This window comes from Equus przewalskii, chromosome 20, assembly GCF_037783145.1.
Source record: "Equus przewalskii isolate Varuska chromosome 20, EquPr2, whole genome shotgun sequence".
In the NCBI taxonomy this organism is placed as follows: Eukaryota; Metazoa; Chordata; class Mammalia; order Perissodactyla; family Equidae; genus Equus; species Equus przewalskii.
Genome location: NC_091850.1, coordinates 3169782 through 3235093, shown reverse-complemented (window position 1 = coordinate 3235093; position 65312 = coordinate 3169782). Strand labels below are relative to the sequence as shown.

The following is a 65312-nucleotide window of genomic DNA, read 5'->3' as shown; positions in this document are numbered from 1 at the left end:
GATGCCGGGGTCCAGCCTTGAGCCCATTTATTTCTTCACCCTCTGAGTTGGGAAACTCCCCCTTGTGCAGCCTCATGCAGGGTCCAGGGGTCCAGGTGGGGCTCAGAGCTCTCCCTCCAGTCAGCATTGGGAGAAGGGGGTGGACATGGGTCTGGAGACCCCAGAGAAGGGAGCAAGGGGCCTGCCTGGCTAGGCTCCTGCAGGTAGAACCAGACCCAACTGATCCATCTCCAGCAGAGGGCCAGGTATACGGTAGGTGCTCAATCATTTGTGTAAAATGCTCAGGAGTTGACACTGTACAAGTTCACAGAGACCAGATGCTGACGGGCAGACCTGCTGACCTCTCCAGAACGCAATAACTGCTCAATAGATGTTGAATGCATACATGCCTGAGCAGCTCTCTCTGAGTTCCAGCAAGCTCTGCGCACACACCCTCACCCACCCGCAGTCGGCCTGCCACTTGAGCCTTTGTTGCAGATGAACAACATGCAGGCATCAAACTCCACTCAGCAGAGACATACAGCTCACACGCCCGCCACACATACAGCTGCAGTCAATGGCATCCATATGCACGCACACTTCATAAACACCCAGATTCAACCCACATGTCAAACACACAGGCACACAGTCAAAGAAGAAGCAAGAAGAGGTTCACTGGGCCCCTGGCTGTGTGCTTACATGTAGCACACTACATATGGACGGTGCTATGGACGCACTGGGTACTCCAAGATCACGTGGCACAGGGCAACCAGTGCAAAGGCGCTGAAGCGGGCACATGCCTGGAGTGTTGTCTGGCAGGGAAAAATGAGGGAGAGGGGAGGAAAAGATGGCCTGAGCACAATGAGGGGTCCTCTAGGTCATAGAGGGCCTTGTGGACCACGGTGCATGAAATAAGGAGAGAGGGGGGGCTTGTGAGCAGAGAGAACGTAACCAACACGGACAATCAGGGGCAATATCTTGAATTAGGGACATCACATAGCCAAATATTCCAGGCCAAATGATGGGGCTTGTCCCAGGGTGGTAGCTGAGGAGTGGTGGGAGGTAGTCCTAGCTAGGATGGAGGTGGAACCAATAGGAGATGCGACAGATGAGATATGGGGAGAGGCAGAGCAAGGCCAGGGACTACACCCAGGGTTCTTGGCCTGATCCTGAGCAGTTGCGATACCCAGGTTGGAGCACAGGCAAGTGGAGGACCTGGAGGGCCATGAAGATTCCTGCACGTCATCATCCGATAATGATGACCTGTGGTCTGGCGGAGCCTACAGGGAGGGACATAGCAGGCAGCGTCCGCAGGCCTGGCCGCCATCTGGCCTGCAGCTGGCATGGCTCTCTCAGAGGCAGGGGCCTCACCACCTGCTTCTCTGCTCTGGACCAGCTGTGGGCCTCACGGCCCCAGGTCAGAGCTCGGAGGCCTCTTTGTAACCCCCAGGTGTTACAGAGGAGGAGATGGAGGCCGGGGGACGAGTGGATGCATTGCTTTCCGGCAGCCTCATGCTGTGGCCTTCGCCCACCCTGTCTGCCCTTCCCCACTGAGTGGCCTCAGAGCAAGCTGCTGGTGCTCCCAGGGCCCCCCTGTGCTTCTCTGTACACTGCACAGGCCAACAGTCATCAGCGTTCGCTCTCTGTGCTACTCCCCTTAACCTGCTCCACTTTTTACCAGCTGTGAGGGCTCAGGAGGCTTGCTCCAGCTCTTGCTGCCTCAGTTTCCCCATCTTTAAAATGTCCCTGTGAGACAGAGCAGAGGCCAGGATGAAATAAACAACATACAGCACTCAGGACAGCTCAGGCAGGGGGCCCGAAGTCCACACCAGCTGCTGGTATTACTGCGTCTCCTCTCCCACACCCACTCTCCCCCAGCCTTGCTTGATTTTTCTCCCTATCTAACAAGCTCTGTATTTTCATTTTCTTTGTCTTAAATTGAGACGTAAGTTCCATACCATAAAATTCACCATTTTAAAGTGAATAATCCAGCAGCATTTAGTACATTCTTAATGTTGTGCAACCATCACCTCTATCTAGTTCCAGAACATGTCCACCCCCCCAAAAGGAGACCCCATGCCCATGAGCAGCCACTCCGCTCCCCCCTCCCCCCTCCCCAGCCCCTGGCAACCACTACTCTGCTTTCTGTCTCTATGGATTTGCCTGTTCTGGACGTTTTGTGTAAATGGAAACATACAAAACATACAATACGCGTCCTTCTGGGTCTGACTTATTTTACTTAACATAATGTTTTTGAGCTTCATCCACATTGTAGCACAATTGTTCAACACGTTGTCAGTGTTTCATTCCTTTTCATGACCTAATAATACTCTATAGTATAGTTGGACCGCATTTTGTTTATTCATTCACTGGTCAATGGACGTCTGGGTCGCTGTCCTTTGGGCTGTTGTGAACAGTGCTGTTGTGAACATGCGTGCATGGATATGTTTGTGTCCCTGTTTGCGCTTCCCTTGGGCACACACCTGGGAGTGGAATTGCTGGGTCACAGGGCAGCTCTATGAGGAACTTTTTGAGGAGCTGTTACGCATTTCCTTTTCTTGCTTACCATCCATCCTCCTCCTGGTGTGTCAGCTCCCCAAGGGACAGGGACTCTGCTTTATCCTGGCTCCACAGAGCCCTGGGCAGCACCTGGCTCGTTAGGGAGAGACGTGACGCAGGAACAAATCATTGTGACTCTTGGTTTTAATTTTTTTCTTTTCTTCTTCTTCTCCCCAAAGCCCCCCGGTACATAGCTGTGTATTTTTAGTTGTGGGTCCTTCTAGTTGTGGCATGTGGGACACCGCCTCAGCGTGGCCTGATGAGCGGTGCTGTGTCCATGCCCTGAATCCAAACCGGCAAAACTCTGGGCCTCCGAAGTGGAGCTTGAACTTAACCACTTGGCCACAGGGCCGGCCCCTCACTGTGACTCTTGACTGGCAATAACTCTCAGGTTCTCTGGGTCTCAGTTTCCATGCCTGTGAAATGGGAATGAACTCGATCTTTCTCTTATAAGAATTACTCCCCCTTCCTCCAAAAACGCTCTGAGCCAGACTCTTGGATGTCCACAGTGTACGTGCCATGGGCCACTATTTATCCCCAAGAAAAGAATCACCAATTCTGCATTCCTTCCTCCCACTCCTGCCTCCACAGCTGCTCAAGGGCTGAGCCCTGGACAGCCAAGAAGGTCAAATGCAGAAAGGATGAGGAGCTCAGCAGTCACACGGGGCAGGCTTTGGGTTCTGGGCCTTAGGGAGCTGGCTGTACAACAGGCTGAGTCAGAGGCCGCTCTTGGGGACCCCCACTTCAGTTGGGTGCTGAGGGCTGATGCCCGTCCACAGCTAGGCAGGGCCGGGACTGCTGCCTAGAGGTGAGCCAACCTCAGGGGAACCTCCTGCGGGGGTGGAGTCAGAGCAGGCCCCAGTGACTGATTCTCTGCGGGAGTGGGCTCTGGGCAAGGGGAGGAGTCCCATCTTCCCCCTGTTATTGTGACTAAGGTAATGGCTGATATGGACCAAGTGCTCACAAGGGGCCTCCCAGGGCTTCTTCTTGTGAGCCAGGGGTCCCGCTAGCCCCTCAGGCCCAAGGCCACATGTGAGCATCCGGCAAAGCCCAGCCTTAAACCACATCCAAATCTCACTTCATTCCAAATTCTCTATCTTGACCACTCTCTCACCCCCCTCCCAGCCTCAGCTTTCTCATCCGTAAGATTGGTGTATACCCAAGAGAACCGAAATCACTGTTTAAACAAATAGATGTGCGCCCATGTTCACAGCAGCACCAGTCACAATCGCCAAAAGGTGGAAACCACCCAAGCGTCCATCAGCTGATCGATGGATGAGCACAGTACAGTCCATCCGCACCCTGGAGTATTACTCAGCCGTAGAAAGGAATGGAGCTCTGACGCACCACAGCGTGGATAAACCTCAAAAATATGATACTGAGTGAAAGAAGCCACATCCAAAAGGTCACTCTTTTTTTTAAAGATTGGCACCTGAGCTAACACCTGTTGCCAATCTTTTTTCTCTTCTTCTTCTTCTCCCCAAAGCCCCCCAGTACAGAGTTGTATATTCCAGTTGTGAGTGCCTCTGGTTGTGCTATGTGGGACGCCGCCTCAGCACGGCTTGACAAATGGTGCCATGTCCGCGCCCAGGATCCGAACCCGTGAAATCCTGGGCCACCCAAGCGGAGCGGGTGAACTTAACCACTCAGCCATGGGGGCGGCCTCAAGGTCAGTTTTTGAATGATTCCATTTACGTGAAATGTCCAGAACAGGCAAATCCACACAGACACAGAGCAGATTAGTGTTGCCAGGGGCTGGGGGAGGGGGAATAAGGAGTGACTGCTCATAAGGATGGGATTTCCTTTTGGGGTGATGGAAACGTTCTAGAACTAGACAGAGGTGAATGTGCTAAATGCCACTGGGTTGTGCACTTTAAAATGGTGAGTTTTACATTATGTGAATCTCACGTCAATGAAAAAAAAAAAAAAGGAGGGACATATAGACCACTCCTTCCAGGAGCATGAGCAGGGCTCAGGGACAAATAAACACAGTGGCCCTTGATCTTGCTCTCTGGCTGTCACCCCAGCCAGCAGCACCTCCGGCACCCCCTTGAAGTCAGGTCTGCACTGGGTCCACCTTCTCTAACTTTCCCTGTAGTCCAGAACACTACCTGCCCGGGGCGCCCTCCCAAACCCTCTGCCCAGACCATAGCTACAGCTCCTAGGGTCCTACCACATGCTTGGTGACCCCCAAAGACTTTGGCCTTTGTCCTCACAACCTCGCAGAGTGGGGAAAGTGAGGCTCAGAGAGTGGAAGCAGCTTGCCAAGTCTCAGGAGTGGGAAATGGAACCCCCATGCTCTCCAACCACTCTGACCCCAAGGCTCACACCCTCTCCAGCACCCTCCACTAACTCCCTTTCTCCTTTCCTTTATCCAGGCCTTCAAGAAGTTTTTGTTGTTTTTGTTTTGTTTTGTTTTTGTGAGGAAGATTGCCACTGAGCTAACATCTGTGCCAATCTTCCTCTATTTTGTATGTGGGATACTGCCACAGCGTGGCTGATGAGTGGTGTGTAGGTCCGAGTGGGGGATCTGAACTTGCAAAGCCCCAGCCTCCAAAGTGGAGTGCACGAACTTAACCACCATGCCACCGGGCCAGCCCCACGAGTATTTACTGACAGCCTCCTGAGCACCACACCCTGTGGTGGCCACCAGGCACATGTGCCAGACAAGACAAACACAACCCTGCCCCCGGTGAGCAGTCTTGATGAAAGGACAGTGAACAAACACTCTAAGTGCACTGGGTTCAGTGGTGTCCCCCAAAAGACATGTCCACCTGGAACTTCAAAATATGACCTTTTCGGGAATAAGAGTCTTTGCAGATATAATTAAAGTGATGATCTCAAGATGAGATCATCCTGGATGGGGGAGCCTAAATCCAATGACTGGTGTCCTTATAAGAAGAAGGAAGTTCAAACAGTGAGACCAAGTCACGTGACAACAGAAGCTGGGACTGAAGTGATGCTGCCACAAGCCTGGGAGCGCCTGCATTCGTGGAGCTGGATGAGGTGAGGAAGGACCCTCCCCTGGAGCCTACGGAGTAAACGGAGTAAGTGTCTGCCAGCCCTTTGATTTCAGACTTCCGGCCTCCCGGACAGTGAGAGAATGAATTTCTATTGTTTAAACCACCCAGTTTGAGGTCATGTGTTATTTTAGCCACAAGAAACTCATGTGCTCAGTATGGCAGAAAGGAACATCAGAGTGGTCCCTGTGCACCCTCCCACATTCTTTACACCCACTGCAGGTCTCCACCTCCAGGAAGCCTTCCTGGTTGTCCAGCAGAGCTCCCATTTCCCCTCTGCCCAACCTGGCTGCACAGCCTGTGTCCAGATTGGGGCCTTGCCGGGGTCCCAGCCTCCTACATCCAGCATCAACTGGCAGCAAATTTATTGGTGAATGAGTGAATGAATGAATGAGGTTTTCCTCTGCTGACTCTGCTCTGGCTTGCCTTGGTCACTTCCAGCCCTGCAGCCTCTCTCAGGCCCCGCGGTGTCCCCACTATCACCCCAAAACCCAGCCCCCACTAACCCCAGGAGGAGGCAAGGGTCCCCCTGAGTTCCCGTGTGTGAGTCATGCTGGGGACGAACAGAAAGACCCAAGTTTGAAGAGAGATGGAGCCAAGTTTGAATGTTGGCTCGGAATGTTTTCACTGCCCAGAATGGTGCGTTCTGATGTCCTCTCTCCACAGTCCTGATGGGAAGGGAATGGTTGTTACAACCCCCATTCAGAGATGAAGGAGCTGTGGCGCTCACACTCAGCTGCCATGAGTGTCAGTCAGTGCAACCGCCTGGGACAGCCGTTTGGCAACATTTGCTGAAGGAGAATGTCCACGCTGTGGCCTAGAGTTCCACCCTGGGGCATTGCTTGAGCGTCCTGCAGCTGCCGTAACAAATGACCACAAACCGAGTGGCTTCAAACAACAGAAATTTATTCTCTCATGATTCAGGAGGCCAGAAGGCCAAAATTAAGAAGCTGGCAGGGTTGGTTCCTCCTGGGAGCTCTGCGGGAGAATCATGCCTCTCTCCCAGCTTCCGGTGCTGTCTGCAATCCTGTGCACGTGGCTGCATCACTCCAGTCGCTCCCTCCGTCCACACGGCCTTCTCTGTGTCTCTGTGTGCTCTTCCTGTCTCTCATTCAGACACTCTCATTGGATTTGGGACCCACCCTAATCTAGTTTGATCTCATCTGGATTCTTAGCTAAATTACACCTGCAAACACTCTGTTTCCAAATAAGGTCACATTCTGAGGTTCCAGGTAGACATGAATTGAGGGGAGTAAGGCTATCATTCAACCCCTACAGGTATTTATCCAACACGAAAGAGGACATGGTTTCACAAAAAAATGTAAACATAAATGGTCATAACAGACCCAAACTGGAAACGGCCCAAAGGTCCGTCAACAGGTCCATTGATAGATAAATAGACAGTGACATATTCACACAATGGGGTACTACGCAGCAAGGAAAAAGAATCACCCACCGCTACCTGTATCCCACAGGTGAGCTCCCCGACATCAAGAGAAAGAAGTGGACATAAAGAGGACACACATTGTGATTCCACTTAGGGGACATTCACCAACAGTCTATGGTAGTCTATGGCCATACTGGTCTATGGCGATGGAGGTTGGGCAAGGAGCCACCTGGGGCAGACCATCAGGCAGGGAAGGCATTGACCACAAAGGGGCACTCGGTCTTGGGGTGACGAAAATGTTCTATATCTTGATTATGGGGCAACAGAGGGGTTTCCATTTGTCAAAACTCATTGAGGGGCCGGCCCTGTGGCCAAGTGGTTAAGTTCACGTGCTCTGCTTTGGCAGCCCAGGGTGTCATCGGTTCGGATCCTGGGTGTGGACGTGGCACCAGTCATCAGGCCATGCTGAGGCAGCGTCCCACATGCCACAACTAGAAAGACCCACAACTAGAATATGCAACTATGCAGTGGGGGGCTTTGGGGAAAAGAAGAAGAAAAAAAAAATTCATTGAACTGGGCACTTAAAATGATTATATTACTGGATATCAATTATGCCTCATTAAAGCTGATTTATTAAAAAATAAACAAAAATAAAACAGATCAGATGGAGCCAAGGTGATAGAGGCCAGACCTGGGGTTACCTCTGGGGAGTGACCAACTGGAAGGGGACATGAGGAGCCCCAGGGGCTCGAGGGGCTCTGCACCTGGGTTAAACAAGTGTAAACTTTCATGGAGTTGTACAGTGACAATGGGTGCACAATACTATTTATAAAGCATGCCTCAAGTAAAAAGAAAGACCCTGGGCCTCAGGGAGGTAAGTAGCGTGCCTGAGGTCCCAGCAGGGGAGTATCAAAGCTGTCCTGCCTTGGAGCTCACCACCACCTCCTCGTCTCATCACTGCCCCCTCCATTCAGCCAGCTTCCACTTGTTACACACCTGCTATGCACCAGGTGCTGGAGATTCGACTGTTAAGCACACAAGACAAGATCCTGGCCCTCATGTTCCAGAATATTCTGGAATGTGTATTCGAATGGGAAAGACAAAGTTGAGACACATAAACCAAGCAATGACCGAGGCCTTTCCAGATGGCGACAACTGCCATGAAGGCACAGTGCTGAGAGTGACCAAGCAGGGATGGCCTGCTTCAGACAGGAGGTTAGGGAGAGCTTCTTTGAGGAGGTGGTGTCCCAGCTTTAACAAAAGCAGGGAACAAGATGTTCTAGGATGTTCCAGGACATTCCAGAACATTCCGGGTGGAAGCAGTGTGTAGGACCCAAGCCTGGTGTCAGAAAGTGCCTGAGGGACAGAGATGAGACCATATTGGCTGAGACAACGTGGGCAAGGCCTGCAGTAAGGAAGGAGAGTGTCGACAGAGAGGCACTGAGAGCAGGCTCCTCGGTGTGTGGGACACAGCTGTGACCGAGACTGCAAGCGCGTCCTGTCTGGCAGAGGGAACATTTATTAAACCAATCATCACACAAGCAAAGAAGCAGTAACTTAATTGTCAACAGGATAGAGGCTTGAGTTGGGGCACAGTGACTTAGGGGGCCAGGCTGAGCCAGGAGGTCAGGGAGGGACATTCAGGCTGAAGAGATGGCCAGGAAGAGAGCAGAGCCTTCCAGGCAGAGGGAACAGCCTATGTGGGGACCCTGAGGAGGGTACCAGGAGCCGTGTGGAGCCTGGCAGAGCTGGGTACGCAGGGGGTGGTGGCAGCATCACATGATGCAGGACCCCTGGAGGCCTCAGCTTCCCCGTTGGACTCATGCCCAGCACCAAGCAGGCACCTTGGCAGCCTCCAGCTGGGGCCTGGCCGGAACCTCCCCGCCACAGAAGGGAAAGACGTGAGTCCCCATCCTTCCCTCCAAGACTTTACGGAGAGTCGCCAAGGACATCTTGCTCCCTCCCTCCCTTCCTAGGCAGATTACCACCCTTGGGCCCAGAACTCAGGCCTGTTGCCAGGGAACCAAGACCTCTGGTTGCCGTGGCAACCTTGAGCTACCAGGACACATGGGCGCTCCTGCATGTTGCCATGACGCCAGCTACTCACCCATCCTCCATCAGGTCTTCACCGGGTGCAGGAGGAAGCAGCAGAGGAGGCAGCTTCCCAGATGCTTCCCAGAGCGGAGGGGAGGTCAGACAAGGAAACTGAGGCTTAGAGAGCTCTGGTGAGTCAGGGCTCCTCCAAAGGTCACATCTGTGGGCCCTCACCCCAGGGAGGAGCCCCAGAAAAAGGCCAAGGGCAGGGGGCCAGCCCCGGGGTGCAGCGGTTAAGTGCACACGTTCCGCTTCGGTGGCCCGGGGTTCACCAGTTCAGATCCCGGGTGCAGACATGGCACCGCTTGGCATGCCATGCTGTGGTAGGCGTCCCACATATAAGTAGAGGAAGATGGGCACGGATGTTGGCTGAGGGCCAGTCTTCCTTGGCAAAGAGAGGAGGATTGGCAGCAGTTAGCTCAGGGCTAATCTTCCTCAAAAAAAAAAAAAAAAAAAAAAAGGCCAAGGGCCCTCTCTCTCCTGAGACTCCAAAAGGAGCCAGGAGTGACTGGGCGGAGGACTCCAAAGGCCTTTGCTTGGCACTCAGGGCCCCTCCTCCCGTGAAGCCCACAGAAAGGCAAGTGATGTGAGCAGGCATTACATCTCTCTGAATGCACACTCATGCCTCCAACACACACACCCATGCCCCTGGGACCCCCCCCCTTCTCCCCAGATTCTTCCATCCCTATAAGCCCAAGTCAGCTGCCACCTCTTCCAGGCAGCCATCACTCACCACCTGCTTGGAAGGGACTCCTCTCCCCACTCCACACACCCACAGTAGCTCATGATTACTGCCCTCACCACCTGATGTTATTCATTCCACGTCTACAAGACATCTACTCTGGGCCCAGCCCAGGGCTGCTCACCAGGGCCTCAAGAGTTAATGCACTAGACACACAGCAGCGAACAGACAAACAAACAAGCAAAACACTCTGCCCTTGGGATTCAATCTTGAGAGAGGGGAGAAAGGACCAAGAGACAGGGATCACTGATAACTTTTCAGTTCCAAGAAGCCCAACACAAACTGGTTTAAGCCAAAAATCAAGGGACAGGATGGACTTCAGGCAGAGCTTGATCCAGGACTTCCAGCAATGGCACAAAGACACTGTCTTTCTCCATCCCTTGGGCAGGCTCTGTTGTCATGGTGACAAATGGCCCTCAGCAGCTCCAGACTCACATCTTCTTGGCTCAGCAACTGCAGTTAACATGTCTCTCTCCCAATAAATCCCACCAATATCTGAGAAGGCTCGGATCGTACTGCTCAACTTGCCCTTAGCCACATAAGTTTGACCAGACCAAATTAGAGTCCTATTAGGAAGGAAGAAGAGGGTGCTGGGTACCGGGTAGATTCCCACCAAGTACATGACAGCGTTCCGAGCAGAAGGAGTTGTTGTAGCAAAAGCCTGGAGGCTGGACCATTGATGCTACTGCAGGAAACAGTGAGGACAGAGCTCATTTTGCCTCCAGACCAAAAGATGGAAGGGATATAACAGGAGAGGTGGCTGCCAGCTTGGCAGGGATTAAAAGCCGTTTAAGGGAGGAAATTAGGTGATGTCTGAGGGCCACAGGGAGTCATGGGGGGGTCAGCAAGGGAGGGACAATATCTGACTCCATGTAGGGAATGGATTTGGCTAGGTGAGCCCGCTTCTGTGGTCTGAGAGGGAAATGAGGAAACACCCAAGCAAAAATAATTTCTGATCACCTGCTCCATGCCAGGTTGCATGCGAGACCCATGGGAGCTGTCTTCACGGAGCTTATAAAATTGTTATGCCACTGTTGAAACAAATAATTATTAATCAACTATAAATGTGGTAAGTGCAGGGATGATGGAGAGAGAGCTGAACATGGATATAACAGGGGATGCTGGCCCAGACTGGGGAAGCTGGGATGTCTTCTACTGAGCAAAAGCCCTTTTAGTTGAACACTTGGGCAGAGCAGGGTGTTCCTGGCAGAAGGAAATGTAAGTGCAAAGGCCCTGGGGCTGGAAGGAACAAAGTAAGCTTGAGGAATTCAGAGGGAACCTGTGCGCCTGAAGCATAGTGGGTGAGTGGCAGAGCCTCAGTAGAAATGGTTGTAGATGTTAGTTGGGCCAGATCATGGGGGCCTTGTTGGTAACCTGTGGATCTTTGGGCTCCTCATGGCAGCAGTAAGTTCCGGAAGAGGGTGATGTCTTGGATTGTATTTGCTTTATATGGACAGATCCCCAGCTGCTGCGCGGAGCTGGAGGGTGACTGGAGGGGAAGCAGGGAGCCCTGAGAGGAGGCAGGCGCTGTCGTTGGGTGAGAGGTGGTGGCAGCTTGGACCTCGGAGGTTGCCAGGGGGATAAAGAGAAGCATGGAGGCTGGAGGCCAAGGGGACAGACCCTACTGATGGGACAAGGTAGAGTGAGGACAGGGGAGAATCAAGACACCACCCAGGTGTCCAAGCCATTGAGCTGAGGAGGCTAGGGCAGGGATGCAGGAGAAAGGATGACCAGGGTCCCCTTTGGCTGGGCTGAGCAGCTACCATGGCCATTTAGATAGATAGTGCCTATGGCTGCGCAACACTGGATGTACCTAATGCCACTGAATTGTACACTTAAAAACTGGGTAAAATAGCAAGTATTATATGATACATATATTTTATCACCATAAAAAAATAGAGGAACACCTTAAATGTACACCAACCCAAACTAAATAAAATGAGAAACACACTTCTTCAGTCACACTAGCCACATGGCAAGGGCTCCAGAACACCATGCGGCTGGGGGTGATACTGTCATTGCAGAAAGTTCTACCAGGCAGCACTGGCCTGCTCTGGCTTCTTCCTTCTGCCCAGGTCTCACTCCTGGTGATGTTTCTAGAGGCTGCCCTGAAACCCCATAGAGGGTCCAGGATGACACCCAGGGGCCCATGTCACCTTTGTGCTGAACCCTAATGCTCAAGATCCTGGCAGCAAGCAGGAGCCATTCAGAAGAGACGATTCAGAAGAGGTGTAATAACGAGGCTATTTGCAAAGGTGTGGTCAGGGTCGGGTACCTGACGGGGTGGTGCAGCACGCAGCGTGAGCAACAGTGGGGGGCTGTTGCCACATCCAGACGGAGGCTCCCAGAGAGATGGAGGGGCCGCCTGGTGGAGCTGGGGCCTTGGGTTGGGGGATGCAGGTGGAGACACCCCGTCTTCTCCTGCTCCTTCCTCCTGCTTCCTGCAGGTGCCCCCCACGCCCACCCCCGGCTGATTCTGTCAGAAGGCAGAGGGCCCAAGTGGAGCAACCTCCAGGGACACAGGGCAGGGTGGAGGGTGGCGGGGCTTATACCCAGGCCCACTTCGCTCCCTCTAACTCGCCTTCCCCCACTCACCCACTTGTCGCCCACAGGCCTCCATCAGCTCCTGGAAACCTCTGCCCCATTGACCACCAAGCCCCTCATCCCGAACTCTCCCCAGGAGATGAGGCCCCCGCCAGTCAGGAATCTCTGGTTGCCAGCAACAGAAACAACTGTAGTCGACTAAGCTAAAAGGAGATTTACTGGAAGGATCTCAAGGACTCTGTAGAATGGACAGGAAGGGTGGAGAGCCAGGGCGGGCTGCTCTTGTCCTGCAAGATTCATCTGCAATGCAAAGTGCAGCGTAAGAATGCCAGGTCTGGACCCCATGGACAGGGAAAGGGAGAAGACCCATGGTCAGTGCCCTGAAATCGCCCCCAAGGGGCAGAGCTCCATCCCCAAAAGAAAGGGGGATGGAAGCCAGATGGCCACAAAACTAACGAGCATCCTCTTCAAGATGTGACTGTTCATTTCACAGGAGAGACGGAGAGACGCGGGGGCGGGGGCCAGGATGGGGCATTGACCCACCCGGGCCAAGCAGGTGACACAGGTCACTTTTCCAGGGGCACCCCTAGTCAGGCGTGTGATGTGGGCTGGGCAGCAGAGGGGCTGTCCTTCCAGGTGGCAGCTGGTTCGCACCTCTTGAGCCCCGTGGAGTTCCCGGGGTTTCCCCCACCTCAGAAAGGGCCTGGGAGGCAGGGGTCATGGCCATGCTCAGGCCACTCCCTCAAGGGCAGACAGAAAGACAAACAGAGGCAGGCTCAGTCCAGACGTCTTTTATACACACACTTTATTCCTCCCAACCCCCAAGCTGCGGCCCCAGCCTCAGCGCTGCCCACAGCCTCCTCTTGAAGGGGCCTCCTCTCCTGGGGCTGGATCTCCAGAGGTGGGGTGGGGACGGGGGGAGCCCTAGCACAAGGTGGCTCCCCTGAGGCCTCAGCCCCCCAGAGAGGGGAGAGAGGAGGAAGAGGAATGTGGGGTTCAAATACTCAAGAAGCTACACAATAGAAGATGGAAGAAGCTCGCTCTAGGGAGGGGGCAGGGAGGAAGCAAGGCCAGATGTCACCCCCTAGAGACATCAGGACCCGGGGGAGAGGGGCAGGCCTGTAGAGAGAAGGATTTTGTGGGTGGAGGAGCCCAAGGATGGTCCCACCCTGGCCTGGACTCCTGAGCACAGGGCGAGGAGGCCTGAGGAACAATTCCCCAGGCGGACCGAGGCCTACAGCTTGGTGAGATCCAGCTTCAGCTTGTAGGGTGGGGGGCTGTCCCCAAAGGCGTGCGATGGGGGAGGGTACAGGGGCCAGTCTGGCTCTACCATGAAGCCTTTGTGCTGCTCCAGGGTCAGGGGCTGCAGGGGGAGGAAGGGGGGGCTCTGAGCCCGCACCCAGGCAAGGCTTCTTCCCACCCCTGATCTCAGGTCACCCTACTCGGGGTGAGTGTTTTTCCCCCCATTTCATAGGAGAGTGAAGAAACTTGCCCAGTGTCACATAGCAAGTCAGGGCTCCCTGCCTCCATGGGAGAGAGGGTGGCCCAATCCAGGACTACGGAGCCACTGTCCTCCCACCCCTCCCCCGGGGCCCTGCCCACCTGGAACTTGAGATGCTGGCCAGGTGCAGTCACCAGGGTAGAGCAGCTCAGCCACAGCATCACCAGCACGGAGAGGAAGAGGCAGCAGGCCAGGATCCAGCGAGGAAGCCCCGAGCGCCTGCCCCACCCAGCAGGTAAGTTCAGCGGCCCTAGTGGGATCAGAGAGACCCTCCTCTCCAGCCCCACCCCCGTCCCACTCCCAGGGTCCTGCCACCGACCGGGACATGCAACTGAGGAAGTCATTGTCTTGTAGCTCATCGGACTCCACCTTGGCCTTGCTGCTAGTCTTGACTCGGATCTTGGCCTTCCTCACCTTGTCCAAGGGACCTACAGGATCTGAGAGATGGGCCACTTCTCAGTGGCCTCCAGGCCTTCCACAAGAGCCAGAGCAACCATGGAGAGAAGAAAAAAGGCCAACACCTGGGGCAATAGAGCATGGAGTCGTGGAATAGATCAGAACCCTGGAGATGGACCACGGAACCCTGGAGACGAACTATGGAACCCTGGAGATGGACCAAGAAACCCTGGAGACGCACTACAGGACCCTGGAGATGGACTACAGAACCCTGGGAGATAGACCAGGAACCCAGGAGACAGATCAAGAAACCCTGGAGACGGACCAAGAAACCCTGGAGACGGACCATGGAACCCTGGGAGATGGACTATGGAACCCTGGGAGACAGACCAAGGAACCCTGGACACAGACCAGGGAACCCTGGGAGACGGACTGAGGAACCCTGGAAGACAGATGAAGGAACCCTGGGAGACGGACCAAGGACCCCTGGTTGATGGACCAAGGAACCCTGGAGTTGGACCAAGGAACCTCAGAGTTGGACCAAGGAAGCCTGGGAGACAAACCAAGGAATCCTGGGAAATAGACCAAGGAACCCTGGGAGATGGACCAAGGACTCCTAGTCAATGGACCAAGGAACCCTGGAGTTGGACCAAGGAAGCCTGGGAGACAGGCCAAGGAAGCCTGGGATATGAACCAAGGTACTCTGGGAGATGAACCAAGGAACTCTGGTTAATGGACCAAGGAACTCTGGTTGATGGACCATGGAACCCTGGGAGACGGACCAAGGAAGTTTGGGAGAAGGACCACAGAATACTGGGAGACCCAGGAACTCCAGGAGTTGAGAGAGAAATCCCAGTCCTGGAAGGTTCATTTGACAGGAGGACTCCTTATGACAGTGGAGCCACCCCTAGAAGGAGCAGTGGTCCTGGCTTGGACCTTACCTACGTGTACCTCCAAGGCCTCAGGGTGAGATCCCCGCCAGGTCACCTCTACTCGCTGCAGACGGGCCCCCTCGTGCCCTAGGGTCTCTACCACAGGCTGGGTCTAGGTCGGGAACAAGACAGCACAGAAAAGCCCTTATAAAGGCACCACTTGGCCCTGGGAAGCACCTCTCTGTGCCCCATGCAGGCTCCATCATCCCATGCCCAGCTGGCACTTAGTTCCCCTGGGGATAGGGAGAACACCCTCCCAAGGGGCTGTGGACTACGATGTCAGGGATGTTGTTCCCTGCTACTGTGGGCCCCTTGACGTATCTTGATCCTCCAGCTCCTGAAGTAAGAATGTAGGTGATCCACGCCAGGCCAGGAGAATCACAGGGATTGGCTGAGAGGTGGTCATTTGACCCAGCCAAGGCCAATCAGTTAGTCCCAACCTAGTTCAAACTCCAGAAAGGCCGTAATCTAGAGCCTTAAGCATCCACCCTGCTATCAGGAGGGAAGTGCTTGCCTGGGAATGAAGCCACTACAAAGGAAAGCAGAGTCAAGGGGTGAGGTGAGACACTGGATCCAGCTGTGCCTGAAGCTTACACATCAATGGACTTTGCATCCCATCAGCCAAGAACCAATGCCTCCCAACATCTTACCCCGACCACCCATCCACCACTCTGGTGTGGCCCCTGCCAAACTCCTCACCTGGAACACCACCACCTTCCCATTGTCAGTTTGCAGGTAGTATGTCCAAGTGGAGGAGACAAAGCCCTGGGCAGAGTTGACAAGGTCATTGCAGAGGGTGGAAAACAAGTCCAGGAGCGAGAGGGCCCCGCTTGGAGCTTCCAGGACTTTTCTCTGCAAAGGGGAGGCCCAAGGTACAGAAATGTCACCAAGGTAGGGCATTAACGAATGGGAGAGGAGCGGGGAGAATTCACTGTGATCAGAATTTACTAAGTGATTTGGGGCAACATGGCTTCATACAATGACCACAGACCTCAGTGCTGCATTTGGCTGGCTGTGTGCCCTTGGGAAGCGAATTGCCCTCTCTGAGCCCTAAAATAGGGATGATTCTCTTCCCTCATGGAGTTGCTATGAGATTTCAACTAGACAATAGTACAGCACAAGTGCCTAATATGTAGTAGCTGCTATTATTTAAAACGTCACCATCATCGTTAGGATTTTGACAGTGTCAGGAGAGAACTCGGAACAAGAAGGAACGATAGTGCAGTGGGCTTTTATGAACAGTGAAAGCCTGGAGGAGGTGGAGGAAAATAGGGGAAGGGGGGAAGAGCTTTCTGGGGGATCCCAGCCCCGGGATCTCCGGCTGTGAGGCTGGGTCCTGTGTTTTCCCCTAGTGCAGCGTTGCCTAGAGGCACTCAAGGACTATGGCGGGTGAGCAGTTATTTCTCTCAGGGGGGCGGGGGGCACTGTGTTTGTGCTTGGGAGGCTGCTCCTCCCTGAACCTCAGTTCTGAACTCTACAGATGACAGGTCATCACAAGGAAAGTGCTTAGACCAGCAGTTCCTGGCATGCAGTAGGTGCAGTAAAGTCAGCTCTGGGGCACTGAAGACGAGTAAGGTCGGGGGGGGGGGGTCACAAGCCCTGGGGGCACTGGCTTTAAATCCCACCTCTGCAGAGCCCGCCTGTGTGGCCTTGGGCAGCTGCTCCACGGGCATGAAATGGGAGTGGCACTGTCCCAGGTGCCTCCGGGTGGCATGAGAAATTTAGCACAGGCTGTGGTCAGGCCTGGACCAGGACAAATGCCTGATAAATGGTGGTTGCTTCCTGCCATTTACTCCCCAAAAGGTGGCAGGGGCAGGGGTGGCAGGAGGAGCACTTCCGACGACACAGAGATGACACTGAGGCTTGAGATGTGATACGGCTCAACAGAGGATACCCAGCAGGCCCGGAGCGCAACGGACGGATTCGGGGGCGCAGGGGGCAGGCGATGGGCCCAGGGCCACGGGTGGGAGGGCGCCCACCTTCTGCTCCTGCTCAGGCTCAGGCTCGGGGTTCTGGCTCCAGCAGCCCTCGCTGCAGGCCTGCTGCTCCGTCTCCTTCACATAGGCCTCCACGCAGGCTGTGGAAGGAGGAGGGGGTGACCAGGCGGCCCTGCCCTGCCCGGGTCTCCTCTCCCTCCCCTGACCCACCCAGCCAGCGCGCACCTGCTTCACACTCCACCTGGGTGGCGTTGGGCTTGGAGCTCCTGGCCACAAACCGGCAGATGGAGAAGAGGCGGCAGCCACGCTCACAAGCACTGATCAGGACGGCCCTGTCATACTCATGCGGGGACTCCGAGGGGTCCTCCTCCTCCTCCAGCTCCGCCTGGGAGTAGGATGCACAGTTCTCAGGCGGGAAGCACTCAGGGGGGGAGGCAGAAGATTTGCCTCCCCCTCCAAATCTGGGGAGATTGGGATGAGGTGGGGAGGCTAAGAATATTAGTAGGGGCTCTTAACTCTGAGGAGGAGAGAGGGAGAGGAGGCTTGAGAAGCGGCACGGATGCTGCAGGATGTTAGGTTTGGGCAATGGTCGGAAAACTGGGGAGGATGGAGGGAAATGCCACCCCCCACGCCAGGCTCCAGGGAGGAGGAGATTGAGGAGAATTCTCAGGCCTGAGGAAGGAGGGGGAGCTCAGAGGAGGAGGTGTTTGTCACCCTTGGGCCTGGGGAAACTGGGATTCGTCTTGCGGGGAGACGAGGGTGAGGCTATGAGTGGGGTCTGCTAAGCTACGTGGGAGGAAGGACGATGAGGAAGCCACAGGGGTGGAGGAGGAGGGGGAGGGGACGGTCAGGCCTGAGGGAGGGGGAGGTTGGGCGCCCCGAGGGTCCTTGCGCAGCAGAGTGCAGCCAGATCCCGCGAGGGGACATCAGGAGCCTCAGTCCCCGCCGCACCCTGGGGACGCCCCCCCCAACCCGGCATTCATCGGAGGAACCCGCATCCACAAATCCTACCTCATCGGAGGAAACCTCGACCCTTGGGCTCGCACCCATCGAAGGGACCCCAACCCTTCCCCCACAGGAGGGAGCCACCCTCATTTCCGACCCTTTCCCCCTGCGTGGAACCCCTGTCTCCCGTTCCCAACGGAGGGAACCGCATCCCCAGCCCCTCCCCCATCAGAGAGATCACTGGTCCTCCGGCTGGCGCCGCATGCGCTTCACCTGCGAGGGCTGCGAACCAGGGTAGCGGTCGCGGCACCGCAGCTGGCAGCTCTGCGTGTCCCCGAGCTGAGGGGCGAAGGGGTCGCGGGCGGGCGGCGCGGGGTTGGCGGGCGGAGGCTGCAGCAGCAGCAGCAGGAGCGGCATCAACGCGACCAAAGCCATGGCCGGGCCGGGCGCGAGGGGCGCGGGGGACGCCGGCTCCTGGCGGGCGTAGAGGATGCGGCGGCAGCGGCGGCGGCGGGGACCAGGTCGCTGACGTCACCCGAGCGAGGCAGCCTGGGAATGGGGGGCGGGGGAGCGGCGCTGCGGCACCGTGGAGATGCGGGCGGGGCGGGGCAGGTGGATAATGGGGCCGCCGTCTGTCCCATCGCAGTGGTGCCATGACACTTCCCTCTTGTCCGCGGGCGAGGAGATCTCAGCCAGATCTAGGGGCCAAAAGGAAACAAATAGGGTGATGAGGTGGGGGAGGGGGGTCTATTCGCCAGGGGGATCAGGGAGGGCCTCCAGGAGGAGGTGATGTTTGAGCTGGCCAAGCAGGGAGGGCAATAGAAGCAAGGGGAACAGCGAGGACCCTGAGGTGGGCAGGAGCTTGTTGGAAGAGGTGGTGGGAGGGCAGTAGGGCTGGAGCCCAGCCAGAGAGTGGAAATGGAGGGTCGTGAGGTTCGCACGTCTGCGTCACGAAAGTCCTTGGGAAGGTCTGTGGCATCCTCTCCTTTGATACCCAAGTCAGAGGGCAGGTAATTTGTGCGCAGTTCGCCTCCTTCAGGAAGCCCTCCCCGCCTGTCCGGGGCTCCCCGAGCCTCATCTCCCTCTGGCCCAGCCCTGATCCACAGACTTGGGGTATCCTGCCTCTGCCCCCCAAGACTGGGGTTCCCTCGACTCAGGCTGAGTGGGAGGGGACACAGAGGTGCAGATAGGGGTGAGGCGAGTGCTGCTAAAATTTCTCCTTCTCCTGGGAAAACTTGAGGCAACAGGGACACTTCTGGCTTCCAAAACTGCCACACTCCAAGGTGACAGACTGTAGCCCCTTGAATCTCCAGTTAGGAAGTCCCCCTAGCCTCCTCTCCGTCAGGCGTGGGAGTGGGGGCGCCCCTCTAAGCCAGAGTCCCCTGCAAAGATGTCCCCCTCTCGCTGGCGTGCCCCGCGCAGGTGCCTGCCCAGGCCGCGCCGCCGCCAGCGCATCTTGCATCGCTCCGCCCCTGCAGACCGGGCGACAGCCACGCGGGGTCGGCTGGTCAGAGGGCGCCGCAGGTTCCGGCGGAGGAGGAGGGGACCCGGGGGGGCCTGGCGTACCCCCTTCCCGGGCCGGCCGCCGCTCTTTCATCTCCGCGGCCTCCGCCGGCCCCCACGTGGCTTAATCAGGCGCGGCTGTGCCTGGAGGACCCCGAACATCTGGATCCCGGCGCAGACCCTCCCCCGCCCCGCCCCGCCCTCCCGGGCTAGGCCGCCGCGACCCTGTGGCGAGGCCTCCCGCCCGCCGTTTGCGCGAGTGCGAGGGAACCCCGCGTCTAATCCACCGCGTGCCAGGCCTGCGCCTTGGGAAACAGCCATTGGTTATAACCAATACTGTCCCCCATTTCACAGGTGGGAAACTCAGGCCCCCTCGGCTGAGCCAGAATTCAAGCCCACACATGCCGATGCCGGATCCCCGCGCGCTTAAGCCTTCCACAGTTACTGTCCTTCGTTCACGCCAAGCAAAACACTCCCCAGGGATTTTCTTGCGACAGCCCTATAAGGAAGCACTGGTAGCGTTGTCCAACTTACAGGTGAGGAAACTGAGGTTCGGGGTGGCAAAGAGAGCCGGCTCAGGTGACGAGCTAGAGAAGCATAGAGAGGCGGGCCGACTCCTGCGAAGGCTGGCGGTGGGGGCGTCGGGCATTAGAGGAATCGCTTAAGGCGCAAAAGGAAGGAAGGACATCCCGCGCCCTTTTGCGGAACGGGAAACTGAGGCCCGAGAGGTTGGGCCGCTAGCCTAGGTCGCTGGAGAGAAGGAGTGAGAGGGTTTGATTGCCGCCCACCCACCCCCCTTTCCGCTCCATGAGGCCGCTAGGGGTGGGAGCGGAAGGAGGACTTGACCCCAGCCCCCCAGGTGAGCCCCCGCGCCCCTCCTGCCGTTCCCGAGGGAGCAGGTCCAGGTGAGGGGCGGGAGGGCCGGCGGGCTGCCGGGGTCGGGTTTCAGGAAATCCGCCGACATTCCTTCGGGGCTTAAGAGGGAAAGTTGACTCGGCGCCGCCCCTCGCCCCCCCTCCACTTCCTACCCCCCGGGGCGGCCCGGACGGGGGCGGCAGGCTCGGGGCGCTGCGGCCGGCCTGGGTGTGAATCAGCGGCGGGCCCGGCGTCCGGGAAGCGGCAGCGGAGGTCAGGGCGGCCATCGGACAAGCGCCCTTTGTCCCTTGCCGCCCTCACCACGACCCCACTGACCCCCACCCCCAAGCTGGGTACAGGCTGGGGAGGAGGCACGGCACCCTGGCGCCGGCGCTTGCTGACCGTGAGGGGGAGGGGCAAGGAGCACAGTTGTGTGTCACACCCCCCCCCAACACAACTGGGCCTCCTGGAACCTGGACGTCCGGGGTTCTGCAGGGTGCAGAGGTGCAGGGAACCTAGGTCTCGGTGGCTCGGTGCAACTGGCCCTGACCCGGACTTAGGCAGCTGGGCACTTCTGAGACCCCACCTCCAGTACCTATGGGGGCTGAATTTTTTAAGTACAGAAGGCAGAAAGCTTGGGACCTGGGCATCCCAGGTCCCCAGGCTCAGCCTCCAGGGTGGAAATGACAAAGCCCCACCTTCTCCCGTGCACAGGTCCTGAAACTGGGTTCTGCTGCCAACAGCCCCATGTACCGGCCAGACCCTCACTGTCTCCAGTTCCCAGGAATACTGGCCCAGGGCACAAGGCAGCTACTACCATCCTGAGGGGCCATGAGCTCCGGGTCTCCGCATGCTTGAGGCAGCTCTGTGCCCTCCTCACTCCCACTGACTCTGTGTCCCCACGGACCCCTGAAGGTGCTGTTACCACTGCCTCCCACTGCCCCCCTCCCCGCCCCCCTGCGCCTGCTGCCCTGTCAGTGCTCTGGAATTACGCAGGGAGCTGGGGCTGGAGCGTCTCCCACCAACCTAGTCCTTAGGCGCAGAGCGTGAAAGACTGAGGAGGAGCCGCTCCCCCAGCACAAGTGGGGCCCTCCCTCCATCTGCCCCCTTGGTACATTCCCAGCCACCTTCAAGGACTTCGGTCAATATTTGCCATAAGTTCCTTCAACGCTGGTTACCCTTCCTGCGCAAAGAGGTGGTGCGACCGGAGAGGAAGGGGTTAAGCCACTGGGAGCTCCTGGGGCAGGGAAGGGTACACTTTGGGGTCAAATCTCTTTCTTTAAAGTCAAAGGTATGGGGTAAAGGTCACTCAGAGAACAGAGGGCACACTCAAGGGCTGGGCAGAACTGGGAAATCCAAATGATCCATACCCTTCTATGGATAAGGACCAGAGAGGGGTGGCTACCGGCTTGAGTCACACAGCATGTCTGGGGCATGGGCCTCGTTGGGACCCCAGGCAGCATGATTCGCTGGGACTGTTTTGTTGATATTTGGGGGGACTGAGAATTCTCCATCCTTTCTTTTACAAATGTTCATTGAGCTCTTCTCCTGCGGCCCTCACTGGGCCCAGCACTGGGTCCTAATGGCTCTCAGAGTGCTTGCTGTCTAAAGAAAATTAGTAGCAAAAGAAAGATGACGTTGGAAGAGCTGTGTTACAAAGGCAATTTTAAAAAGTGAAAGGGTTAGAGGATGCATGAGAAGGGTGGGGGAGTCCTCCGAGAAGGTGACACGACCTGTGACCTGATGGAAGAGAAGGTGCAAACGGGGGGGGGGGGGGGCAGATCTGAGGGAACTGCCTCTCTGCAGAGGGAACAGCAAATGTGCAAAGACCCAGCGATAGTAACAAGTCTGATGTGTTTGAGGAAAGGGGGCTGCAGTGGCTGGAGCGGTGAGGGAAGGGGGGGGCGCAGAGAAGACCCGCTTTGCTTCTTTTAAAAGCTCCCTCTGCCTGCTGTGCAGACAAGGGCAGGAGCCCTGTCACGGAAGCCCAGGAGGAGGCCGGTGGCCTCCCGGGGGGAGGTGGTGAGGCCTGGACCCAGCTGGGGCGGGGAGAAGGGGTCAGAATCGCAGAATGAGGATGTGTTTTGGAATCAGAGCCAACAGAATTTGCTGATGGATTGGACGTGGGGGATGAGCGAGGGAGACAGATATCACATGTGCCTCCAGGTCTCCGGGCCTGAGCACCTGGGTGGATGGTGGAGCCTCTTCCCCAGACTGGGGAGTGACTGGGGGAAGAGAAGAGATTGGGGGGAAAAATATCAAGATTTTGCTCCAGAAGGCTGAAGTTCTCCAGGAGGGAGTCAGACGTTGCGAGGCAGGGGTGGTGGGGGAGGATGGCACATAACCTGGAAACACACTTCTGGCCAAGAACTGCCACCTCAACTTAACCCTCTGGACCACCTGGCAGCTGGGACTATGGCCTTATTTTTCAGAGGTGACAAACTGAGGCCTGGGGACCACCTCTGCTCCAAAGAACACACCCCCAGTGCCCAGGGCTATGCTAAGCACTTAGACTGTGGAGCCGTCTGCTGCACTGAATCTTCCCACAGAAGCCCTAGCTGGCTCCGCTGTGCGGGAAGGAAACCGACCCAGAGGCCTGCTCGGCCCTGGTGAAGTTGCACACCCCTCCAGGGCTTTACTCTCCCCTCACAAACTCATCTGTAGTCCAGACTAGCCGGAGGTGCGCAGAGCCCCCAGGATCCGGTCCTTCAAGCTGCTTTTCTGACCGTCTCGGGTGTGTGTTAGGGACCCAAGTAGCAGCGATGGAGGGTAGCCTGGAGCAAAGGAGGTGGGCATTCCTGAGGCCCCTCAGCCACTTTCCCCCTTGGCTGGTTAGGGACACAGAGGGAGGGGCAGTTCTCTAAGGGAATCTCTGGAAGGAGGAGTTAGAGCCCTTCCTCTCTCAGGGCTGGCGGCGAGGGGCAGGGCTGGGACTCAAACTGCAGGGCAGAAGGCGCCCCGGAACTCTCATTTCAGGCCCCCTCCACCTCAGCCTGGGAGGCCAGGCGTCCTTTTATCGCGGGCGCCTGAATCGGGTGGGGGCCCGAGAGGAGGGAGATGAAGCGTCCGGGCCGGGAGGGGTCCCGAAAGCCAAGCAGTGGCCAAAAATAATAACATGGAGAAGGATCCCTGCGCAAGAAAAGGAAGATAAACTATGCGTCGCTCGGGGCAGCCGGCGTTACCTGGAGTCGGCGGGCGGCGGCCGCCGGAGCAATTACTCACTGCGTGGCGCACCCCACCCGCGGGCCGCTGAGCGGATTTTTCCGTGGGGGGGTGTCAGTGAGTGCGGAGGGGGGCCTCCTTACCGCTCTCCTGAGAATCCCTCCTGCCCGCGTATGGGACCTGCGCAGGCCCCCGTCTCCGCTCCCACGAGGGCTCATTTCTCCCAGTCGGCCCACGCGAGAGCTCCCTCCTGAGGCCCCCGAGCGCCCCCGAAGAACCTCAGCCCCGTCCCGCTCGAAGAGGACAGCTGAGGCAGGGCGAGGGCCTGGGGACTCCGTGCCTTCCAGCTTTTTCTCCGTCTTTCCCTCCAGCAAAGCCTGGGGCTGAGGCTGCGCAAGGAGGACCGAGGAGAGGCGGGATGAAGTGGGAGGGGGAGAGCTGGGTTGAGACCCGGGGGACCCGCGCGCCCAGGGCGTGGGGCAGGAGCGGGGGGGGGCGACTTTCAGGTCCCTGGGGAGAAAGGGGGGCTGGAGATGGGAGCAGGCGGGGCTCAGGGACCGCTCAGTGGGGGGGGCGGGGGGGGGCGGGGCCAGAGCTGGGGTGGGGGCCGAGACCGAGGATTTGGCGGGGAGGAGTGGGCCAGGGCTGGGGGCCGCAGGGAACACTGAAGGGGCACAGAGCAGAGGTACAGGGAAGTGGGCGGGGGTATGGACAAGGGATTGGGGGCTCCGGGTCCCAGATTGGGGCTGGGGAACCTGGAGCTGGCGGGGTTGGAAAAGGAGGTCTCAGGTCGGTAGGGGTTGAGTGGGGGGGTTCTGGGCCGCGGGACAGGGAGCACGCGGTGCGCGGCGGGGCGGAGGCCGGACGGGTGGGGCCGCGGTGCCCGCGGGCGGGCGGGCGGCGGGGAGGCCGGTGCGGGGCCTGCCGCCCCCCCCCCCGCCCCCTGTCCCGGGCCGGGCCGGGCCGGGGGCGGGACCGGGCGGGGCCAGCAGCGCATTAGCGCCTTGTCAATTCGGCTGCTCAGACTTGCTCCAGCCTCCGCGTCCGCGCCCAGCGACGTGCGGGCTGCCTGGCCCGCGCCCTCCCGCACCCGACCCGCGCCCTGAGCCGCCGCCGCCGCCGCCCGCTGCGCGACCCCGGCAGCGCCGGCCCCATGCCCGCCGGCCGCCCGGGCCCCGCCGCCCAATCCGCGCGGCGGCCGCCGCCGCCGCTGCCCCTACTGCTGCTCTGCGTCCTCGGGGCGCCGCGAGCCGGATCAGGAGCCGGTGAGTACCGGCGCCCTGCTCTCCCCTTCCCTCATGGGCTGAAAGCTTGCGCCCCAGGGGCAGCCGCGGGGGGAGGGGGCGCAGGCGCCACCTGGACGGCCCGGGAACAAAGGAAGGCGCCCCCGGCGCGGCCCTCGGGGCACCCTCACCTGCAGGGCGCACGACGCCGCAGTCCCCGGGCCGAGGGTCCGGCTTTCGCTCCCGAGGCCTTCTTACCTGGGCCGCCGGGCCGAGGACGCCCGGTCCGGGGCGGCCTGGAACCCTCTGCACGCTGGGACGAGGCGGGCGCACGCGACAGCGTCCGAGGACTCGGAGTTGCGGAGACCGTAGGGCACCGCTCTCGGGCGGGGGCGCACGCAGTAGGCGCGCTGGGTGCCGGCCCCGAGCGGGCCCCCCCGGGTGGAGGGATGAGCCCCGCGAGGAAGGCGGGGCGGGAGGGGGGCCGCTCTGGCCGCCTGGCGCGCGGCCCGGGGTCCCCGGGGACGCGCCTCTCCGCGGGCCGGCGCCGCCGCCCTCCCCCGGCGGGACACCGCGCGGGGGTCCTCGGAGTCCCCGCCACCGGCAACGCTCCGAACCGTTCCGGGCCACGCCGCGCTGGGCTGGAAGCCTCCAGCGAGACAAATCTTTGTGAGAGAGTGGGTGAGAGGGAGACGGAGCAGGAGCCAGCGAGTCCGGGCACCGCGGGGCCCAGCCGTGAGTGGGGGGAGCTCACTGGGAACCCACAGCTCGGCAGGCCGGGACCCCTGCCCTCTCGGGAGGTCCGGGCCTCCGGCACTTTCCGGCCCCCCACCCGATGCACACCCCCGCCAGCACACCGTCTCCACATCCAGACCCGCTCTGGGACACACCCAGAGACACACAAAGACTCACACTGGCTTGTGGCCCGTCACCCTCACCCTCAGACTTGCGCACACTGCATCCCAGATGCACATTCGCACACCATCAAGGCACACACACACATTCCATCCCTGACACACATACACTCGTGGTCACACACTCAATCGGAGGGGGAAGCAACCCAGGGGCATGCACGCAGGCACAGCATGCCCGGAACATCCACAGTCCCTCCATGCACCCTGTCCAGGTGCACAGGTCACCTGGGCGGGCACACACTATGCCCCAGGCCAACCTGCACTGCACGGAGCTGGTGCAGGCTCCTGCGATGCTCCTCCAGAAAGGGCAGGGTCCGGGCACCCCCTGGGGGCACTTGCCAAAAGCCCAGCATGCCCGACGCGCCTGGGCAGGTGAGGGGCTGTGCCGGGCCCTCCCAGGTTCCTGACAGCTCTGCCAGGCTGTGGGTAGTGCCTGTGAATGCCACTGTTAGTGATGCTTTGTTTCCCAGCCTGTAGAGCAGCAGGCGAAGGTAGTGGGGGGGCGATTGCTGTGCGTGTGTTTTTTCCTTTAAGGGGGAAGAAATTAAATAAGATTCTCACACCTCCGCAATATGTTTCTACTTATGGTGTGTCTTAGCACCTGACCAGCAGGCGAGTGGGTCGTAAAGTGTCTGCAGGTACCAGCGGGACAGGAGATGGGGACCCTCATGAGGACCCCAGGATGGAGGCCACCCTCCTCCTTGCCTGTAGAGAATCTCACACTTTTCCCTTTTAAAACACATGGTGTCCTTTTAATAACGGCGGTGGCTCCAGATTGGGAAGCGGGGAGGAAAAAACTTTTAAAGGCCCCAGCTCTGCGGGAAAGGCAGGAGGCAGGGAGTGAAGGGGGGGAGGGTTGTCTACAAGCCTGGCCAGGGATCTGCTTCTAGGAGGCCCCCCAAACCAGGCCAAGGGTTCCCCCAACCTCAGTGGGCTGCTGCTTCTCCTGGCCTGGAATGTTTGCACCCCGGTTTCAGGCTCCTGGGCCCATTGTTTGGGGAGGCCTGGAGGGAGTGTGGAGCCAGCCGGACCCCCAGGGTAGGGAGCAGCTGTAATCCTCAGCGTCCCAGGCAGGCCCTCTGGCCCTCGTGATCTCTCGCACTCATCTCCCCAGCAGGTAGAACGGCCATTCCTCCCACTCTGTGGAGGAGGAAACTGAGAACAGGACAGGGGAAGCCACTGGTCCAGGTGCTCCAGCTGGGATCGGCACCCACGTCCCGGGAGGAGAAGGCTTCCTTCTGACCTTTCCTGCTGGAGCTGGAGGGGGGACTGGCCTGTCCAGGCCCGCCTGGCCTTGCCTTCTCGCCCCGTCCCCCGCCCGGCCCCGGGAGGGCAGCTGCAGCTGCTGGCAGGCGGGCCACGCCATCCCAGGCCAGGCGGGTGTGGCCAAGGGGCAGTGCCCCCCAGCCAGGACCCCCCAGAGAGTCCCTTCCTGGCCAGGCTGTAGCAGTGGGTAGGGGGGCAGGAGGGGCATGACCCATCCCCGGAGGGTTGAGTGGTCCTGGGGTCTGGGCACCCCTGGCAGTGCCTCCCACCCTGCTGGGGGGGCCCAGGCAGGAAGCGGTGGGTGGGCCTGGGCAGAGACGCTGGCACGCCCGAGTTCATGCCGAAGGAATTCCGAATTAGCGGGCGGCTGGCTGCCTGGGACCTCCGGGGCGGCCCCCTGGCCCCCCGCCCCCCGCCGCCCCCGCCTCCTCGGCTCTGGCCCGCTCATCCGGCTCCTTCGCACGGACGTTGAGACCTCCAGCGAGCCCTGGGCCAAGCCCCAACGCAACTGCGATCCCAGGCTCCAGCAAGACATGGCCCTCAAGCCAAGTTTGCCCCGGAAAATCGTCAAGGCCGGCCCCAGGAACCGTGTCCACCCCACCTCACCCATCTAGGGAAGTGAGGGCCGGCACAAGGCCACCGCTAGCATTCAAGGGGCCTCCCAAGGGGCCAGGATGACCCTGTCCTTGGCTGCCATCTCAGGGAAGCTGGGCTGCCCTCGCCCCCTGCCCCCATGCAGTCCCTCTTTACAGCTGCCTGGGGATCCTTTTAAAATGTAAATCCCTCCCCTGTTCAGAACCCTGCAATAACTCCTCCCTGCACATCAGACCCTTGCCAACCTCCCAGACCTTATCTCATACCTGCCCCAGGACCTTTGCACTTGCTGCTCCCACTGCCTGGACACTCTCTCCTAGATATTTTCATGGCTATTTCTTTCATTTTATTCGTCTCAGCTCAGATGCCACCTCCTCAGACAGGCCTCCTAGGCCATTGAGCTACCACCACTGACTTGTGCTTTCCTTTCTCTCTCATTTATTCTCTTAGATATTTATTTCTTTTTTTCCTGCTGCTCCCTTGGATTCAAGGCCCACAAGGGCAAGAATCTAGATACAAAGGGTGTCTTGGTCAGCATTGTGCCCCCAGCTCCTGGCAGACTGTAGGTGCTCCGTGTGAATGAATTAATGAGCGAAGGAGTGCCTGAGTCCCACACCGCTCTTGGTGGAGGGAGAGACCCCTTCCCAGAGGCTCAGAGAAGTAGGATGACTGGACCAGGCTTCCACAGTGAGATGGGGGCCTTCGAACCCAGGTCAGCCTGGCTGAGAGGTCCCACAGCGTTGTCCTTGAGGCAACATTTGCGTTCCTTTCAAACAACTCCACATGGCTGATACCATGACATCCACTTCCCAGATGGGGAGACAGACTCAGAGAGGCCGTCATGGGCTTAAACTGTGCATCCCCTCCCCCTTCTCTGAGGCTTGGTTTCTCCTTGGCTTAAAAAACAGGCTCCTCTCAGGCTCTGCTGTCCAGAAGGGGAAGCCCTGGGCTGCCTCAGCAGCAGGCAGGTGGGAGGGTGTCATCATGGCAAGCCCAAGGCCCCTGTGCCCAACACCCCACTCGCACACAACCCCGCTCAGGATGCCACGTCCCACCTGACCTTCACCATGGCCCCGAGGACCGCGAGCTTTCCTGTTCTCGTTTTGCAGATCAGGAAAACTGAGTGGAGGGAAAGCTCAATGAGGCCAAGTCCCTTGGGATGGGGCTGGGGGCCTAGAGCTCGCCACAGCCACCCTCAGTTCCAGTGGCTGCGCAGAACAGAACTTTGGAGACTGACAAATCTGGGTTTAAATAGTGTGTCCTTCTCTCACTCAGTGACCTTAGGACTTGATCTCTTAGAGCCTCGGTTTTTTCATCTGTAAAATGAGCAGGATTCTAGTAGGGACGAGGGCAGCTCTTTTTAGAAGCATCTCTCCTCACAGAGACACCTGCTACGTGTGAGGTTCTGGGGGTATCAGAGAAAGAACTCACAATCTGTTATTTCTAATTGCCAAAAATAAAGTGAAATGAAAAACAAAGAAAAAAGCAGAGTGTAGTGGTGGTTGGAACTGTGTGCAAAGCACGAGTGGCTTGGATCTGAGTGGGCGTTTATGCCTGCGGTTTGTAACCACTCAGAGAGCCTTGAGCAAGGCAGTGATGAAGTGACTTGGAAGGACCAGTGTTGTGGAATCAGACAGTCCTGGGGCTGAATCTCAGCTTTGCCACTAACCTTGGGCAGTTAATCGAGCCTCAGTTTCCTTATTTGTAAGTGGGGGGGGGCATTAATAAGCAGCTCCTCTCCAGGACTGCCATGAGTCCTGGAGATCCCAGCATGGTGGGAGGCTCAGGGTGGCTCCAGCCCAGGCCTGACAGGCGCTCCTTTCTGACCCCAGACACGGCTGTGATCAGCCCCCAGGACCCCACGCTCCTCATCGGCTCCTCCCTGCAGGCCACGTGCTCAGTGCACGGGGACCCGCCAGGGGCCACTGCCGAGGGCCTCTACTGGACCCTGAACGGGCGCCGCCTGCCCCGCGAGCTCTCCCGAGTGCTCAACGCCTCCACTCTGGCCCTTGCCCTGGCCAACCTCAACGGATCCAGGCAGCAGTCGGGGGACAACCTCGTGTGCCACGCCCGTGACGGCAGCATCCTGGCCGGCTCCTGCCTCTATGTTGGCCGTAAGTGGGCCCCTAGGATGCCCAGGGGTAGCTCTTGGGAGCACAGGGGCATGAATCATGGGCCCCCTGGCCTGGGGCTGAAGGGTGGACACGCTGGCTCAGGCTGAGAGGTACAGGCTGCTGTGGAGGAATGAGCGCCTGGAGCCCACCCATCCTCAAGAGAGCCGTGCAGACAGTTCCGCCAACAGCCACTCTGCCCACCCTATGTCCACTCCGAGGTGGGGGCCTGGCTGGCGGCCAGGAGCTCCTGTACCTGTCCACAGCCAGTCCAGACCCTCAGCCCCCTGCACCCCCTTCCTCAGTGCCCCCAGAGAAACCCTTCAACATCAGCTGCTGGTCCAAGAACATGAAGGACCTGACATGCCGCTGGACGCCGGGGGCCCAAGGGGAAACCTTCCTTCACACCAACTATTCCCTCAAGTACAAGCTGAGGTTCGTGGTAGCCCTCGGGTGACGTGTGTTCCAGCCTGGCTCTGTGGCCTTGACAAAGCCAGCCCTCTCTAAGTCCCGGTGTCCAGTCTGCACTCTGGGGCTGCCGTGGGGATGTCTGGGGGCCCAAAGGGACCCTCACGTGTCCTCGCCCCCTCCCTCCCGCCCCTGCAGGTGGTACGGGCAGGACAACACATGTGAGGAGTACCACACGGTGGGACCTCACTCCTGCCACATTCCCAAGGACCTGGCTCTCTTTACCCCCTACGAGATCTGGGTAGAGGCCACCAACCGGCTGGGCTCAGCCCGCTCCGATGTGCTCACACTGGACATCCTGGATGTGGGTGAGGACCGCCCCGAGGGCCAGCCTGGCTCATCAGGGATCCTGCCTGCTCTCAGCCCAGCTGTGCTTGCTGCTCTGGGTCCTACCCTGCTGGCTGGGACAGGGAGGAGCTAGGCATCCACCCATTTGTCCCCAGCCCCCTGAAGCAGCCAGTATACCCCCACTCTGCGGAGAACACCTGGCCTGGCCGCCTCCCCCTCGGCAGCCCAGGTGTGCGGGAGGGGGCCCCAGGGAGCTGGGAGGGGGCGCCCAGGTCGGGAGGCGCCCCAGGAAGCAGCGGCCTGGAGCTGGGGGGGTGCAGGCGGGAGGCAGGAAGTGGATGATCTGCGAGCAGAATTGGGCCTAATCTAATTAGGGTGTTTCTCAGCCCCAAGCAAGCCTGTGCCTTAACCCTTTCGGCCCCTCACCAAGGCCTCAGGGGGAGAGGCCAACCCTCCCTGCTGCCCACAGGGCTCCCAGCAGGATCCCCGGAAGGCTGGTCGTCACCCCCCAGCCTGCTGCCTGCCTTGTTTCTGTAAGTCCTAAGGCTGCCGCGGACACGTTCTAAGCCTCAGTCGTCCCTCTGCCCCCAGCAAGGCTGCCGTATTGAGGACCTCCGGAAAGTAGGAGGGAGCCGGAGGCAGGCCGCAGGGGGTCAAGGAGAGTTCCCCGGGGCATCTGGCAGCCTGACCGCCCCCCTCGCCTCCAGGGCATGATAGTAACAGCCCCGTGGCCTGGCGGCATCTGCTGTCACACAGCTCCCTGCAGGGAGGGGTAGGTTCTGACATTACAGAGGATAATGGTGATAACAGCCTTTATTAACTGAGTGCTTCTAGGAGCTGAGTGGTTCCCGAATATGATCGAATGTCATCCACCCATCCTGAGGTGGGAGGGGGCAAACAGAGGCAGGTGCCGCCTAAGCCACATGCTCTGGGATTTGAACCCAGACATGGGCCAACCAGGTCTGAGGACAGCCCGCTGACTAAGCCCTGCCCCGCCCCTCAGTGACCACCGACCCCCCGCCCGACGTGCACGTGAGCCGTGTCGGGGGCCTGGAGGACCAGCTGAGCGTGCGCTGGGTGTCACCGCCTGCCCTCAAGGACTTCCTCTTCCAAGCCAAGTACCAGATCCGCTACCGGGTGGAGGACAGCGTGGATTGGAAGGTGCCCGCCCCCTCCCCCTCCCCCACCCCGACCCCGCCCGACCTCTGACTCTGCCCCTGCCGCCCAGGTGGTGGACGACGTGAGCAACCAGACCTCGTGCCGCCTGGCCGGCCTGAAGCCCGGGACAGTCTACTTCGTGCAAGTGCGCTGTAACCCCTTCGGCATCTATGGCTCCAAGAAGGCAGGGATCTGGAGCGAGTGGAGCCACCCCACGGCCGCCTCCACCCCCCGCAGCGGTGAGGACCCCGACAGGGCTGGGTGGTGTGGGGACCAGCCCCAAACAGCCCGGGCTTCTGTTTCCTTGTTTCCTCCCAGAGAGCAGAGGGCTCAAATTGGTGGCCCCAGGGGCGGAAAATGGCCCCTGGATCTATTTTCTCTGGTCTGTCATTTGAAAAAAAAAAGTTTGATCTACTTGCAGACACTTAAAAACAGGACGTTTTAACACAAATATCCTAGATTCCCTAGAAAAATTGTCTAGAAAATCTAACAGCATATAGCCAGCATCAGCCCCATCAGCAAAGACCACGCCTTAATTCAGGGCTCTCACTCTAGTTGCCTCGTCCCCACCTAGCTCGTTTCACCCACCTCTACCACTCCCCAGCCCCTAAGGGCAAGTGAGGTTGAGACCCCTACTTCTGAGGCCAATTGGCTGCCAGCTCTCCCTCTGATGGGCCTCAGTTTCCCCTTCTGATCAAGGTAGGCAGATGGGGATGATCAGGGGCCTGGGTCTGACTCCCCTTGTGGTCTGGGGTTTCTCTAAGACCATGGACCTCTGTTCTCTGCCTTGCGAAATGGTGTGAAATCTGTTGCCTGAAATGTCTGGCCTCAGCTTCCCCATCTGGAACATGGGGATGACAGTCATGCCTGCTCAGGCGGTTGTGAGGGTTAGATGAGGGAACCCACGGAAAGTGCCATCATGGTGGGCACCACCTAAGTGTTTGCAGGTAGCAGTTTTGAGGCTCTCATCCCCTGCTCCCCCCATGGTTTCACCCCAAAGGAGGCCCCCTTTTCTCAGGTGAGGACCCTGTGGCCCCAGGAGGTTCAGCCAGCCCACAAGGTCACACAGGGATCTGAACTCAGTTCACTGGAACTCCAGGCCCACGCTCATGGGATGACGGGGAAACCGAGGCCCAGAGAGGGACCCAGAGCCAGGGAGGGGCAGAGCCGGGCTCTAGCCAGCTCCCGAGCCCCCAGCTCGGGCCCCTCCAGGTTTGGGGGTAGGCGGGAGCTAGCACCGGGGAGGGGCCTGAGCTTTGGCCCCTGTTCGTGCCCAGCACCTGCGATTCTTGCACAGGAGCCAGCAGGCGGCTGCGTCCATCGGGGAGGCTGAGGAGGCCGGGGGAGGCCGGCAGGGGCGGTGGGGGCTGTGCCAGGGCCTGTCAGCGGGTCCCCGGTGTTATTTATGAAGTGAGGCCGATGTCCTTATCCGCCGGCCTGCTTGGGGCTGGCTGCGGACCGTGGCTGGACCCACAGGCCAGCCTCCCATCTGGTCCTCCTGGCCCACTCCTGATCCCACCGGCTCGTGCTCTCAGGCCTGTCCTGTGGACTGTCCCCTTCCTTCAGTGTCTCCTCACACTTTCCTCTCTTTGTCTCTCTGTCACTCTCTTCCTATGTCTTTCTGTCTTTCTGCCTTTCTTGGTTTTTGTGTCTCTCCACCCCCAGGGTCTCTGGCTGCCCTGCTCCTGCCCTGTCTCCATCTTGCCCTTTTTTTCGATCTCTTGTCCCTCTGCATCTCCTTGGTTGCCCTCCATCGCTTCACCCTCCCTGCATCTCTCTTGTCCCCATCTCTCAATCTCTGCCTCTCTCTATCCAGCTTTCTCTCCTCAGCGTCTCTCTCCCTTTCTCTGACCCCTGCTCTGTCTCTGCGTCTCACCCCTCCAGCCCTGGCCTCTCTCCTTCGCCCCCCTCCCTTCCACTCACACCTGGCTCAGGCCACAGGAATCGGGTTCCTGGAGGAGATGTGGAGGAGGAGCCCCTTTCTTCTCCTACCCTCCATCTCTTCGGGGGCGCAGCTGGGCTGCTATGCTGGGCCGTGGAGAGGACCTCGTCCCAGAGAAACGTGGAGGGAGGTGCCCGAGGGGAATGCGGTCCCCCCCCCCCCCCCGCCCCCGCCCGACGCCGGGGAACCTCCCTCTCCTGCCCGCGCGCGCCCTCTGCCGGGCGCGCACTGACGCTGCCGCTCCGCCCCCCATCAGAGCGCCCGGGCCCGGGCGGCGGGGCGTGCGAGCCGCGGGGCGGCGAGCCGAGCTCGGGGCCGGTGCGGCGCGAGCTCAAGCAGTTTCTGGGCTGGCTCAAGAAGCACGCATACTGCTCGAACCTCAGCTTCCGCCTCTACGACCAGTGGCGAGCGTGGATGCAGAAATCGCACAAGACCCGCAACCAGGTAGGAAGGAGGGACCGGCGGGAGAGGGCTGGAGGGGCGGGGGCAGGGAGGAAAACGGGAAGGGGAGGGAGGTCCGCAGCCCCCGGACACTGCCTCCTTCCTTCCAAGCACAGGACGAGCGGATCCTGCCCACGGGCAGACGCGGCGCGGCGAGAGGTAACGGGGCCCAGGTGGGCAGGCAGGCAGGGAGGGAGACCGGGGCCCCTTCAGGTGGCCACAGGCCGTGCCCCGCCCCCCCAAGACCTCAGTCTTAGAGTTGTTGAGATGGAATCCCCTCCTCCATCTCTTATTTATCAACATTTACCCGACACCTGCTGTGTGCCTGGCCCTGTGGCCTTCAGCCTAGTAAGAGCGTCTGACACCCTGAAAGTGTCCAAAGTGGAATGTCATCCTCAGATGAATGGACATACTCTCCCCGGTTAGCATGTATGAGCGCCTACTGCATGCTGGCCCTGTGCCAAGCGCTTTACCTGCAGGACACCCCCTGGGATGGATAGGTATTCTTACTTCTCAGATGGGGGAAACCAAGGCCCAGGGATGGGCAGTACCCTACCCAAGGCCACCCAGCTTAAAGTGGCATGGCCAGGACCTGAACTAGTGCCTCAACTGCTCTGTGGTGCTGGCACCTCCCAGACTTCCCGCTTAGCCTGGCTTCCCTTCTACCCGCAGGTCCTGCCAGATAAGCTGTAGGAGCTGGGGCCACCCTCCCTGCCTCATGGAGACCTGGGGGCTGCACCCAGACTGGGGGTCACCTCTGTACCCTCACCTCAGGGCACCCAAGCACCCTCAGCAGCAGCTGGGGTGGGTGCCCTGGTTCCGAGGGCCACGACAGCTCTGGCCTCCATGTGAGGCCACCCTTGGGTGCACCCTAGTGATGGTGGGCTGATTTGCCCAGAACCCTGGCCAGGGCTGGGGGTAAAATGGAGTTATTACTTCCCCCTACCCAGGACCCCTCCAGAGTCTTTTTAAATAAATGAGCTATTTAGGTGCCCTGATTGTGAAGGTGAGTTTGGGGCTGGAGTGGGAGCAGTAGGGTTTTGGGGAGGCATGAGGAATCTTAATGATCCTTTGGGATTGCAATCTTTACCTCCCAGAATTTCAGACTCTTTCTCTCCACGCTCTGAAATATCTGGTTCTAAACTCCTTGGATGGTGTGATTCAAAACACCCGAGTTTCTACAGATCAGGAGGAGGGTAGAGTCGTCCACCTGCCATCCCTGTCCCTGTGGGGCCCCCTGCCCAGGCACACCCCCTCCAGCACCCCAGGACAGAGACAGTGGAACGGCTCTAGAGAAAAGGTTCTTTATTCTGGGAGGCACGGTGAACTCAAGGAAGGTCAGCAGCTCAGCAGGGTGCAACCCTAGCCAGCTGGCAGTCAGGGCTGGGCTGGGCGCCATCCGTCCCATTTCCCATGCTCCGTGTGTCCCTGGGAAGCCACCGTCACTCCGAAGATTCCGCATCAAACTTAAGGTCTTGAAGAACCTCACTGATTGCCTCCATGGTTTTAATTACCCTACAAGAGCGGATAGGAACTATAAATAAAACCCAGATGGGGCGAATTAGCCGGCGCTGTGCAGCTCTGAGAGAGCTGTGGCAAGCTCCGGGCCCTCCTGCCCACTGCCAGTCCCCCAGGCAGCGCTAGTGGCTGGGGGAACAATTTGGGTGCCTAGGAGGAGGGGTGGTCCCATAGGTCAAAGTGGGTGGAGAGAAAAGGCCATCTTGGGTGGGTGGGTGCCATCAGGAGGGTGTGCAGCGTGACGATGGCAGAGGTCAAGTGGGTGTGCATGTGTGTGTGCTTGGGGAGCTGAGGGCAGGAATGTGCAAGCGTGTGCCCCATGGGGCCTGGGAGACTGTGTCCAAGCTCCTAGTCCAGCCATGTGAGCAGGACTGGCATGTGTGAGGTGTGCATCTGTGTCCTGGAAATACACAGCGAGTCTGGTGTGAGATTGCAGGGTGTGTGCACTGGGGGAGCCTGTGCTGTAGGCCTAGGAGCCACCAGGTGAGGACTCTGACGTGCACTCCGTAAGGGTTGCGCGCAGGTCCAGAGGGTCGGCTGGGTCTAACCGTGCCAGGCCTGGGCCACAGCTAGTTAGGGGGCACAGTGCCCGAGGGGGCATGTGCAAATGTAGCATGGCCAGCCCCTGGGAGGCAGCGCTCACTTCATCTTCAGCTGATGCATCTGTAGGGGATCCTCCTGCCCCGTCAGCTCTGGCGCCCCCATCAGCTGCAGCAGGGCCACCTGAGGGGGATGGGCAGCAGGGAAAATGTCACCGCGGGTAGAGGACCACCGCCGCCCTCCCACACAGATCAGGAAGACACTGAAGCACCCAGAAAGGCAGCGCAGGGGGAGTGGGGCCACGGCAGGGAGTCTAGAAGGGCTTCGCACGGAAGGAGGCTGGGATTGAGAGGAGCTTCTGAGGAGGAGGGGAGCGTGGGCGGGCCTTAGACTGGCGCAAAGAGCGCCGTGGGCGTGGCCTCACGCGGCCTTGGCCTGGGAATAGTAGTGTATCTCGGTCAGGATTGGCTGTGTAGGACAGGCCCAGAACCTAGGCTGGGATCTCGGGTTACTTGAGATGGGACGTGGTCTGGAAATCCACGCCCCTCAATCTGCAGGGGGTTGAGGACCATTCCTCAGGCTTCGGGAAGAGCCAGAGGTGGAAGAAGCGTTGCAGGGGCTGGGTCTGGGCATCCTGGGATAGCGTTGAGGCTGGGGGCGGGGCCTGGGACTAAACAAAACCTGGATCAAAGTAGCGGGGACAGTAGAGGAGAGACAGGAGAATCTCAAGTGAAACTTTAGTGAAGGATTGAGGTGGGGTCTGGGGCGCCGGGGGCGTGGGATTGGGAGGCTGGAGCCTGGCCCCTCCGCCAAGGGGCGCACAGTGGCCCATAGTTGGAGACACAAGTCACGGAGGAAGGGACAGCGGCTGGGGGCGGGGCCTCACCGTGGCCAGGCGCGTCTCCTCCAGCTGCTGCAGACTGCGCACGTGGCCCGCGAGCAGTGGCTGCGCTCGGCGCCCGGCCAGTTCGGCTTCCACCGCCAGCACCTCCCGCGAGGCAGCGGCGAAGGCCTGGGTCACCTCGTGCACGGTGCTCCGGTAGCGCGGGAAATCGTAGGGCGGGCCGCTGTGCAGATACTGACGGTGGCCTCTGCGGCAGGTGGGGGTCCTGAGGCTACGCCCCCAGGCCCTGCACCCGCATCGACCACCTGAAAGCTCCCCGGGGAAGTGTCCCTGGAGCCCAGAGTGTGGAGGACGTTCTCTGACTGCCGCAGGGGAACCCGAGACAAACCCACCTCTGCGCTTGGGGAAGGGAGAGACGCCACACGGAGTGGGACGTCGGGAAGTGGGGACGCGCCCTGGGTCCCTGCGAGCAAAAGCAAAGATCTGCTCCCCCCGCAAACCCCACCTCACCTCTGACAACGCAGCCACACGGGGACCCAGCTCCGCCCCTGGGCACGCCCACCCCCGGAGTGGGCCGGGGGCTGAACCCTGCGACCCCTGCCCATCCCTGCGCCCGCACTCACTCCTCCAGCCGGCGGAAGGCCTGTGCGCGCTCAGCCTGCAGTTGGTGGATGCGCTGCACCAGCGCCCGGATCGGGGCATCTTTCTACGAGGCAGGAGTCATGGCTGGGGCATGAAGCCGGCGCCCCCGGGCCTGCACCGCCCGGCCCACGCCTGTTCCCCCTCGGGCCCGAGCTCACCCACGGCCACGCCGGCTCCTCGCGCTCTGAGACTCCGGCGGCCGCCGCAGCACCGGGCACAGCAGGCAGAGCGGACTGTGCCGCGGCCTCGGCGGCGATCATGACTGCGCAGCCCCGGCCCCGCCCGGGAGCAGGTTGCTCTACTGCACCAGGCGCCCTCTGCAGGCCCGGAGGTCTCTGGCCCCCAGCCTGTGGCCAACCTGTCCGGAAACCTGGAGACTCAGAGACCCCGGGTAAGAACAGGGAACGAAGGAAGACTAGGGCCTTCTCAGGTCTGATACCCTCCACCCACCCCACCCCTCTGCTTGTTCCCCTCTAGCATCTGCCTTATGTCTTGTCTGTCTTTGAACGTATCGTTCTGTATACAGCAAGACTGTCCTTGTCTGTAGGTTTGTTTCTGTATACCTATAGCAACACCCGACGTCATCTCCTCCGCACATCCCTTCCCCACTCTAATGAAGAGAACGAAGCCAGAAGTGACATGTCATTTAACGCCACCAGTTTGTGACAAGAGCGGGATTTGAACGAAGGTTCTGAGGTCGTGGGAAGCCAGCCAGCTTTGTTGAGTAGATTCCTCAGCACGTTCTCTGCGAACTGCTCCTCGGGAGGGAGCCAGAGGAGGGCTGCACAAAGGCCCTGAGGTGGGAGCCCAGCGCACTGCTGAAACCAGCAGGGCCTCACATTAAGTGCAGAGAAGACCTCGGAGCTCTCCGTTGGAGACACACCACCTAGCTTGAGCTTCAGGAAGCTTCCTCTTCCAGGGGGGATGTGGGGAAGACCAGAAAGATGGTGGTGGCCTGGCCTGAGGAGGCAGTGGACAGGGATGAAATCAAGTTAACTGAGGCATGGGGTGCCAGACCCTTTCGCTGGCACTTCTGATCTCAGCTGTTCTCAGCATGACTGTCCAGGCCTGGGTCATCACCCACACTAAGCTGCAGTCATCTCAAGACAAAAGCACGGCCTTGCCAGGGGCAGTCCAGGGCACCATAAGCCTCAGCTGACGTGCAGGAGCATCACTCCAAGTTCCATACACACTAAGGCCTGCCCTGCCCAGAGCGCCAGCACTGGATTTCGGTGGGGCTCAGGGGCCCCTATGGGTCAGTCCAAACCAAGAGCAGGTGTCTTACACTAGGCCGGGTGCTCCTTTCTGCCCACCCCCTGGCCCACAACTGGACACCTCCAGGGCCCAGCAACGAGAGTCATCAACGTGCCTGCCCAGGTCGCACCAGTCCCTGGGCTGAGGCTCCTCATTGCCATGTTATAGATGACAGAACTCAGGGGGGCAGGCTCACAAGGCTATGTGGCAGGGGGCTGGTTATGACAGACCCCTTCGGACATGAAGGACAGGGCCCACAGCCCACTGACAGATGTGACAACTGGAACCCATGACAGCAGACCCCCAAGAGGTATGCAGAGTCCCTAAGGGAGATGCCCACACCTCAGCCACCTCCCATTACACAGACCAGCCACAGGGACACCAGTTACTGCTCCAGTCAATGAAAGGGAAACTTTATTGAGGCCCCAGGGCCATGGGGCTCAGGCAGGAGGTGACGCTTCGGGCAAAGGAGGAGCCAGAGGAGGGGCCTTATTTGACCTTCTTCTTGGGGCGCAGGTTGTTGGTGTGGCCGCACTTCTTCTTGCGGCAGTTGACAGCACGAGGGTGCAGGCGAGCATAACACCTGCACAAGGACAGGAGGGACCCGTAAGGGCAATCCCTCCCCACCAGGGCCAGCCCCCGCCCTGCCCCACCCCGCCCCTGCAGCATACTTGCGGCAAATCATCTTGTCGCAGTTGTATTTCTGGGCGAGCTGGCGGAGGGAAGGCTCAATGATGCCACCCCGCAGGCGGAGCACCAAGTGCAGGGTGGACTCTACAGGAAACAAAGGTCGGAGAGAGACAGTAACTGAGCCGGGCCCAGCACCTCGGCTCGCAGGTGCAGGGCAGGGCCCGTCACCTGAGAGCTTCTCCAGTGTGATGGAGACATGTCAGAATCCCTAGGCAGTTCATGTAATGGACACGCCAGCCCAGCCCACCATAGAGCCACTATCTTGTCATTTCCCACCAGCCTTTGGGGAGTCTGAGGCTAATATACGCCAACAGTGGCATCCATCTGGGTTTCCCGACAGGCAAGGCAATTTCTAGCAATTTCTAAGTGGTGCAAGAATGGTCTTTTATTTTGCTGGGCAAGACAGTTAAATCTTGTTGCTGCAAAAAGTGACACTGATTTCCTTTAAAGTAGTTACCACATTTTTAACAAAACACAAGTGTTAAAAAAAACAATGTGAACAAGAACATGGGAACCCACTGCCATCTGGAAGGCATCATGAGATGCTTTTCAGTGCTGAAAACAGTGTCTTATGAAGCAGAACTCCCCAGCCCCATCTGGCCCTCACCTTAAGAACCACCCCCACCCCCTGTCCTGGTACCAATGAGGCTGTCAGTGCCCCTATCCCAGCTCCTAGGCCTCATAGGGCCCTGTCCAACCACCCTACCCCTCAGATACCTTTCTGGATATTGTAGTCTGAGAGAGTGCGGCCGTCCTCCAGCTGTTTGCCGGCAAAAATCAGACGCTGCTGGTCAGGTGGGATGCCTGGGGAGAGGGCGAGCAGTTCAGTTCCTGAGGCTCTGGGCAAACACACTACTAGGCAGCTCCCCCCTCCTCCACAGGGCTGCCCCAGCATTACCCACAACCTGTCAAAAGGGCAATTGAGGTAGCAAGCACAAGTTGCCTTTCCAGGATCACAGGCAAGGCTGAGGTCTGTCCAAGCCCAATATCCATCCCACGGGACAGCAGCTGCCCTGGGCTGAGGGGCTCCCACTGGAGAGAGGATCCAGCTCCAGCCCAACTCACCCTCCTTGTCTTGGATTTTAGCTTTAACATTCTCAATGGTGTCACTGGGCTCAACCTCGAGGGTGATGGTCTTGCCCGTCAGGGTCTTCACAAAGATCTGCATGTCTGCGTCTGCTGGGTGGGTGGGGGGATGGAGATGGAGGGAGTGGTGACCCTGCAGGTCTGTGCAGCCCTGTGCACGCACTGACCCAACTGCAGGCCTGCCCCAGTGCTGGTTTTTTCCCACCCCTCCAAGCCTGCAGCTCAAACATGTCCTGTTAACCAACAACCACGCTTCCTCCACCTTATTCCTGGACCTGTGGCACCAATGTGCTTCATGGGAACAAGGACTGTGGTTAAGCTCCTTGTGCCCAGCTGAGAAGGGATTTCATCAACTTTGCAGATGGACTAAGTACATGGCCAAGGCACCATCTTGCCAGGCACATTTTCCCCTAGCGTGGTCTGGAGGTCCTGTCCTTCCTTCCCTCCCCCAGCCTCTGGCTCCATCTGCTCCACAAGCTGCCCTTCCCACAGCCTGGGTGGGAAGCCCATCTTAGCAGCCATCCCCCCAACACACGCACTTTCCTCCCTGCAGTTCCTCTCCTCTCCAACTCCAAGCTAGGACTCCCAACACTCTGGCTTCCTTCTCGGTTACGCCCGAACTCGCCAGACCACACTTCCTGCCTTTGCTACGACCCATAAATAGTATCTGCCGACCACGTGCCAGGTACTTGTTTACACATAACACTTCATTTTCCAAATAAAGAAAAACAGAGCCTAGAAGATGGGCGCTACTACCAGCCTCTCCTTACAGATGTGTTGTATGTAACAGGCAAAGACCCAGTTCCGGGTGTCAACGTTTTTGAAGGGTTATGGGCAGTGTCTAGCGTGGAGAAAAAGTTACACGCTTAACACCCCTCCCCCGCCACCTCAGATGTCCCGGGGAGAACCCATCCCCGCCCCAAGGACGCGTGGGAGAGGTCTGGGCTGCCGGGGCGGGCAGGCCCCTCTCCCCAAGGCCGGTTCGCCACCCGGAGCCCGGTCCAGGCTCGGAACCCCGGCCCCACGCGCCCTGTTCAGCCGATCTGGCCGCCCCGCGGAGCCTGGTCTGCGCGGACGGGTTCGGAGCTGGCCCTTCCGCAGCCAGGGCCCCCGCGGCTTCCCACAGCCTCCCGCCCGACCCTGGCCCGGCGCGAACCCGCAAAGCCACCGACACCGACCCGCTCGGCCGCCTCGTTGAAGAGAAAGAGGGCGGCGGAACCGGAAACCGTCGATTCGCCGCCGAGAGCGCCTGCGCACCGCGCACGCTGCGCGCCTGCGTCACAATCCGCGCCGCTCTCGTGGCCCCGCCCCTGTCCCCGCCCCTGTCCCCGCCCCTCTGCCATGTTGGGTGCTGGCGAACGAAGCCCCCGCGCCTGTGGGCGGTCATCGCTCACCTGCTTCCGGGGTGAGCCCCGCCCTCCGGGTCACGTGAGAAGAGTACCGCACCTTTCCTGGTGTTGCCCGTCAGGCTGAAGTCCGCTGGCGCGTCACGGGCGCTCTGGGAATCCTTGCCGAGTAGAGGAGACTGTTTTGTGCTAAAGCAGAGGCACTAAGCGGAGGGTCTGCGGGTCCGGGACGCAGGGGTCGGGACAGGGAAGGTAGGAGGGGCGCAGGGGCCGGACGTGCGAGACCCCTTGGGCGCCACCCGAGGCACCTAACGCCCCGAGGTGGTTATTAGAAAGCTCTCTGACCGCTGTGCAGATGGATTTCACGGCGGAGGGTACGGGAACAGAGACAGCACTTGGGGCTGGTGCAGTCACCCAGGAAAATGGGGCTGGGACTCAGGCTCTGTTAGGCTGTAGGACCGAGAAGACTCGCGGATGGCTAGAAGGTGCCGCGCGCCGCAAAGAGGTGAGGACTGAGAAGGTAGCTGTGGGTTTGGCAGCGTCTCTCTTTATTTCCTTAAACACTTCCCTGCGCCCCCTATGGACCAGGCAAAAGTAGACACTTTCGGGTGTGGACAGATGCCTTTAATAACAATTTCTAAGTGCTTCAAAGGTGAGGGGACTCTGTGGATGGGACCAGTGTAGCTCCGTGAGGAGCCTACCCTGGGACTGAGACCTGGAGAAAGAGTTATTCAAGGAGGTCAGGGAATAGTGTTGGGAGGAGTGGGAACAGCACGTGCGAGGGTCTAGGTGGTGACAGGAACTAGGGTTATTATGGCTGCCACCACCAGAGACTCCCACCAAGAGCAGCCACATCTCTCCCTAGTCTAGTTGTGCCTGGCTGGCTGCACCCCATCCTGTCCCACATACAGTATTTGTCCCCCTTCTGGGCTGCTAGGCCCAAGAATGGAAGAAATATACTGCTAGGTGCATCTTTCCCTTTTTAGTAATGGAGTCTTTTTATTGATAACTTCCCAACAGCATCTGTAAACATCGGGTACAAAAATATTCCGTTTAAATTCTGTTTTCCAAGGTGGCTTGGCTTGCTCCACAGAGACCCTGGGAGAGGCCTGCTGGGCCCTCAGCGTGCACACCTCTGGTCAGAGAAACACAGGCCTTATCAGGCTGGCTGGGGGCTGAGTAGGCGGCCAGCCTCTGTCTTGAGCCTTCCACAGCTGTCTCAGAATCCGCCTTGAGATGCTTTCATCAATACTTTGATTGGACAGAGGGGCAGGGAGACCAGAATTAGTGGGTGTGGGGTGGGCTGAGGCGAACTCAGACATGACAGTGCTTGTCTGCCTTGAGGAGGCCCTGCCCAGGGTGCTGGGGCAGGGGCCATCTGGCTCTGGCCTCTGGGAACCTTGAGTTTTGGTCAGAGCAGACCTCAGGCCTGGCTCTGGAAAAGCCCCCTTGCGCCCAGCCCAATGACTTCAGCTGGGCTCACTGCCCCCTGGCCCGGCAGAGGGGTCTGCAGAGATGTTCTCAGTGAGGGACAAGTGAGAATCATAGACTTCGAGGACTTGCACACCCCCGGGAGGGAGCCTGTCCCCCGGAGCCCTGGATAATGGACAGCGCGGCAAAGCTGTCAATCTTGAGGCAGGGTGTGCGCTGCCGCCTCAGACACCTTGGGAGCGCCGGGGAGCAGGGTTACTCGCCCAGCATCTCCTCGTCGTCCGTCTGGCTGCGGCCATTGATGGCAGGGGAGCCGGGCCGGACGTGGGACAGGTCCTCGAAGCCGGGGCTGAGGGAGGGCGAGACGGTGTCAGGGCTAGTGTCACACGAGCCCGTGCTCTGTTCCGAGGTGGCAATGGTGGTTGTGGTGCTGGGCGGGATGTGGTCCTCATCCTCGTCCTCCAGGAGGGAGGCCTCCGGGATGTCTAGGGGAAGGAGGCCCAGGAGTTGGCGTCATCATCGTGTCGGGCACCGTGACGAGGGATTAACTGGGCCAGTGACCCCTGACAGCTCCCCCCACCCCACGGAGCATGACTTGGGCCATTTTACAGAGGAGGAAACTGAGGCTTAGGCAGGTGAGAGGCCTCCCTTCAAGGTGAGGTGAGGTAAGGACTCAGGTTCTCTGGGGTCAGGCTGGGAGGCCTGGGGGCAAGCTGAGCCTGGCTCTGCCCTCTTGACTCCGTCCCCTGGGCCAGGCCCCTCACCTGCCCTTGCCTCAGGTCCCCGCTCTATAAAGTGGGACTGACGACAGCATCACCTTTGTGCCTGTGGTTGTCAGCAGCCCTGGGGTGGGGAGCTGTTGGTCCATTCAGCAGATGGGGTCAACCAAGGCTCAGCATGGGGGGACGCTGAGCTTCCTCTGATGAGTCGCTGCCCCCCTGGGCCTCAGTTTCCCCCTGTGTAAAATGGGGACACTCACAGCCCTACCTCACAGGTGAGTGGTTGCGGGTAAGAGCCTGGCTTGTAGGGGTATATTGTGCTCACTAAAGCAAGGATTGTCACTATTTTTGTCCACATTCCCTGGTGCAACCTCGCCCCAGGGAGGGGACCCTAGTCCCAGCACCTGCTACACAGGTTGCTAAGATGACCAAGCCAGCACTCCCGCCTCTGCCCCCTGTGTCAGGTCTCTCTGGACCCATTGTCTACTGGGGCCTGGGCTGAGGGTGCTGGCATCTGAGGGCACAGAGGCCAGATGTGGGGTGCAGGGTGACACTTACGGCTGAAGGCTTCTGGGTGCTGCCTGGCCAGCTTCCCTTTCAGTGTCCTGCAGGGGAAGGGAAGGCACACAGAGCTGAACATGGCTGGTAGACAAGCTGGGCCTGTGCCGGCCGAGAACCCTTGCCGTCAGCTCTGGGCCCGGGGGCGGCGGGAACTTCCCTGTCACTGCTGTCGCACCCTGCTCGGGGCTGGAGGGAGGCCCAGGCGCTCAGCCCTGTGGACGGACCTCCCACTCCCGGGGGTGGGCACCAGCCACCCAGCTGTCACCCAGCTCCCGCCCATCCTGGGTGCTTGGTCTTCGCTCTGGCTGGGCCTTCCACTGGCAGCACTCCCCTTCCGTCTAACTCCCCCCTGCCAGGACGGCCTTCCAGCAAGCTGCCCCCAGCAGCTGCTCCTCTGGGCGACAGGTCTCGGCCTGTCTCTCCATCCGTGGGGGGAGGGGTCTGTGTGGGGGCCAGGAGTACCAACTCATGCAAACCCCAACACCGCACACTGGCTCCCATGAAACTGAAGTTCACAGAGCTGCATCGCTTCCCTTTCTTTAACGAGGCGTTTTTCCTCAAAGGCTGCAGCACTGTTTACAGAGAATTCCAAAGGGGTCTGCGGAGCGCAGGCTCTCATCCTTGCCTGTGACCGGCCAGCCCCTCCCTGCCGGGTGCCGCCTGGGTGATAGAGAGACACACAGAAGGTGTCGCCCCTTGGGGTTCCTGTCTACCCCCACCCCCGACCCCCGCCACACCATACCTGGACAGCCAGCCGGCTGAGACGCCCTAGAAAAGGGGTGCTTTTATAAAGGATCCAACCAGCCTGTCTTGTGATTTCTGCACAGAACTTGCTCAAAGAGACACGTTCCCCTCAATCTTTGGCCACTGCCCCCAAGCCAGAGGAAGAGGCACCAGCTTGTCCCGGGCCAGGCGCGCTGGCCGCGGTTGTTCATGGTGGCCGGGATGACGCGCGCTCCAGGCGCTGCATCTGGCGTTCTCTGTGTCCCGGGACTTGGACGTCATCTTCCCTGTCCTCAGGACCTGGCTCGGGAAGGACCCACACAACCCGGCAAGCTCACTTGCTCCTTGCGAGAAGACCTGGGGGGGCAAGGGGCCTGGAACTGGCCTTTCCCTGTCTGTCCTTGCCTGCCTTTTGTCTTATGCATCTGGTGCTGTGTTGCATTGTTTGAAAAGAAATAAAATTTAAATTCAGAAACATTAAGATTTTTATCCCAAAATTCAGATCTTCCTGGATGCTAAGTGCGCGATGAAGCCTCATAAAATAAACAAGCTGCAGCTCCCCGTTGCCCTCACTGAAGATAGGAGGAACTCAATGGAGGCTCGGGTCAGGAGGGAGGGCCTGAGCACCCACCTGATCCTGCGGAAGATGCTGTCCAGGTCCCGCTTCATCTCCACCAGCGTCCTCGTGTGGTGCAGGAAGCGCTCAGTCATCTGCTGCAGGCGGGCGCTTGACAGGTTGTTGAAGTTCAGCAGCATCTCGTTGGTCTTCTCAAAGCGGTCCAGCCTGGTGGCAGAGAGAGGGCACCAACTCCTCTGCACCATCTCCAGGGCCCTGCTAATGACGGGGCCCTGCCAAATGATCATGCTAAGTCCTTTCCTGCACCATGACCTTTGTATGTGCCATTCCCTTGTCCTACAGAGCTCTACCTGCTGTTTGAGCCACCTAGCAAACTCCTCTTCAACCTTCAAAACCCTACTCAAGTGTGCCCTCCTCATGTAGCCTTCACCTTCTCCCCCAAGCAGGCTGTTTGATTCCCCTGACTCCCCAAGTTCCAGGTTGTTCCTCTGGAACAGCCCTGATACCATGAAGCCACAAAGGTCTGTGTCTGGTTTTGTGCCCCCTCAGTCTGGGAGTTCCCTAGGCCAGGTCTGAATCAGACCTAAAGAACTAAGAGAGATGGGCACTGCTGAGACTCAGACATACCTAGCACTCATCACAGAGCGAGGGAGATGTAAGGGTATCAGGTCTGTGCTGTCCCGTAAATAGAAGGAAGAGTCTTACAGCTTAGAATAAAGACACGAAAATAAAGCCCCAGGAGGCTGCGCTTCCACCCCAAGGCCGTGTCAGCTGCGCTCCCTCACAGGGCCAGCTGGAATTAGGGTGAGGCTGTAAAGGCCACAGGGCCAGGCCCCATGGAGGACAAAGGGCACTCACAGCCCCTCCAAGAGACCCAGGCCCTCTGCAGAAACAGCCTGGACAGCGAGAGACCAGGCTCCCAACAGGAAGTCAGCACACTGGCTCCCTCACATCCCCCAGCAGCCTCTCCTATGCCCCCAATTCTCCCCTCCCCAGGCCTCGGGACAGGAGTTGCTGCGGCCCCCGCCAAACCGTCTGCAGCTGCAAACCCGTCTGAAAGCCCTGCTTCCTGTGCCAAGGCCTTGCCTCCAGGCCAGGAAAAGACTTATTTTGGAGCCAGTCGCAGATTTGCTAATTTCCTTCATTTTAGCACCAGTGTGGGCCTAAGGTAGGGCCGGGCAGGGCAAGAACACTGGCCAACAAATGGATTCCTTCCCTTCCCATGCCGGGGACCCACGGCCCTTGCCCACCACTCACATGTTCTTCTGGGCCAGGATGATGGCATTGACGTCGTCCGCATTCACCATGCTCAGGATGCGGCTGCAGAAGACCCTCGAGGCCGAGTCCGGGGGGTCCATCTCTTCCTCCTCCTCCGCTGCCTGAAACAGGCAAGAAGTCTTCAGTCTGCACCAGTCACCACGGGGGGTGGGACAGAGAGGAGGCGCCGGCAACCACAAAGGCTGCCTGAACATGAGTGGGTCGTGCCACCCGAGCCTCAGCTTTGTCACCTGGGAATTCGGGGGTGTTCTGAGAACTACAGGAGACCATGTTTGTAACATGAGAATCCCATCAGCTTCCCACCTCCGTGTGCCCAAGGTCAGGGGCAACTTCGGCCTGCACAGATCTGCCAGCCTCCTCCCACATCCCCACCCTTGGCCCACTCCCACCACAAGGCCTTTGCACCAGCCGTCCCATCAAATCACCACCACCTCCAATGTCTTCTCTCCCAAGAGGTCTTCGCTGACTCCCCCGACTCTGGCCACTCTTATTGCTCCACCTTGTTCTAACTGCTTCACTGGCGTGTCTTTTCCTGAAATTATCTCGGTCGTCAGCTGATCTGTTTGCCTGTCATCCCCACAGCAGTCAGCTCCCAGAGAGCAGAGGCTTGTCTCTCTCGCTCGCTGCTCTGCTCCAGAATGCAGCCCAGAACCCGGCTCATAGCAAGGGATCTCCAGAACTTAGTTTGGCGGAGGCCAACACAACCTTTCAAACTCAGCCCTGCCGCTAGACTTGTACTAGCACATTAAAGCCAACAGTTTCACGCACTCGCAGCCAGGCTGTGGGCCCAGCAACCCAGACGGCTCTGCTGTTCCCAGCTCCCCTGGCAGGCAGATGACCATGCCAGGGCAGGAGGGGCCACAGCTTCAGCACTGACCCTCCTGAGGTGCAGGGGCAGGGGGGAGGGTCAGGAAAAACCCAGAATTCTGACATAGCTTGATTCTGGGGTCCACACATTTAATGGCTGACAGAAAGACCTGCTTGTGATTGGTTAAAATTTACACACAGGATCAGGAGGGTCTTTCAGAGCTCACTTGATCTACTATATGCTAAACAAGGCACTAACATCACACACTGGGAACTGTTATCATCCTTATTTATACCTGAGAAAACTGAGGCTCGGGCTGAGGAACTAGGTCACGAACACACGGCCAGGGAACCTGAGTCACAACTCACATGCCCACGCTCTGCAGGGTCCACAAAGGTGTGAATCCGACCAGGTGTTCAGTAGCCACCCAGGAGGAGACAGCTGCTGCTTACAGCAGCTGATTCCTGCCAGACTTGATTTTTTCCAGGGAAAAAATGGAAATACAGGGTTTTTTTTCTCTGTGAAATCGCCTCATTTACAAATGTCAGCAACTAATACTTTTTTTCCCCCAAACACCACGGGGCCGAGTATCTATTTGAGCCCTGAATCTAGCTAGCAGTTTGTAGCCTCTACATGCCTTCTGGAAATAAGCTGCCACCCCTGGTGAAATTCTCCCCACCCAATAATCACCATGTTTATTGAGCTCCCACTGTGTGCCAGGTCCGGACACCCAGACACTCCACATTTCCAAAGAAGCGTGATCATGTATGAAGAGGACACTTGCACTCAAAGGGCAGAGTCATGTGGCGGGAAGTCCACAGCCAGAGCCTGGCAGGCACAGGATTTGGACCTACAGGAAACCATTCTGCTTCAAAGGAGGGCTCTTTCCTGTCTCTGGCTCCCAGATCTGAGGGCTGAGGGATTCGAGGCACACTCCTCCCCACCCCAGCTGTCTCTCTCAGGAAGCCTTCCCTGACTAACAGCTAGTCCGGCCCACAGACAGGGCAGAAATGCCCAGCAAGAGCTCTGGTTCCTGCTCCAAATATATTCATGGGGGAAACACACAGAGAGGGAGGCTGTGTGACCTTGGGAGAGTCACCTCACCTCTTTAAGTCAGTTTTCTCATCCAGAAAATGAGAATAACAAAGAATCAGCATCTCGCAGTGCTATCTGTGGGGAATGAAACCAACAGTGATAAGGCGCTGGGCTCGGATCAGACTGTTTCTTCAAAGGGAGTGTAAAGAAATGCCAGGGCGCGACCCGGGAATCAGCATTTTAACGAGGGCTTGCCGGTGCTTCCAAGAACATGCGCGAACACGTGTATAGCACTTCATTTAATCCCCAACTATCCCTATGAGGCAGACAACTATCGTCTCCGAGGGCAACTAAGGTTCACAGAGGTGGGCTCAGTTACCCAAGGTCACACGGCGACGCAGAGAGGCGCCGCGATTCCACCCAAGTCATTTAACAGAATTTAGTTTGGCGGTCCACACTCAGCAAAACTCGAGTGGGGAAGGGCTTGCATATCCCCTCACGCCCCGCCCCTGCAAAGCGGGGAAACTGAGGCCCAAGCAGGGCAACGCCCAGTTCCGGGTGACACAGCACGGCCTAAACACAGGCGGCCCCAACTCCCGCGCCCCGGATCCGGATCCAGACCGCGGCGCCGCCAACGCGTCCACTGAGCAGACGGGGAAACTGAGGCCTGTGCGCAGGAGAGGTGCCTAGACGTGGCCAGCGGCGCGCCCCACCCCGCGACAGCCCGGGGCCGCGCCCGACCCTGCCCGGCTCCCCAGCGGCCCCGGCGGCCCCAGCCCCACCCAGAACTCGGCCCCGGCGTCGGTGGCAGCGGCACCTGCACATCTGGCGGCCTTGCTCGCGCTTCCGGGATGGCGCCCGCGCCGCCGCGACGTCACCACGCACCATACGTGCGAGCGCGGGTGGCGGCGACGTGCCCGGGGCGGACTTGCGTGCGCGGGGACGCGGCAGGAAGGGGTGAGGCTTAACGCCGCTCCTGTTCGCGTGTCGTCACAACGCATAGCCAGTCAAGGAGTCCTTCTCGCGCCTGCGTAGTTCCCAAAGCCCGAATTCCAAGGCAGCCCGGAAGTGGGTAGAGGAGGCTGCAACACGTCCCTTTTAGTAGGTAGTTAAACTGACAGCCGACGGCGGCAGGCACCCCCCGCCCCGAGGTCAAATAGTGCTCGAGTGGTCTGCGGGGGGCCCGGATCCAGGTGTCCTGCTTTACAGGCTGGGAATCAGACTCAGTCGGGCTCAAAAATCCACGCTCCCCTTTTGGTCACCTTTTTCTAGTCCAGGATCCCACATTGCATCTAGTCACGTCTCCCTTAGTCTCTTCCACTCTGTGACAGTTCTTCAGTCTTTCCTAATTTTTCATGACCTTAATACTTTTGAAGTGTACTGGTTTTGTAGAATACCCATCTCTATGGGTTTATCCAGTGTTTCTTCATGCTTAGACCGAAGTTGAGCAGTTTGGGCCGGAATCCCACAGAAGTGATGTTGTGTCCTCAATGCATCATATCAAGAGGCAGGGGTGTTGGTGTGTCTTATTATTGGTGGTGTTGACTTTGATTACGTGCTTAAGGCAGTGTCTGCCAGTTTCTCAACTGTCACTGTTTCCCCCTTTACAATTAATATGTATCTTACCGGGAGATATTTAAAAGACCATATAGATACCCTAGTTTTTTGTTGTTTTTTTAAACATACTTTTCACCCACTGGTTTTAGCATCCATCTATGGCTCTTGCTAGCGGCTGTGATTACTATGGTGTTTGCATAATGGTGATTTTATTAATTTAATTATTAATTGGAATTCTGTAAACAAGAGCTGTCTATTCTCCAATTATGGATTTATTCGAGTATTTATATCACTATGAACTCATGAATATTTATTTTACTCTGCGGATTATAGTTAATTTCTTTCTTTCATTTTTTTTAAAGATTTTATTTTTTCCGTTTTCTCCCCAAAGCCACCCAGTACATAGTTGTATTAATTTCTATATTATTTATCTTGCTGCCCCTTTAAGTTAGCTCATATATCCTTATTTTATTATTTATTTATTTATTTATTTATTTATTGTTAATTTTTTTTGAGGATGATTAGCCCTGGCTAACACCTGCTGCCAACCCTCCTCTTTTTGCTGAGGAAGACTGGCCCTGAGCTAACATCCATGCCCATCTGCCTCCACTTTATATGTGGGACGCCTACTGCACCATTGTGTGCCAAGCAGTGCCATGTCGGCACCCCGGATCTGAACTGGCGAACCCTGGGCCAACGAAGCAGAATGTGCGAACTTAACTGCTGCGCCACCAGGCCGGCCCCACCTATGTCGTTTTAATATGTCTCCACCTTTCTCTGAGCACTTCTTTACTTTTGGCACCACAAGACGTTCCATACTTGCTTTGGAATCCCTGGAGTCAGCCATTTCTCCAAAGAGCCTGGTTCCTTTTCTTGGAGAATAGGATTTAGAAACCAAGATCTGGGGGCTGGCCCTGTGGCTGAGGGGTTGAGTTCGTGTGCTCCACTTTGACGGCCCAGGGTTTTGCCAGTTGGGATCCTGGGCACAGACATGGCACTGCTTGTCAGGCCATGCTGAGGCAGTGTCCCACATAGCACAACCAGAGGCTCTCACAACTAGAATATACAACTATGTAGTGGGGGGCTTTGGGAAGAAGAAGAAAAAAAAAAGCCAAGATCTGGGTGCTGGGTGTGTTCACTGCCACTGGGCTGTCACTGCTCAGAGACCCTCTCAGCAGTCAGAGTTAGGAAATATATGTATGCCTACTAACCCACAAATACGCAAATTTATATTTACTTCTATGTCTGTCCCCTTTTATATATACCGAAAACCATGAGTTCATACTAACATGAGGATGCGTATTTTTTAAAATCTTTTTTTTTTTTTTGAGGAAGATTAGCCCTGAGCTAACTGCTGCCAATCCTCCTCTTTTCGCTGAGGAAGACTGGCCCTGAGCTAACATCCATGACTATCTTCCTCTACTTTATATGTGGGACCGCCTACCACAGCATGGCTTTTGCCAAGCAGTGCCATGTCCTCACCTGGGATCTGAACTGGTCAACCCCGGGCTGCTGAGAAGTGGAATGTGCGAACTTAACTGCTGCACCACCGGGCCGGCCCCCAGGATTTTTATATATTTAGTTCAACAAACAGTTTTGAAAATTATTCAGTGGGCCAGCCCCGTGGCATAGGGGTTAAGTTCCTCGTGCTCTGCTTTGACAGCCTGGGTTTGCTTCCCAGACATGGACCTATGCCACTTTTTGGTGGCCGTGCTGTGGCAGTGACCCATGTACAAAACAGAGGAAGATTGGCACAGATGTTAGCTCAGGGTGACTCTTCCTCAGGAAAAAAAAAAATTATTCAATTAACCCTGTAGCCACCCTTTCTAGGCATGGCCCATATTCTGGGGCTCCAGAGAATACTCAGTTCACACCCACCCCTGGAGGATGAAGGGAGGCATAGTCTGACGCAGACACTCCCAGCCCTGAGGGAAACAGTGCTGGGCTAGATGGAAGAGACACTCAAGACTGGAGGAACCTGAAGAGTGGGGTATGAGGACTCATTTTGGGGTTAAGGAATCAAGTACATCTGGTTGGGGTTTTGGGGTAGGATTAGGAGTTTTCTAGGTGCTGACAATGATTCAGGGCTAAGGGAATCGCAGGAGCAAAGGCAGGATGGTGGGAAAACACATAGCATGGAGTTGGTCCTTGTAAAAATTGTGGAGCTCAGTGAGCCATGCAGCAGCCAGGGCCGAGAGAGGAGCCGGGGCAGAGGCTGCTGGGAGAACGGAACTACAGCTTTGTCTGCCGGCTGCAGCAGAAGACATCCAGGCTGGAGAAATCGAGTTTGTTAATGAGTCCCTTGGGCTCTGTTGGAAGCCAGGAAACATTTACAAGGGTCCTGGAAGGGGTGGGGGTTGCACATCAGGCCAAAAGGGACTTGGCTGGCCTCAAATGTTTTGTGCACAGTGGAGTGGAGACAAGAAAATATTTCCCTCCTTTGTGTGTCAAAGGGAGGGGGTTGGAAGTGATGGGAATGCTCAGCTGGGTCAGTGATGGGGACGTTGGTCTGGGAGAGGCCTAAACCTGGGCACCTTTCTCGAAGCCTTTCTTTTCAGTTTTTTGCCACTTTTTTCAGTTTTATTTCCTGCATAACAATCCTAAGCTGATACTTATCTGCATCATTGTGCAATATCCAGCTCCATGGCTGGAAGAGAAGCTCAATGATGGAAGTGACCTGGCCCATATTGTCCTTCATCGCTGTGGCCTTGAACAAGGTAATTGCCTGCTCTGTGCCTCAGTCTCCCCATCTGTAAAATGAGGCTAATCTTACCAAAACACATGTACCCAATCCTAAAGAAGGCAGGAAAGCGGAGAGAAAAAGAGCATGGAGCAGGTGGGATGGAGAGAAAACACAGGAGAAGGCAGACTTAAGTCCAAATAGGTCCATAATTACATTAAATGTAAATAGACCAAATGCACTAATTAAAGACAAAGATGGGCGGACTAGACCAAAAAGCAAAACCCAATTCTATGTTGCTTACAAGAGACACACGTACAACATGAGGGTACAGAAAGGAGGAAGGTAAAGAGTGGAGTGTTTAAAGGAAAAGGATGCAGCATTTAAAACAGGAACATTGGCGCAGTGGTTAAGTTCGCATGTTCCGCGTCAGCAGCCTGGCGTTCGCTGGTTCGGATCCCGGGTGCGGACATGGCACTGCTCGGCAAGCCATGCTGTGGCAGGCGTCCCACGTATAAAGTAGACAAAGATGGGCACAGATGTTAGCTCAGGGCCAGTCTTCCCCAGCAAAAAGAGGAGGATTGGCAGATGTTAGCTCAGGGCTAGTCTTCCTCCCCCCCAAAAAAAATAAAATAAAACAGGAACCAAAGGAGAACAGGAGTATGACCTTAACATCAGACAAAGTCCACGCTAAGGCAGGAAGCATGGAGATAAAGAGGGGCATGTCATAGCAATAAAAAGTTCAGTTCACCTGGAAGATATGACAATTGCCACTCTGTATGCAGCCAATGACATGGTTTCCAAATATCAGAGTATTTTCTCCTAAGACTGATGGGAGGATTAAATACATGTAAAGTGTTTCCCTACACCTGTGATAACTGCGCGCCAGCCATGATTATTATTGTTATGATTGTTGGTGTTATTATTTTCTATTTGTTTATTGTAGTTGTTTATGTATTAGTATGGTGGTTGTCAAGTTCACTACAGTTCCTCCAACCCCTGTAACAGAAGTGGGACTGCATGGGCAAGTGACTCCACCACGCAGGTAAAATACTGAGGTTCGGGGGTGGCCAGGGACTAGTCCAAGGCCCTCAGGACGAGGATTGGCCCAGGGCTTATTTGATATTCCTTCCTGGGCAATTTCTCACCTCTCTCCGCTGCCCTACCATCTCTTCTGCCTGGCCAGTCTGCCTGCCTTCCTTCCACAGTGATTTCCCCATATCCCCCACCCGGCTTTGTGTCAGGCACTGTGTAGGCCTCAGGGCTAAAACAATGAGAAACAACAGAGCATTCCCAGGTGCTGGGTCTTCCAGTCTAGTGGGGGAGGCAGAGGTAAGTCAAATGATGGCACAGAATACAAGTCAGTCAGTTATGAAATAGAGGTTCATTGTGCCAAGAGGGCAGCCAATCAGGGCAGCTGGTCTTGCCTTGGGGAGGTCAGGGAGTGCTTCCTGTAGGAGGTGACCTTGGAGCTCCAATCTGACAAATTATTTACCTCCAAAAGCCAGTTACCTCCTCCACTGTTATCTACCTCCTAAAGCCACGTCCCACTCATTCATTCATTCGATTATTCATTCATTTATTAAACTCCCATAGGTGCTAGGCATTATTCAAGGAGGCGGTGGGGACAAAACAGGCAAAATTCTTTCCACAGTGGAGCAGAATGGGGGTGACTGGGGGAAGCAAAAGAATGAACAAGATCATTCTGAAAGGGGGTAACTGCTTGGAAAGAAAGAAAATAGAGCGAGCGAGGACTGAGTGCCCCCCTGCTTTCAAAACAAGATCGAGAAAAACCCGTTTAATCGATGCCATCACCTTCTCCGGGGTGGGTACCCTGTCACCCTCCAGCAGAGGGTGCGGGCAGGAGGAACTCAGCTCTTATTAAGCTCCTCCTGTATGCACCAGACAACCTTCCAGGGATTAGACAAACTGCGCAGGGGGCAGGGGTTCTGTGTGCCCTTGGGCACGTTACTCTCCTTCGGGCCCCTCGGGTCCACAGCGGTAACTGGGCTTTCACGGTGGGTTATCCAGCACCTCACTGTCAAGCCTGAGCGCCTCAAGAAAATACCATCTAGTGCTGTCCTCCCAACAGCCCCGGTGTGAGAGTGCGTGGATACCAGTCTTTATCCCCAGTTCACAGAAGAGCAGGAGTAAGCTCACGCTGGAGCGGTGAGTCGCGCAAGTTGGCAAATGGACTTGGGTCTGGAGCCCTACCATTGCCCCCGCCCCCTCTCCGGGTGGCCCGGCGGCCTCTGCCCCTTTAAGAACGCCCCGCGAATCCAAGCAGGAAGGGGGCGGTGCCAGCACCCGAAACGGATGTGCGTGCGGGCCAGTGGGTACTGCCGTCGCGGCGGCAGCGACCAATGGGCACGGTGGGGGCGGGGCCAGGCGCCCGAGCCTGGTTCCCGAGGCGCGGCGGCCGCGGCTGGGGGCGGGGAGGGGGGCGCAGGACCCCAGGCGGGGGTCCCGGAGCCGGAGGCACGTGTCCTGGGGCGCCGGCGGGGCTGCGCCGGCCGGGGGCACTGCCAGGGCCTGGCTCGGTCCTGGGGCCGGCGCGGCGGGGGCTATGGCCGATGGGCGGGGCGAAGGGCCGCGGGGGAGGCGAACCGGGGGGCGCGGCTGGGCTGGGGCCGTGGGGGGTGGGGGCCACAGGGGGCGAGGGGAGCCCGTGGGCCGCTTCGGGCAGAGACGTGGAGGGCCGGGGTCAACCGAGGGGTGCGGGGGGATCGGGGGCCCCACGCTGGTGGCGTCGAACCGGCGTGGGGCGTTGGGGGCCTGGGTGGGAGGTTGACGGAGGGCCAGGCCCGGGCGGGGGGCGTCTGGAGGGCATGGGGTGTTATGGGATTGGGAGGCGGGCGTCTGGGGACATTGGAGTGTTTACAGGGCAACGGAGCGGCTCTTGGGGGTTGCTGGCCCGGGCTGGGGGCGGTGGTTGGGGGAGGGGGGAGGGCGATTTATGCGGGCGCAGGGGATTGTGGGGGTGGGGGCTGGGAGGGTCGCAGAAGATGGGGCCCGAGTCCGGAAGGAGCAGGCAGGTGAGGGTTAGGGAGGGGATGCTGTGGGTTAGAATGACGGCTCTACCACCTCTGAGCTTGGGGCCTGGGGGAGGGAGGCAGTTCCTGATGGCCCAAAGAGGAGGCTGTAGAATGCGGTGGGGGTCTCCACCACTCTTGTAGAGAAGGTTACTTTGAGAGGGTGCCCTGGAGGCCTGAGGAGAGGAGAAAGGGCTCCCAGGGAAGGGTTTGGGCCAGGGTCCCTGGTGTTGGGGGGTGGTATTAGGTTCGGGGTATGGAAGGAAAAGGCTTGGGGTTTCTGGGTGCCTCCCCTTAGGAGAAAGGGCAGCTGGAGGTGGGGAGCTCTGGTAAAGATTCGGTTTCCTTTCCCTTGGGCTCTAAGAATAGCCTGCTCAAGACCTCAGGGGCTAGCTTCCTGGAACAATCTTAGCAGCCCCTGTGGGCATATCATCAGATACAGCCTCAGGTTCAAATCCTGCGCCTGCCGTTGGCTTGCTCTGTGACCTTGGGCAAAGCCACTCTGGGCCTCAGTTTCCTTTTGTGCAAAATATGGGGGGATATTCTTTGTTTTCTGGGGTGTTTACAAAGATTAAGTAATAATTAGTTCCAGTAGTAGCTAACACTATTTGAACCTGATGTTCAAGGTTTGATGCTCGGTCGTTAAATCCTTTGGACAAGCCAGGGTTGTTGCTCTACCCACTGTGTAGATGAGGAGACTGAGGCCTGCCGACCCTGAGTCACACGAGAAGTGATCCGCAGTGTGGGGAATGGATGCAGAGAAGAATTTGAGGGGCTGGGTGGGATTCTCACCCCCATCCATTCCCCTCGCTAGGGCCAATTCCCGTCCCCCAGCAGCATGGCATCCTGTGCTGAACCCTCTGCCGTGGGCCCTGAGCCCACCGCACCGCCGCCTGCTGGGGTGCCGCCGCTTGAGGACTTCGAAGTGCTGGATGGGGTGGAAGACGCAGAGGGCGAGGAGGAGGAGGAGGAGGAGGACCTGAGTGAGCTGCCGCCACTTGAGGACGTGGGGCAGCCCCCACTGGAGGAGGCCGAGCAGCCTGGGGCCTTGGCCCGAGAGTTCCTGGCAGCCATGGAGCCCGAGCCTGAGCCCGCCCCAGCCCCGGAAGAGTGGCTGGACATCCTGGGTAAGGAGCAGGGGTGGCTCGGGTGACCCACAGGGCCCAGAAGCTCCAGTTCAGGAGTGACCTTGGCCCAGGCCTTCTCCTCCCCTGAGCCTTGTTTCCCCATCTCTGCTGTGAAGTAGGCTGGAAGTAAAAGGTGGTGACCACAGTGATCGCCAGCCACAGGCAACTGCTTGAGGCACTTCATGATTATGAACCCCTTTCATTGTCTCAAACACACACACTTGCATGGACGATGTGCTATGTCTTTGTTTCCCTGGGCTGCTGACAACGGCTCAGAGAGGCTGAGTCAACTGCCCGGGACCACACAGCCAGCACACTAGGTGCTAGCAGCTCCCAACCCCCACTGCCTCTTTTCTTGGCGTTTGGCAAGTGCCTGTCCCTTGAAAAATGTTTCTTAGGCTCAAATAGATCTGGGGAACATCCTCTTTTGTTCATCCCTGTGTCTGGTTCACAGCATCCATTGCTCAGAGAAGTCCTGCAAGAAAGAAACTAGGGGAGCCCACACATCTGCCCCCCACGTACGCCATCACAGCAACTCTAGAAGCTGGAGAAGCATATTGCTGCTAGGACTGATATCTGACGCACTAAATAACGCGGGTGTCCACACAAGTGGGAGTAAAACGTCATTGCTACTACCAGTAACAGTAACGATACTAAAGCCACAGTATCAGATAATACTGATACTGATAAAACAGGGTCGTTACTAACACCATCTCCACTACTTCTGATGAAAAGTATTACTGCTGCTAAACAACACCACCAGGTAGTAGTTACTGAGCACTGGTTCTGTGCCGGGTCTGTGCATTATCTTATTTTATTCTCACGACAACCCTGTGATATAATTCCTGTCATATAATTCCTGTCATATCCCTGTTTTGCAGATGGGGAAACCAAGGCTCAGAGAGCTGAAGGCACTTGCCCCAGGTCACACAGCCTCTTTGGCTACATTAGTTTGGGAGGTTTTTCTCTACTGATAGGAGCTGCCTGCTCCGTTTCTGAGCACAAGGCTGGCTCTATCCATTTATATTTGAGCCACCCACTTTCTGAGGTCAGAATTCGGGCTTCAAGACAAGGAAAACAGGCCTTGAGAGAGGATGTGACTCCAGAGTCCATCCTAATGAGAGGCAGTACCTTGTTGTGACCCTACCATTAGTGCCTGGAAACCTCAGGACACGGGTCCCTCAGGATCCACTAGTTCAGTGGTTCTCAGACTGGATGCAGGGGCACGTACAAGTTGAGAAACAGCATGAAAACTTGGAACATTCTAGAATATTCCAGAATATGAATAGATATCCTCCCTGTCCCTAACATTCAGACTAAGGTCCACTTGGATTTGTGGTATATTCCAGACCAGTGGAATATTATGGGACACAGGTAAATTTCAGGACATAGGTGACCGCAGATGCCGTTGGTCTGATGCGCCCCACACATTTAAGCGCTCTACCACCCAGCAGTTGTCACGGGATGGCAGTGATTGTCATCGTTGTGGGGGCTCTGTGAGTGGATTCGCGGGGGCACGGGGCTTTGTGCCTGGCTCCCAGTAGGTGTTAGCTGTGGCCATTGGGCCATTCCTCCGACTGTGGGAACGGAGGGGTATGGAGGGAGGTGGTCTCCTCAGGCTGTGGGGGCATCCAGCTGCTTTTGCTTATGGGTCCTTTGGCTCTGTTTAACTTTTAAATTTGGTGACGTGATGCTTTAGTAGAGATGCGCTCCCCATGTCACAGGCATTGTGCTAAACAAGTAGACTGCTCACCAGGGTGTCACAGGAGACCCCCTGACCACCCTCGTTTCATGGCTAGGTAAATCAAGGCCCAGATGTCACAGGGCTGGGATTGGAACCAGGGGCGGGAGATAGGTGGCTCCAGAGTCCCTTCTCTGGGCGTCCCTGCCACCCTGCCTGCATTGGGCAAGGCGGCTTGTCGCACCTCTTTGCCCTTGCTGAGCCCGATTCTCTTCAGATAATGATCAGACTAGCTAGTCTTCACTGAACCTGTCCTCAGGGCCAACATCACTCCCCGAATCCATCCCTTCATGCTCGATGTACAACCAGGGGGACAGGCCCAGAGGCATGGGGTCATCTGCCCCGTAAGTGGCAGAATGACCGTTTGAAGCTCAGCTTGTTCCCTGGTGCTGGGCCACCCCTGGGATGGGCGGAACTGTGGGTGCCCTCAGGGAGCAGGTGCCTTGTGAGCCACCGGGTGACAGGCTGCCTGTCCCTGGTCCCTGGCAGGGAATGGGCTGTTGAGGAAGAAGACGCTGGTCCCTGGCCCACCTGGCTCAAGCCGCCCTACTAAGGGACAGGTGGTCACCGTGCAGCTGCAGACGTCACTGGAGAACGGCACGCGGGTGCAGGAGGAGCCGGAGCTGGTGTTCACCCTGGGCGACTGCGATGTCATCCAGGTGCGGTTGGGTGAGATGGAGGCAGGGTGGGGGAGGTGGTGGCTGGTGGGCCAGGAGGTAGGCCAAGGCTGTGCTGCACCTGGACCCACCTGACACTCAGGCCCCACACACCCAGGCCCTGGATCTCAGCGTCCCGCTCATGGACGTCGGGGAGACGGCCATGGTCACTGCTGACTCCAAGTACTGCTATGGCCCCCAGGGCAGGTGAGAACCTGCTGCCAGGGGGGGTCTCCTTGGGGTTGGGGAGGTGGGTGGGGCGGATGCCCCCCTCATCTCGGCCCATCTGCCTGCGCAGTTTGTAGAAAAGGAAACTGAGGCTTAGGGAGGGCAGCTCACTCACCAAGACATGTAGCTTGAGGGTGGCAGGAGTTATCTCCCTTATATTTTGCTGAGGCGGGGATGACAGTGGGGCCAGCTCTGGCACTTGAGCCCTTTCCCACCTGCTCCTGAGCCAACCCAGCATGTCTGGGGTTCCGTCATGGTGGCTGCCAGGTCTGAGTGATCCCCTCACCCCACCCCCCAGCAGGAGCCCCTACATCCCCCCGCACGCGGCCCTGTGCCTGGAGGTAACCCTGAAGATGGCCGTGGACGGGCCTGACCTGGAGATGCTCACCGGGCAGGAGCGCGTGGCCCTGGCCAATCGGAAAAGGGAGTGTGGCAATGCCCACTACCAGCGGGCCGACTTCGTGCTAGCTGCCAACTCCTATGACCTCGCCATCAAGGCCATTACCTCCAGCGCCAAAGGTGATTGACAGGTCAAATCCCTCTACCTTCCCTGCAAAGGCATCCACTAATGCCAGAAGCCTCAAGCTACAGAGAGCCTTAGACTCAGAATGTTCTAGAATATTCCAGATTGTGGATAAATGGTCAACTGTCCTTAACCTCTAGGCTAGAGTCCACTCCAGACTTGTGTTATATCCCAGACCCTTGGAATGTTAGAGGACACAGGTAGATGTCAGAACGTGGGTGACTGCGATGGTGTCAATCTGTGTGCCCATGGTTCAGCACTCACTTCTCTTAGGCTCCATTTGTAGACTCCTTGGGAGCACCCTGAGGACAGTGCTGTTAGAGCTGAGTAAGCTGAGGCCAGAGAGGCCTGAGGTTCCCTGAGGAACAGACTGGAGAGGTCCCAGCACTGGGAGCTTAGAGCCCCCTCTCCTCCCGTGACTGGACACACAATTAGAAACCCGCCCCCGAGTATTCTCCGCCACCAGGTTCAGAGAGGGTGAGCCTTGGCCTGGGTCCCACTGCACGCGGGGTGCCTTTGCCCAAAGTAGAAGGCAGCCAACCCCTCTGCAGACGGGCAGCTGTGGGGCTGGCAGCGTGGTGATGGCTGCTGCGGTTGGGCGCCATCCCCATACAGTGGACATGACATTCGAGGAGGAGGAGCAGCTCCTGCAGCTGAAGGTGAAGTGTCTGAACAACCTGGCGGCCTCGCAGCTGAAGCTGGACCACTACCGCGCAGCGCTGCGCTCCTGCAGCCTCGTGCTTGAGCACCAGCCGGACAACATCAAGGCGCTCTTCCGCAAGGGCAAGGTGGGCCTCGAGCCGCAGGTGGACAGACCACAGGCCACGGGCAGGTGGGCACAGGGCAGCAGCAGGCAGGCTCCCCCAGCCCAGAGCACTGGGAGTGGTCCTGAACCCAGGATTTGACAAGGACATGAGTGTCAGCCACCTGAGTTTTGTGGGGTACAGGTTGGGAAACTGAGGCCCAGACAAGTGCAGAGGCCTGATTTGAGTCACAGCAGTTCATTGACTGAGGCCAGACTCAAACCTCAAGCTGTAGATTCCTTCCACTCCTCCACACTGCTCTCTGGCCCAGTGGTGATTGCTCCTCACAGGTACCCTCTACAGCTTCCATCTTTCTCCGAGTGAAAACCAAATCCTCATTGCAGCCATTGGGGCTCTGGGCCATCTGATCTTCCTTTTCCTGGTATCACCTTCCACTTCACCTCTTGCTTCTCTCCATCCTTCTCAGCCTTCTCACTATTTACTGCCCAGGTCAGGTCTGCTCTCACCCCAGTGCCTTTGCACAGGCTGTGCCCTCTGCCAGAGACATTCACACCCTAGATATCCCCGTGAGTTTCTCCCTCGCCTCTTTCAGGTTTTTGCTCTGATGTCTCTTCCTCAGGAAGCCCTCCCTGCCACTCCCAGTCTGACCCCCTTCCCTGCCTTCATGTTTCCCATCACTTGTCAGCACAGGCCAGTGTCATGCATCTTATTTCTCTCTTCCACTCAAAGGGGAAGGTTTTGTCTTTCTCACTCACTGCTAAATATCTAGCCTTGCAAATGATTTAGGACTTGTCAGGGTGGCCAGGAGCCTGGCAGACCCAGGTTTCTTGAAAGTATGACCAGAGTGGGTCCAGAGGGATCCTGCCTACTTCTTCCCGCAGGTGCTGGCCCAGCAAGGCGAGTACAGCGAGGCCATCCCCATCCTGAGGGCGGCCCTGAAGCTGGAACCTTCCAACAAGGTGAGTAGAATGCAGTGATCTGGGCACTTGCCTTGCTGGCCTGTCTAGGAAGTCTGGCCTGTGGTCTGCCCCTTGTTCTTGCTGTGGCTCTCCATGTCGTGTTCCTACCTGGGCAGTGGCAGGAGCTGGGTGGCTGAAGGGCCCCAGGCAGCTTGCTGAGACCCTCATGACCCCGCAGAGGTGATCTGGGCTCCCTTCCACCCCCAGGGGTCTCACAGGCTGAGGCTGTTGCCAACCTGGCCAGTGCCGACATCCTCAGCTTTCCTCCCAGAACCTTCCTCTCTCCTGGCCGCTTTGTGCTCCCCGCTCTGTCCCAGGGCCCCAGAAAGGCAGAGCACCAGCAATGATGGTCGTTAGGTTGGCTGCTGCTGCCTCATGCTCTTACCCCAACTAACACCTGCCTCTCACAGACGATCCACGCGGAGCTCTCCAAGCTGGTGAAGAAGCATGCAGCCCAGCGGAGCACGGAGACCGCCCTGTACCGGAAAATGCTAGGCAACCCCAGCCGGCTGCCTGCCAAGTGTCCTGGCAAGGGTGCCTGGGTGAGCTGGGGCCGGCAGGCACAGGAGGCTGCCAGAGGAGGGGCAGGGGCTGTGGGCAGGGCATGCTACGCAGAGGGAGTTTCTTCATTTTGCAAACACTGATGTCCTCATCGTCTGGGTTATGCTAGACCATGCTTGGGACACAGGTCCCAACTCTGTGTGACCAGGGCCAGAGCAGAAGATAGAACACAATCTAGAGGACTCAAGGTGGTTCTTCTAGAGGGGATGGGGAGGTGACTCAGAGGAGGGGACATTTGGCTTGAGTTTTAATGCATGAGTAGGAGTTTGCCAGGAGATAGGAAAGGCATTGTCGGGCAGTGTTTTGCTTGGAGGCCTGTTTGGGCTGTGTTGGTAGCTGAGGCCCCAGACATTAGTCTTGACCGCCCTCCAGCCTCTTCTTCCCTCCGCTTTATCCACAGTCCATCCCATGGAAGTGGCTGTTTGGGGCGACAGCTGTCGCCCTGGGGGGTGTGGCTCTCTCTGTGGTCATCGCTGCCAGGAACTGACTGCCCAAGTGGCCGCCACCTCCTCTGCACACCGTGGACCCCACCCCATGCTCCCTAACTCCCCCAGGCTCCTTGTCTACTGCCCTATGTAGCCTAGCCCGCTCCTCTGGGGTGGGGGCAGCGGGGATTGGGGGTTGCGTGGCGCAGCGAGCAGGAGGGACTGAGGCCCTATAGAAGGAAAGTGAGGCAGGGCCTGGACCCCGCGTCCAGCCCAGAGGGAGGGGCCCTCATTCCTCCAGACCCAATTCCCACCCCCACTCCCACCCCCCTGGGTTAGGTCTCGACACGGGCCGGCCTCAGTTTCTCCTTCCCAACAGGCCCAGGGGCAGCCCTTCCCCGACCCAAACCCTGTTCAAGTGCCGTCCCCTCCTGCCTCGCCTGCTGCCCTCTGTCCAGGCTCCCCCCGCAGTGAAATAAAGCCTCCCACCCCGCACTCTGCTGGCTCCGGAGCCTTCTTCCACCGTCGCCTGGGGCTGGGCCAGAGACAGCCTGTGCCACATGCAGGGTCACGCAGCACCCTGGGTGTGGCTGAGCCAGGACTGGAGCAGGGGTGTCTCCTCTTAGGCCACAGCAGACCAGCTTTATGCAGGGGGAAACTGAGGCCTGGAAAAGTAGGGCAGCCTGCTCAGGGTGCCCAGCCAGAGTCTGCTGGAATTCACACCCAGCTATGCTCATGACCCCACCTCTCGACCTTGTCGCCTCACCTGAAATGGGGACCCCAATGGGGCTGCACTGTGACCTGAGCAGCCCCGGGGGTCTGGCTCTGCAGCTGGCTGCCAGCCCCATGTCTAGGGAGCCCCTGAGCCAGCGCAGGGGCCCTGGAGAGGCATCGAGCCTGCTGTGTTCAAGGTGGGTAAGGGTGGGTGGTCAGCAGAGCTGGACCCTACAGGGCCTCCCTGGTGACAGGCGGGGTTGGGGTTGATTCCAGGAGCTCCCCTATCTCATTTGGTTCTCCCCACAGCCTGGGGCCCTAGGAGCCTCTCTCCTCAATGCTGTTCACCATCATAGGCAGGAGCCAGTGTTCAGGCCTCCATCAGCCCAGCACCCTAGGCTCTGCTGGCTGTTCTGTCCTGCCTCCAGGGAGGGGGATCTGCAAAAATAGAGCACCACAGCTCTCTTGCCTGCACCCTCCTTTTAGAACCCAGGCCGGGGAAGCCATTGGCCACAGCTGCCCAGCTGGAGGTGGTGCTCTGGCCTTGACCCTAGATCTTTGCCCTGATTGCTCCAGGTCCCTACTCTTTGGGCCACCTGGATGACTCAGGGCACAAATGTGGGGGTGGCTTGAATCTGCTCCTCATCACCACCAGCCAGTCTCTTTAGGTTTCTGCCTTGTTGTGAGACAGGAGGTGGCTCTGTGGGAGGCGCTAGGGCGGGGGCTGTAGGTTTGCCAGGCTCGGGAAGCCTGCATCCCGGACAGGACATGCCCTCTTTCCTCAGTCTCACCGACCTCAGGCTGCGAAGCTGGCCCAAGTGGTGGCCAGCTGGACCATAGGCCGACTGGGTGACTTGCGGGCCTGGGTGTGAGAGTCTCTGCTGCTGTCATTCCCCACTGCCAGTTGCGTGCTGGTGTGGTGGTGGTCCACTGGGTACCCACAGTGGCCTCGTTCTATGCCCAAGCTTCATACGTTATGGGGACAAGTTTTTTGTCAGGTATACTGTGAACATTTTTCCCACTCTGTGGCTTGCTTTTAGTTTTCTTACTGATGTCTTTCAAAGAGCAGATGTTTTAAATTTTGATGAAGTCCAGTTTATCAATTTTTTTCTTTCATTCCATGTACTTTTGTCGATAGTTGCTGAGCTCATTGTGTAGAGATTGTCTAGATTTTCTTTTAATGTTTTATACCATTCACTTTTATATTGACATCTGAGAACCACTTTGAGTTAATGTGTGGTATGAGGTTGGGGTTGAGGTTCGCTTTTTTTCATATAGCCATCGAGTTGTTCCAGAAACATCTATGGTGAAGACTTTCTTTTCCCTAGTGAG

General features: G+C 58.0%; 6 protein-coding genes and 1 long non-coding RNA gene across 27 annotated transcripts; 3 read left to right on the top strand and 4 right to left on the bottom strand.

Moving 5' to 3' along the window:
- Window positions 1-13113: 13113 nt before the first annotated feature.
- Window positions 13114-25175, bottom strand: TMEM59L (transmembrane protein 59 like). Of its 5 annotated transcripts, none has more exons than XM_070586648.1 (10): window positions 25038-25175; window positions 18310-18734; window positions 17317-17476; window positions 17134-17231; window positions 15854-16006; window positions 15669-15683; window positions 15164-15266; window positions 14146-14263; window positions 13928-14045; window positions 13114-13688 (listed from the first exon to the last, which is right to left on the bottom strand). In XM_070586648.1, exons 2-10 carry the CDS (start codon window positions 18469-18471, stop codon window positions 13560-13562), a joined length of 1056 nt encoding a protein of 351 aa, XP_070442749.1. In that variant the 5' UTR covers window positions 18472-18734; window positions 25038-25175; the 3' UTR covers window positions 13114-13559. The 5 variants fall into 5 exon arrangements, with proteins under 5 accessions (XP_070442749.1, XP_070442751.1, XP_070442750.1 ...); XM_070586650.1 differs by lacking the exon at window positions 25038-25175 and adding an exon at window positions 23700-23934; XM_070586649.1 differs by lacking the exon at window positions 25038-25175 and adding an exon at window positions 20074-20428.
- CRLF1 (cytokine receptor like factor 1) lies at window positions 24581-34954 on the top strand. 6 transcript variants are annotated; one of them, XM_070586645.1, is made up of 9 exons: window positions 24584-24821; window positions 29386-29667; window positions 29970-30099; window positions 30271-30440; window positions 31424-31581; window positions 31649-31817; window positions 33777-33964; window positions 34078-34120; window positions 34634-34954. In XM_070586645.1, the coding sequence occupies exons 1-9, from the start codon at window positions 24710-24712 to the stop codon at window positions 34645-34647; spliced, it is 1266 nt and encodes a 421-aa protein (XP_070442746.1). In that variant the 5' UTR covers window positions 24584-24709; the 3' UTR covers window positions 34648-34954. The 6 variants fall into 6 exon arrangements, with proteins under 6 accessions (XP_070442747.1, XP_070442746.1, XP_070442743.1 ...); XM_070586642.1 differs by having other exon boundaries at window positions 24585-24821; window positions 34073-34134; XM_070586643.1 differs by having other exon boundaries at window positions 24585-24821; window positions 34078-34134; window positions 34634-34792.
- A 297-nt stretch (window positions 34955-35251) lies between these two features.
- Window positions 35252-38038, bottom strand: REX1BD (required for excision 1-B domain containing). Its single transcript, XM_008544241.2, has 5 exons — window positions 37664-38038; window positions 37487-37569; window positions 36906-37110; window positions 36123-36202; window positions 35252-35476 (listed from the first exon to the last, which is right to left on the bottom strand). Exons 1-5 carry the CDS (start codon window positions 37763-37765, stop codon window positions 35404-35406), a joined length of 543 nt encoding a protein of 180 aa, XP_008542463.1. The 5' UTR covers window positions 37766-38038; the 3' UTR covers window positions 35252-35403.
- Window positions 38039-39144: 1106 nt separating this feature from the next.
- On the bottom strand, window positions 39145-41912 carry UBA52 (ubiquitin A-52 residue ribosomal protein fusion product 1). 5 transcript variants are annotated; one of them, XM_008544236.2, is made up of 5 exons: window positions 41714-41912; window positions 40515-40628; window positions 40167-40253; window positions 39431-39533; window positions 39145-39342 (listed from the first exon to the last, which is right to left on the bottom strand). In XM_008544236.2, the coding sequence occupies exons 2-5, from the start codon at window positions 40615-40617 to the stop codon at window positions 39249-39251; spliced, it is 387 nt and encodes a 128-aa protein (XP_008542458.1). In that variant the 5' UTR covers window positions 40618-40628; window positions 41714-41912; the 3' UTR covers window positions 39145-39248. The 5 variants fall into 5 exon arrangements, with proteins under 5 accessions (XP_008542458.1, XP_008542457.1, XP_008542459.1 ...); XM_008544235.2 differs by having other exon boundaries at window positions 40515-40625; window positions 41714-41910; XM_008544237.2 differs by having other exon boundaries at window positions 40515-40625; window positions 41692-41804.
- LOC139077782 (uncharacterized) lies at window positions 41860-45796 on the top strand. Its single transcript, XR_011530253.1, has 2 exons — window positions 41860-42386; window positions 45420-45796. It is a non-coding gene; the product is annotated as an uncharacterized lncRNA (long non-coding RNA).
- KXD1 (KxDL motif containing 1) lies at window positions 42861-49999 on the bottom strand. 5 transcript variants are annotated; one of them, XM_070586653.1, is made up of 7 exons: window positions 49831-49891; window positions 49083-49148; window positions 48669-48828; window positions 47150-47271; window positions 45947-46099; window positions 44590-44636; window positions 42861-43797 (listed from the first exon to the last, which is right to left on the bottom strand). In XM_070586653.1, exons 3-7 carry the CDS (start codon window positions 48741-48743, stop codon window positions 43568-43570), a joined length of 627 nt encoding a protein of 208 aa, XP_070442754.1. In that variant the 5' UTR covers window positions 48744-48828; window positions 49083-49148; window positions 49831-49891; the 3' UTR covers window positions 42861-43567. The 5 variants fall into 5 exon arrangements, with proteins under 5 accessions (XP_070442754.1, XP_070442755.1, XP_070442756.1 ...); XM_070586654.1 differs by having other exon boundaries at window positions 49796-49866; XM_070586655.1 differs by lacking the exon at window positions 48669-48828 and having other exon boundaries at window positions 49831-49932.
- Window positions 50000-55573: 5574 nt separating this feature from the next.
- Window positions 55574-63761, top strand: FKBP8 (FKBP prolyl isomerase 8). 4 transcript variants are annotated; one of them, XM_070586639.1, is made up of 9 exons: window positions 55574-55728; window positions 57097-57409; window positions 59640-59809; window positions 59925-60013; window positions 60336-60553; window positions 61173-61345; window positions 62203-62280; window positions 62691-62822; window positions 63242-63761. In XM_070586639.1, exons 2-9 carry the CDS (start codon window positions 57121-57123, stop codon window positions 63326-63328), a joined length of 1236 nt encoding a protein of 411 aa, XP_070442740.1. In that variant the 5' UTR covers window positions 55574-55728; window positions 57097-57120; the 3' UTR covers window positions 63329-63761. The 4 variants fall into 4 exon arrangements, with proteins under 4 accessions (XP_070442740.1, XP_070442739.1, XP_070442741.1 ...); XM_070586638.1 differs by having other exon boundaries at window positions 60333-60553; XM_070586640.1 differs by lacking the exon at window positions 55574-55728 and adding an exon at window positions 56126-56285 and having other exon boundaries at window positions 60333-60553.
- Window positions 63762-65312: the final 1551 nt, after the last annotated feature.

What these genes read in the sequence shown, in the direction of transcription:
- CRLF1 (XM_070586646.1), top strand. Translation starts at nt 24,710, where the DNA reads ATGCCCGCCGGCCGCCCGGGCCCCGCCGCCCAATCCGCGCGGCGGCCG. An exon ending in CTCCTGCCTCTATGTTGGCC is followed by an intron (nt 29,668 to 29,969) that starts GTAAGTGGGCCC and finishes CCCCTTCCTCAG; the next exon opens with TGCCCCCAGAGAAACCCTTC. An exon ending in TCCCTCAAGTACAAGCTGAG is followed by an intron (nt 30,100 to 30,270) that starts GTTCGTGGTAGC and finishes CCGCCCCTGCAG; the next exon opens with GTGGTACGGGCAGGACAACA.
- FKBP8 (XM_070586640.1), top strand. Translation starts at nt 56,256, where the DNA reads ATGGGGCCCGAGTCCGGAAGGAGCAGGCAG. An exon ending in AGTCCGGAAGGAGCAGGCAG is followed by an intron (nt 56,286 to 57,096) that starts GTGAGGGTTAGG and finishes TCCCCTCGCTAG; the next exon opens with GGCCAATTCCCGTCCCCCAG. An exon ending in AGAGTGGCTGGACATCCTGG is followed by an intron (nt 57,410 to 59,639) that starts GTAAGGAGCAGG and finishes GGTCCCTGGCAG; the next exon opens with GGAATGGGCTGTTGAGGAAG.
- KXD1 (XM_070586653.1), bottom strand. Translation starts at nt 48,743, where the DNA reads ATGATCACGCTTCTTTGGAAATGTGGAGTGTCTGGGTGTCCGGACCTG. An exon ending in ATCCTGGCCCAGAAGAACAT is followed by an intron (nt 46,100 to 47,149) that starts GTGAGTGGTGGG and finishes CTCTGCCACCAG; the next exon opens with GCTGGACCGCTTTGAGAAGA. An exon ending in AGCATCTTCCGCAGGATCAG is followed by an intron (nt 44,637 to 45,946) that starts GTGGGTGCTCAG and finishes CTTCCCCTGCAG; the next exon opens with GACACTGAAAGGGAAGCTGG.
- TMEM59L (XM_070586648.1), bottom strand. Translation starts at nt 18,471, where the DNA reads ATGGCTTTGGTCGCGTTGATGCCGCTCCTGCTGCTGCTGCTGCAGCCT. An exon ending in CTGGTTCGCAGCCCTCGCAG is followed by an intron (nt 17,477 to 18,309) that starts GTGAAGCGCATG and finishes TCCTACTCCCAG; the next exon opens with GCGGAGCTGGAGGAGGAGGA. An exon ending in GGCCTTGGAGGTACACGTAG is followed by an intron (nt 14,264 to 15,163) that starts GTAAGGTCCAAG and finishes CCCATCTCTCAG; the next exon opens with ATCCTGTAGGTCCCTTGGAC.
- REX1BD (XM_008544241.2), bottom strand. Translation starts at nt 37,765, where the DNA reads ATGATCGCCGCCGAGGCCGCGGCACAGTCCGCTCTGCCTGCTGTGCCC. An exon ending in AGGAGCCGGCGTGGCCGTGG is followed by an intron (nt 37,570 to 37,663) that starts GTGAGCTCGGGC and finishes CCTGCCTCGTAG; the next exon opens with AAAGATGCCCCGATCCGGGC. An exon ending in ATGCATCAGCTGAAGATGAA is followed by an intron (nt 35,477 to 36,122) that starts GTGAGCGCTGCC and finishes CCGCTCTTGTAG; the next exon opens with GGTAATTAAAACCATGGAGG.
- UBA52 (XM_008544236.2), bottom strand. Translation starts at nt 40,617, where the DNA reads ATGCAGATCTTTGTGAAGACCCTGACGGGCAAGACCATCACCCTCGAG. An exon ending in TAAAATCCAAGACAAGGAGG is followed by an intron (nt 40,254 to 40,514) that starts GTGAGTTGGGCT and finishes CCCTCTCCCCAG; the next exon opens with GCATCCCACCTGACCAGCAG. An exon ending in AGACTACAATATCCAGAAAG is followed by an intron (nt 39,534 to 40,166) that starts GTATCTGAGGGG and finishes TGTTTCCTGTAG; the next exon opens with AGTCCACCCTGCACTTGGTG.